At 38.9% G+C, this 56,258-nt stretch overlaps 3 protein-coding genes and 2 pseudogenes across 3 annotated transcripts; 4 read left to right on the forward strand and 1 right to left on the reverse strand.

Annotated features, from left to right (window-relative positions):
• The first annotated feature begins 12,863 nt into the window (after positions 1 to 12,863).
• On the forward strand, positions 12,864 to 15,426 carry LOC145906939 (uncharacterized). Its single transcript, XM_082994393.1, has 9 exons — positions 12,864 to 12,994; positions 13,167 to 13,286; positions 13,771 to 13,926; positions 14,036 to 14,107; positions 14,206 to 14,322; positions 14,418 to 14,497; positions 14,555 to 14,651; positions 15,080 to 15,176; positions 15,243 to 15,426. The coding sequence occupies exons 1-9, from the start codon at positions 12,886 to 12,888 to the stop codon at positions 15,424 to 15,426; spliced, it is 1,032 nt and encodes a 343-aa protein (XP_082850519.1). The 5' UTR covers positions 12,864 to 12,885.
• Positions 15,427 to 20,384: 4,958 nt separating this feature from the next.
• Positions 20,385 to 23,022, forward strand: LOC145906940 (uncharacterized). The gene is made up of 9 exons (XM_082994394.1): positions 20,385 to 20,451; positions 20,573 to 20,728; positions 20,900 to 21,019; positions 21,207 to 21,362; positions 21,469 to 21,540; positions 21,640 to 21,756; positions 21,813 to 22,046; positions 22,690 to 22,786; positions 22,845 to 23,022. Exons 1-9 carry the CDS (start codon positions 20,385 to 20,387, stop codon positions 23,020 to 23,022), a joined length of 1,197 nt encoding a protein of 398 aa, XP_082850520.1.
• A 3,971-nt stretch (positions 23,023 to 26,993) lies between these two features.
• LOC145906942 (uncharacterized) lies at positions 26,994 to 29,221 on the forward strand (annotated as a pseudogene).
• An 8,285-nt stretch (positions 29,222 to 37,506) lies between these two features.
• Positions 37,507 to 47,121, forward strand: LOC145906943 (protein NLRC5-like). Its single transcript, XM_082994395.1, has 7 exons — positions 37,507 to 37,534; positions 37,851 to 37,957; positions 38,034 to 38,219; positions 39,160 to 39,382; positions 41,266 to 42,917; positions 45,607 to 45,768; positions 46,957 to 47,121. The coding sequence occupies exons 1-7, from the start codon at positions 37,507 to 37,509 to the stop codon at positions 47,119 to 47,121; spliced, it is 2,523 nt and encodes an 840-aa protein (XP_082850521.1).
• Positions 47,122 to 50,032: 2,911 nt separating this feature from the next.
• LOC145906944 (uncharacterized) lies at positions 50,033 to 53,845 on the reverse strand (annotated as a pseudogene).
• Positions 53,846 to 56,258: the final 2,413 nt, after the last annotated feature.

The following is a 56,258-nucleotide window of genomic DNA, read 5'->3' on the forward strand; positions in this document are numbered from 1 at the left end:
TGTAAACTTTATAGTTTGCTGACGTCAGTGCAGTAAAAGTTGTTGATTTCCTTCTCGTTGTGCTACACATATGTGGATATGTATAGAAGTAAGCATCTCTGCAAAACTGTTTCCAGTCACGTATACTTAAGAAGTAGATCGACACTGCGTTTATTAAAACAGGAACGGTTTAAACGAATGGAAATTCTCTTGCCAGCAATAAAGTTTTATTACAGATTATGCGAGCATTATTTTCGCCAGACAAAACTTTCTGAGCATATCCTTGTCCAAAGTACGCACAAAGTGGTTCCATCGCTTCTGCTAAACAAAACGCAAAAACACAACAAATTAAAAACCAGCATGTAATCTAAAAATTGACGTCCATCAGTAACCTCGAAATCCCTGGATTTCAAGTAGATTTTAATGTTTTCGAGGTTACGACAGAAAGAATTCAATTATATCCTGTGATTCGTTTGCCTTTGAGTTTGTTGCACGATCTGTACTTGATTATTGGGTGGATCTATTCCTGAACATATTGGCGTTTGCTCTTAGTTTTATCTCTGGATAAATAACATAATGCGTGACGTTTTTATCGATTGTGCACATTTATCAAATCAACATAGTTGTTTTTTACCATGCTATGACATTTCTGTTATATTTGATGTGTAAATATGGGAATGATGTTTCATCTGTGAACAAATACCATTTGATGTTACGTGTCTGTACAACAAGCACACGTGTCAAATGAATTTGTGCTATACCGTTGAACAGAAGTTCTGTTCATTTGATATGAAACGTGTGCTTCGCGGCCACGCAGAAACGTCATCAGAAGAAGCCATGCTGTGTCGTTTCAACTGAACAGAAGTGGGGAAAAGAGTTTGGCGAACAATCAAAGGTATTTGACAGAGCGTTATAAAATTTTACTGCTTACGTTACTCGCTCCACGAGTTTACATTGTTTTCCTAAAGTAATAAAAGATAGTAGTTTCACCGTGTTGAGTTTTTTCTGTAATTAAGAGTAGATGGTTGGCACTTGATACGTTAATGTTCAGAACGCATTTGTTTATTCATATGGGTAAAATATGCAAGTATTTTTTGAAAATTTCCACATTGATAACTTTCATATTGCCACTGTGACTGATCGATAAGCGTCTTCTAATTTGATGCATCATAACCCACTAGTGGTATGGCCATCACTTACCCCCTATGAGAAGTGCTTCGTCTTGTTTGCGAAACATGGTTGCAACCCCCACTTTTTATCGCTAGATCTTTGTTGACACTTTTCTGTCGGGAAGGATAGTAAAACTTTCCTCGGTTGTAAACTTTATTGGTTGCTGACGTCAGTGCAGTAAAAGTTGTTGATTTCCTTTTCTTTGTGCTACACCTATGTGGATATGTATAAATGAGCGTCCTGCAAATCTGTTTCCAGTCACGTATACTTAAGAAGTAGATTGGCTTCAATTTGGTACATAGAAGTGTCATTCACAATGTTTGATGTGTGTCTGCCTGGTCTACTAAGAAAATATTCCGCGTCTTTCTTTCAGGATATTTTCGTCACATTCATTTAAATCAAATTGGCAGACAAACATCAGGTTACATGGCATCCAACAGCAAGAGCATGGATAGTGTTGATCAGATTGAAAGTGAGAAACCATCGAGTTCTGAAGGTAAACCATTGGACAGGAGTTTATGTTTAAAGCAAGAAATTTCACTGGTTCTGGATCTTACTAAGGTTAGGAAAAACATCACAGACAGATGATTTCAACCTAACTTTTTCAGGACCATCTGTAAAGGTCGTTTTAATTGAAGCAAATATTGTAAACAGCAATGTTGGTGTAATGGGCAATATCCAACAATTTTTTGGGGATCAAGGTGAGAATATTGAGTGCGAATGAAAATTTTCACTGGCCAATTATTGTGTGTAAAATATGTTCTAAAACGAGAAATTTATATATCATTAAAAAACCATTGTTTCAAGATTTGTGTGTGCGGCATCTTGAGAACTAATATAAACTGAGAACTAATATACAAATCACATTTTAGTTCAGTTAAACATTAGGTAAAGGAAATATATAATGTGAAAAAAGACATTACATTCAGCCTATAATCAACGTCTCGAACAGTTAATTCAGATTTGCGAAAGATAACGTTCCACAACATTGTGGAGGCTCTTGAGCAATATTGCACAGTTGAATGACAATGTATATTATTTGACGTCAGTCACTACGTAACAGTGACAAAGTTCATAGTGTGTGAAGTGCCAGGGATTTCTACTTTGTATAAAACCTTGACTTGTTTTTTTGCAAAGCACATTATAATAATTACTGTTTGATAACAGTAATGAAATATGTGCGCTGTGCAAGTGTGGATGATCCACAAGTAAGTCACGACATCTCGATATCCATATCCATTACATTTAAAAACGCAAATAAACAATACACACAAAAAATAAAATTAAATGGGCACCGAAAAAACAATAAAGGCGCCCATGTTGCACCTGCTTGCAGATAGAGATGCTTTCATTGGTAGTGGCACAAGTGTATGGCTGACGGTGTGACACTATTTATTTTTTGTTACCGTCGTCCACGATGCTTTGATCATGCAACTCACAGTATACGCTAAAAGCAATATCGCCACACATTTTTTGTAACAACTGAGATTATCCAACACCCAAAAGCACAGTTGGACAATATGCTAAGTTCAACCAACGTCTAGATAGAACAACTTAAATCATTGCCGCACAACAGGATTAGTAAACACTATTGTACCTCCCGTTGTAAGCAGATGTAAGATGCACGACAAATTTTAATTTTTTGATCTCTCTACTTAACAAATTAAAAACCTAACACTTTACATCAATTGGCAAAACATAACACTTACGATTTACATTGTTGCGCGCTCGCCACAATAACACAGATCACTCGGCAGAAAAGAACGTTTCGAATTAAATGACACTCCTACGCAAATATACCCAACCCTGTAAAGAAAACATTCCTTGCTTTATTTCTATGCGATGTATAATGCTATTATGTGTACATTTTGTATTAGCCCTTGCTTTAACTAGAACCACTTTTAGTGTTATGAGTTCTAAGAGTTAAAGTTATATTGAAAGTGGTACATAGAAATGTCGCACTTGTTAAAAAAAATATATATTTCGTGCGTATTTTTCCAGGTGAATCGAGACAAGAATGTCTTGATGCAGGTAATATTCTTTCATATATTTTTGCACAAAGACTTTTGTGATAAAGTTATAATAAGCCATACTTTACATTGTTGCTGAGTGTCCTGTTTTCAGATTGTATCAAGAAAAAGTTACGACAAAGGGCAAACCAATTTGCTGGAACCATGGACCACATAATCGAATTAAACAATAGAGTTGAATTTGGACTTCCACTATTGACAACAAATTCGCACACAAAGGAAAATGTTCAAATCGCAAACCTATTTAAAGAAGCAAACAAACTTTCGACATCCAAAGCCCCCATAGAAACCTCTAATGATGAGGCAAACCAAATGTACAGAGAAAACCATGGAAACGTAGTTGGTGTTATAGGTCAGCCTGGTATCGGAAAAACAACTTTTACAAAAATATTTCTTAAAGAAGTTCTGAACAAAACGATTCTACCAGAAACCACATTCATATTTTACATTCCCATTAGATTTATTGACTTAAAAGAAAAGTGTGATCTAATCACACTTTTATTTCGGTATTACCCAAATATCAACATCACAAAACCACAAAAAGCAAACATTGTACAAAAAATTAATGAAGATTGCAATACATTGATAATTTTGGATGGTGTTAATAACATTAATTCAATTTTATACAAACAATATCCATTAATAGATTTGTGTCAAGAAGCGCAACCAATTTCTATAATTATAAATTTATTAAGTGGCAACCTACTTTCTAATGCAAAAAAAATAGTTACTTCTACACAAGAGGATTTATTTCAAATACAACACTTCAAACGCAATCATTTAATTGTCGAAATTTGTGGATTTAGTAAAGAAACTCAAGAGGAAATTGGCAAACAGGTTTGCGGAGACAAATATGCAGAAGTTCAAAACAAAATTCAGCAAAGTGCAGAAATTGGTCGTTTTTGTTACATGCCCCTTTTTTGCATTTTAAGTCACAATTATTTTCTGCAAAATTTAAATGCTGGGTCTGTTTCTGTGACTGATATCTTGTCACATTACTTATATCGCCCAGAAAACAGTGAAACAAAAGCAATAGCTACATTGGCATGGAATGGAATTACCACACGAAAACATCTATTTACTCAAGAGGATCTAGAAAAAGCAGGGGTTGCCATGTTATCACAAGATATTAGTGTACAAGTCTTACATTGTCAAACGCTTTGCTACTTTTGTCACTTTATGTGGCAAGATTATTTTGCAGCTCTTCATTTGGTCTTTTTTCAGTCAACTAAGGAATTTAGAGAATCTGTTTCCAAATTGATGAAACACTTTTCACAAAACCAAATGATGTTTACGTTTTTTTTGGGCCTGTGCAAAAGAAGCGATGAAAATAATATAAGGAATCGTGGAATAGTGGAAAAGAAAGAAATTTTGTTTTCTCACATTCCAAGTATATTTGTTGCGTGCAGATGGGCAAGTCAAGCCCAAACGGAAGAAGAAATTAAGATCATATTTATGAAGTTTCCCAAATACATAAATGTACAAAGTGCCACTGTATATCCTCATGATGTTACCAACTTCTTCTATCACATTAAAAAAAACGAAATGGTTATTGACAGAGTGTCAGGATATTTTGTTGGAAACGCTTTGAAATTGTTCATAGATAAAGTAAAAGAAAATAAATTGGAGGTAGATATTGGTCAGAACCTTTTGAAAATGATCACAAATGTTTACTTGGTCATTCATGATTGTAATATAATGCATTGTGTCAGGACATAAGTAGCCTAAATGAGGAAAACAATCATCAATTATATCGAATCTTTGTCGCTATTAGATTTGTAAACACCTTATGGTTTTTGTAGATTATAAGTATTGAACTACCACAAGACAGGTCCATTTTTGAGTTTTGGAGTACAAGGAAAATTGAGGAGGCTGGGTTGCCACGCTACAATTTGCCGTCAAAGGAGTTAAATTCTTTTCCTAAAATTTTCATGGAAGCTAAACAAATTACACAAAGGGTAAACATATTTTCTGTTCTTTTTTTTCTTTCTTTAACGTTTAAACACCATACAGTACAACGGCAACGTTTATTCATGTGTTTGCACTAATCACCTAGTTGCAGGTTTAAAAGCATTTAATTCAAATCTGGCGAAAAGAACCCTACTGGGTGATCAAATATAAACCTGTCAATATGAATTGTTTACAGGCCGAAGCACGTCTGCCGATGGAAAGCATGACCAACGCTATTGATGCCATTCGATACACATGGTCTACTATGGAGTCGTATTATCCAATAAAAGTTTACAATTTGACAGATGTTGATGTTGTTTTAAAAGCTGTCAAGAACGCCACAGAACGCCACAAACTTTGGGTGTGTAATAAAGTATATATTATTTAGAATTTTTGTGCTTTTCAAAAGCTTAACATAATTATTTTACCTGTAAGAACACAAATGGAAGTACAGATCAATCATTGAAAATGTGCATATCTTAACGCAACAAACAATCAAGAAGTAGTTTTTTTCGAACAAGCTACAGAGTTTTGCAAAATGCTTTCGGTTATTGTACATTTGTCAGACATAAAAAACACATGTTTTGTAATTTTATAGGCGCTTGTTGTTTTATGTTAATATGAACACAAAAGTTAACATAAAGTTTTAATTTTTTGCAAGTAAAGCAGACGATTCGCTAAAATGTGGTCAGATTGTGGACTCATTACTATAGTTTGTAATATAGTTTGGTTTGCTCAAAACTTTGTTAATGGTTTATAAATGTTGCGTTTCGAAAAAATGTGAACGCCATTACAAGTCCCTTGTGGGTATATATCCACATTTTTCAAATCACCAGGGTAAAGTTTTGGTTGCGTAGATTCCTCTCATTGTCTCTAATTGCAAAATTGGTAACCATGGACTCAAGCAAATTGCTAACTCCTCTGTAACAATCAAAGAATTGGAAATGGTTGATTGTGGAATTACAAAAATATGCGATGACGTGGTGGATGCTGTGAAACGGTGGAAACCATGGGTAAGGGCATAACATTTGGATTTTTTTTGACTGAGAGCTGTTTTATTCTAGTAAAACTGATATCAAAAAAATCATTGACATATAAGCCAGCTACACTTCTCCGAAGCAACAAAATCAAGCGATAAAAAACAATTAAATCTCTGTTATTTTAAACCGTTTTTATTTAGTTGCTATTGTTTTTTACAGCTGATTGATTTAAGCTACAATATGATCGGTGACGATGGTGCACGACAAATTAAAAAAATGATGCGAGGTGATCTTGTCATTAAATACGATCACTGTGGAATATCTGATGAATGGATTAAAAAATTAAAAGCTCAACAAAAGAAACAAAAGTAAGTGACTTAGAGTTGTCACTAAATACTAAAAATATTCAGGAACATTACAATTCTGTTGCAGTAATTGCTGTGTGATGTAAGTTTTCAAGAGCAAGTTAGACATCAACATCCAAACATCATCAATCGAACATTATTTTTTAGTGCTACGTTGTACAAAAAAATATTTTATTTTTTCTTGATAGTCACTACGCTAACAGTTATTGTATGCTTTTTGTACCGATTTTCTTGTGTTGTTGTGAATTCTTCTGTTTTTAATTGTACGCATTTCTAGGCGTTTAGTGGGTAAATCAAACCACAAGCTTATGTACAAACATAAAGAAATACATACTCTGTAATCAGCCAACACTCATCAAAATCAATCGTTTTCCGCTGTGGTTCCGCACAGTTTTGTTGACATTACGCTCCTTGGTCTCACATCTCAAAGATCGCGCTGGAGGTGCGCTAGATGCCAGAGGTGTGATATACCGCATCTCCTGTGGAGAATGCGAGAAGGTGTATATTGGCGAGACGGGTCGCGCCCTACAAACACGGTTATAGGAATATCAACGATATGTCGTCAAGCTCAAGAAGATTACAGGGACGACACTGTCGCAACACGTGGCAGAAACAGGAAGTAGAGTTAATTTCGAAGATACAATAATTTTTGAACGGGGAAGATGACAGGTATAAGAGAATGTTTATGACACCGTTCTTTGTTCCCTGGTAACTCGTTCCTTGTTGGCGCAATAATTTTTTGTGTTCACCTCCCCGATTTTTTAGCTTTTTCGCCCTTTATTCGCTCTTTTTTCGCCCTTTTCCCACAGCTTTTTCGGGCTTCTTTCGCCTTTTGCCTTTTTTCACTAGTGACTATTTATCGCCGTGTTAGTGTTTCAATTCATTTGTCCTGATGAAGGTCTGTTGAATAACGACCGAAACGTCGTCCATACAAGTTTATTTGCTAGAAGAGCTTTAAATTATTGAATAACAAAGTCTTTCAGTGAAGACATGTTCCGTTCCTTCCAAGAGCATAAACAACCGTCCTAGACCTCTTGAGAAATGCCTTTAGCTTGCTGAAAAACGCCTCTTTCGGTGGTAAACAACGCAAGTTTAACTTGGCGACTTTGTCGAGAAAATCTCACGGGAAACACTTTTGAATTCGAATGATTTCAAAAACTTGGCGTAGTTCACATTCGGCGCAGTTTAATTTCTCGCATCGAGAAGAATAAATCGCTTGGTTTAAACACGCAGGAAGTTGTTGGCTTTCTTTGCAACGAAAGTGATATTATATCTTCTTGTAACGATCGTATGAACCTTTTTCGCGACCTTGGAATATCGTAGCGAGCCGAATTGTATCCAATCACGAGAATGTTTTGCAGATAATATAGAAAATCGTTTCGCAACCATTAATATGGATGTTCGCCCAACCAATACAAACGCATATCAGTATTCGACCCAGGTAATCATTAAACCTGTCTACCAACTTTGTTCGTTTCAAAGCCTTCAAATAACTCGAGTAAATCAAACAAATCGAGCTCCTCGAGCAGCTGCGATGTTTTATTTGAGCGCGCCTCAGAATATGCGGTTGGCCGGCGTTGCACGGAATGCAGTACTGTGTGCAGCTCGCAAGCATATTTAGTAATGTAATCGGTGATTTTGGAGTGTTGCGACAAATGCAATGAAATCATTCAAATGTAGTAATTATGGGAAACGCGTACTACCTGAAGTCGCTCAGTGTAACGTTTCCGCGGACACGGGTTTGCTTTTTTGATGATAAGGCTTTGGACAGCCAAGAATGTTTAAAGCGTCATTGTATTGCCCATATATGCGGAAAACATATTGTCATATTACAATGTCGACATAATCTGAAATAAAGCGACAAAATATTGCAGCTGCAGAGAAAACGCGCGCCGATGGGTTTACAGAACACATTGCCTCAATAAGCTTGTGCATCAAACGTCGGAAATACAACAGTATTCTGGTAAAAAAAATGTCAAAATCTTTGACTTGAGGGACGACGCGGAGCGGGGCATAATTAACGCCCATCTGCGATTGCGTATTACGAGTGAAAGGATAATCAAGCGTGGTACTTAGTGAAACATACATTTAGCACGAGGAAAAAAAAGACTCGCAGAAACCATCTGCACAGCTCTCGACAAAACATCATGACGCATTTATTTTGAGCCATCGTGATGTCATTAAAATCATGACGCGATTTAGACTTCGTCTGAATCATGCAGGAAGCAATTTCACTGCCATTAAAAAAGATTTGGGTTTGCAATAGCCGAGATCAAACAAGCGCAGGTACGCCGAGAGAAAAAAAAACAATAGGACAAGGGCCAGGCCAGGGAAATGGCTAAAAATAGTGTCTCACTCTTTCTCCGCTCTCTTTCCGGTTGAGTGAGAACTGTATCGTACAAGCAATCAAGACCGGAAAACAGAGAGTATCTGTGGGTTTCTCCCTAAGACATTTCGCCAAATTAACTCAACGGTAGGTCCACTTTCGGGTCTGCCACGACAAAAAAAGCGAAGCGATTAAAACGAAAAAAACTATAAAATCTGTGCTCTGCGACACGCCGCTGTGGCAGCAAGAGAAGCGACGAGTGACTGCACTAATGGTGTTAGTGGCCAAAACGCAAAAGGTGGAGGGAGCAAGGGCAGTGACGTAGAACTGCGTTAAGGCGACAACGCACACAGAATACAGAAACAGTGACGGAAAAAAGAGAACAAGAAGGGTTAAAAACCCCAAAAATGGTCATTTTAAGCGGGGCAAAATCATAGGCTGAATGTTTATTGACGCCTTGAGGTCGTTAAGCCATTTATTTTCACAAATATTAAAAAAGGACCATGGAAGGTTCTTGGAGGAAAATTACCGCAAAACAATGTGCAATGTCTGGTTTCTTTTTAAATATGATGGGGTGTTTATTCTGATAGTGTTTTGCTGATAGTGTTTTGCAAAGGCTGATTCCTGCAGTTAAATTTCTGCCTTTTTTCTATTTAAGATGCATACATAGGGAAGGAAAGAGTACACCGTCCTGTCTCATAATCCGAATGAGAATCTCAGACATACAGAAAGAAAGTCTCTGAGATTCTCTCATCTGTCACCGTTATACTACTGAGGTTGTAATACAATAGTGCTTGGCTATTTATGGTAAGTCAAGATCGTTGCAAGTCAAACCAAACCTGCATTAGAGAGACCTATGTCGAAAACCTGTCTGCATTTTACTCTGAAATGACTTCCATTTTTGTTTATTAAGCATTTTGTAATTAGTACAGCAACCACTGCTAACTTGTACCAATATATTTCCTCTAAACTTGTCGGTAAATTCCTGCTTAATCTTTACTACAATCACGTGGTTTATGAACTGCTAGTGACGTACACGCACGCGATAAGAGGTTAAGAATATATTTTGCTGTTGTACTTCTGTGGTATTAAAGTTTTGCTGTTGTTGTTTCAGGTTTCTAGACTGCAGGTAATCATGCATCTTATAATTGCAAACAATGTGCAAATACTATTTGAAAAGTCCTCGTTATTAAAAGTGATGAAATTTGTTACAATTCACCCAATTTAATAATATATAATGGTATATTCGACCTTACGGGAGTTTTGTAAATTAAGCTCCTGTTTGAATTGTCTATTTCGTCTTACCTTAACTTGCATATACATATTCTGCATTACTGGCTTTATAATTACGACAGAAAGAATTATGAAAGATAATAAGGAAACAAAGGAGGAAGGAGTAATTACTATGACGAAATTGCAACGGTTAGGTTGCGAAATTTCTGTTGGCGTTTAAACCTGACAAACAAAGAAGTTGAGTTAATCTTAACCACGTGAATGATTGTTTTGAAATTTGTAAGTGATTATACTTAAACTATGTAGAACTGCAGATGTTTTTTTTGTTCTAACACCTACGCAACGTTAAGCTCTCAGTACCAGGTGAAGTTGATTTGCAATGCATTCAGATTTAGGACAATCAGATACGACACCCAACAAAGTTTTTGAGATCAGGGTTTGTTGAAAAATGTGAATTTACATGCAAAAGATGTTACCTTATCAAAACTTCGAGATTTGTTTGTAAAAATTACTTTCATTGATGTGGACATCAGTCACAATAATCTGTCTCGTCCTACAAGTACTCATCAGTGTGGTAGTGAACAGTCGCCCTGATGAGACTTTATAGGTCAAACAGTGAGTGCACCTGCACGTAGCTCCAAATGATGTTTATAGTTTGTACATGTTTAAAAACCGCCGTAACAACACGTTTAGTCTGTGTATTTCGCGTGTCATAAACCGTGGTATCAGATTGCTTATTTCCGCGTACCTTGCGTTGCGTGTTTGAATTTCTGCGGAAAGTATAAAGAAGGCTTGCCGCATGGTAGGCTTAACGTCGAATATTAATGACTTTTTAATGGCTTTAGAATTAGACACGCAACGCATGGTACGCGGAAATGAGCAAGCTGATACCACGGGTTATGACACGCGAAATACACATATCATTGAGAGCTAAGGGCAGTTGCACTCACTGTTTGACCTATAAAGTCTCATCAGGGCGACTGTTCACTACCGCACTGATGAGTACCTGTAGGACGAAACAGATTATTGTGACTGATGTGCACCTGAATGAAAGTAATTTTTACAAACAAATCACAAAGGCTTTTAGAATAAGGTAGAGGAAGTTATGAAAGATAACAAACAAGCAATGGAGAGAGCAGCAATTGATCTGGTGAAATTACAACCGCTGAGTTGCATCAGGATTTGTTGTCGAAAGTTCTTAACCTTTTAACAGTTTGTTGCTGATGCTGCCAGGCATATTACTTGGTAATGTAAGGCTCTTCTGGCAAAAAAGAAAAACTAGTTCGGACGACGTTTCGGTCGTTATTCAACTGACCTTCATCAGGACAAATGAAGTACAGCGCATAACACGGCGATAAATAGTACAAAAAATAAGGGCGAAAGAAGCACGAAAAAGCGAAAAGAGCGCGAAAAATCGATACCGGGGTCTAACATATCCCTGAGGTCCTGACATGAGGTTTAATCAGGGGGCGTGTCGCGCAGACCGTTTATCAAATTACGATAAACAGGAGGAAAAAAATTTTTCCTCTTATCATTCAGGGCAGATTCATGTGAATTTATATACAAAGACTCGATAAACATATCTTATATCTGTCATTCTCCCTGTCCAGAAATTTGGTATCTTTGAAATTAACTGCGTGTCCTGTTTCTGCCACATGTTGGGACAGTGCCGTCCCTGCAACCTTCTTGGGTTTTCTGACATCCCGTTGATGCTCCTTTAACCGTGTTCGTAAGGCGCGACCCGTCTCACCAATGTACACCATCTCATACTCTCCATATGGAATGCGGTATATTACCCCTCTAGCATCTAGCGTACCACCAGCGCGATCTTTGGGATGCGATACCAAAGAGCGTATAGTGTAACAGCTGGACGCTCGTCCAGCAGTCTCTTCAATGTCTCTGGAAGTCCTGGAAAATATGGCAAAACAACCACACCCACGGTGGGAATTTTGTTGCACTTAGGCAGGGATGCAGGATTTCGGCGCAGAAAGGAGCTTGGGTTTGATAAACGGTCTGCGCGACACGCCCCCTGATTAAACCTCATGTTAGTACCTCAGGTCGCTGTGCGTTAGACCTCGGTATCGTTCCCTGTTGATGCGCGTTGTCAAATTCTTTATGCCCGCATCCACGTTTTTTCGCGCTCTTTTAGCTTTTCGTGCTTCTTTCACCCTTTTTTGCTTTTTTACTCCTGACTATTTATCGTCGTGTTATGCGCTGTACATCATTTGTCCTGATGAAGGTCAGTTGAATAACGACCGAAACGTCTTTTGAACTCGTTTTTCTTTTTTGCCAGAAGAGCCTTACATTACCAAGTTCTTTACTTATTTCAACATTAAGATTTGTTCGTAAAACATTACGTTCATTCGTGTGCTAAGAGCTATAATAATCATTGATAGCTCCAGACAGGTGTACACACGGTTTCTATTAATAGATCTTACCAGTAAGGATGTTAACTGTGGGTCAATACGTTAGATTTCGCACTACCAGGGTCACAGATTTCCACTTGGTGGAACCCTTCGGTCAACTTCGATCCGTTGTGTGGCAAACAGGGCATCTAACAACAGAAACGAACGAAGTTAACACACAATTTTTTTCCAGGAAAACTTGTTGGAGAAATGCAGTTTTCACTTGTTTCAATTGCTGTCTTGTTTCTTTTCTTCATTCAAACCATATCTGTTAAAGGTGAGTGTAACATGGCAACGAAGACCCCAGAGGTCGTTTACAGTAAACGAAAATTGAAATTTGCGACAATCTGTGCAGTCATTCGCGCAGCATATTTATAACAAAAGAGTGACGTATTTTCAGTTACATGCGATACCAAGTTCTCAGATCTGAAACATTCAATAACTAGGATGATTTGTCCATCAAATTGTTTGGGGAAGGATCAGGAGTTGTGTGGAAGCAGGGTTTACTCCAAGGGGCCAATTTGTCTGGCTGCTATACAAGATCAACATATTGACAGTAAGTCAAATATTTAACTAAAAATATTAACACATTTTGGATTGGTTCTGGCCACTTTTCAATAAAACCTTAAATTAAATCAGTTGTTTTCTAATTAATTGTACGATGATTCTATTGCTTTCCGCAAAGAAACACGATCAAATGAAGTACGTCAAATAATGAATCTTTGCAGACTCCGGTGGTGTTGTTACCGTTTACAAAGCAAACGGAAAGAAGAAATACAACAGTGGTGAGAGAAATGGTGTGTCCAGTAACTCGTGTGGACCAAGCAATGTTTCTTATTCCTTTAAAAGTAAGTTATTACAGTAGTGATGACGAAACGAAAACCTATAGCGTTAAAAAAAGGATTTTGTGAATGTGCATCGCAATATGGGCCAGTTCATTTACGGAAAAACAGATAATTTAATAGCAAACAGTTTATTATTAATGAACAGTTCACTTAAATGATAAACAGTACATATATTGATTAACAGTTCATTTAATGATAAACAGTTCATTTAACAATAAACAGTTCATTTAACAATAAACAGTTCATTTGACATGATAAGCAAAGTGGAGCCAATAATATAAATTGCGTAAGCTGCAGGCAGATGGCCACTGTTTCGACCTAAAAAGTCTCATCATTGCAGTTGGTGTGACTAACAGACGACTTTTCTGACCAAACGGCCACTGATGAGAGATTTTAGGTCGAAATAGTGGCCATCTGTCTGCAGCTTGCACAGTACATTTTATAATAATAAAGATAAACTTGAACTTCTCCAACCGCGACATTTTAGTGACTTGCACAACTACTGGAAAGGCGGAAACGGAAGTGACGCAAGTTGCTTGCCCTCCTAAATGCAAAACGTCACCAGTTTATCCATACGGGAAGGATTTCTATCACAACAACTCATCTGTCTGTGGAGCTGCATTAAGAGTCGGAATTATCACAGGTAAGAAATTAAGCTATGTAGGCTATTATATTGTGATGTAATTAAATATTTGTTTTGAAAGAAAACTAAATAAAACCAGGTGAATAAACCTGGATTAATTTTGCTTCAGATGGAAATGTTGATGTAACATTTTACCAGAAATCTAATGATGAAAATCTGATACAAGCTTTTACTTCTCTCGGTGAGTTTTTCTTTAATGCTTAAGTTGGAAACGCATCAAAATGCAATCAACATTTGGAAGTAACTGGTGTGTATTTTCCCCAATTTTCAAATTTTTAGATGACATAAACGAATGTGAATTGGGACATCGATGTGAGAATAATGCAACGTGTGTTGATGGAATCATGGAATATTTCTGTGTTTGTTCCGACGGATACATGGGAAAATTCTGCCAAGGTAAAAAACACACTAATTTGTACAATCTGTACACTTAAGTGGACTATAAGAAATAAATTTAATGAGATGTATATAAAAATTATGCTGTGATTCAGAAAAAGTATATTGCTGGTCACAAAAACTTTCAGAAGGCCGTATCGTAGGAACAGATACAATTTGCGAGGACGGATGGCTGGTAAGTCTCATAATAGATGGAAAATGTCAGTTTGTTCATATGTCAGTGAAATACCAGGTTTTCCAGAGAAGAATTGATTCCACAGAAAGTTTTAATCGTACTTGGATCGAATACAAAAGCGGGTTCGGAAGTTTGTCGTCTAGTTTCTGGTGGGGTGAGTGCATATTAATTATGGGTGTTTATGAAATAATGTTAAAATAAACAGGTAAAAAGGTATTGGTTTTATTTTGTTTACCACATTTTTCCCCATCGAGGTCATGTTGGTAACTCTTATTTATTTATATGGCATTCAACATTGTTTCAAAATGTCCTTCCTTAGTGTTCAGCGCAAATCACGAGTATTTCGAATATTTTTATTTTTTGCGAGCGAAGGCTGTTGTGAGGCCTGTCGCGATGTGTAACGTATCAAATTCTGACAGGCTGACGAATCGTTTCAAACTAATCCACACCTCAAGCCAATCAATAAGATTGGTTGCACGCGTGTGATAATATTTCAATAGTTTTGTGCTTCGTGTTTAGGAAAGGGCATTGCGTGGGAAATATTGCAATTATTAATATATTAAACAACTCTGCATCTGATAGGTTTGGAAAATATTCACCAGGTGACTTACAACAACAATTGTTCACTTCGAGTAGATTTGTGGGATTTTAATGAAATTCATAAATTTGCTGAATACAAGTAAGTAACTAATGAGAGAACAATTATATCAACAAAATATTAACAAACTTTTTTTTATGTTTAAAGATCATTTTCGGTTGGTCCAGAAGCTGATAATTATCGTTTACACGTTGCCGAATATGAAAAAGTTTCCACTGCTGTTGATTCCCTCACAAACATCACAGTCTGGGCAAATGGTCGTCGTCCACCAGGAAACCATAACTCCGTCGAATTTTCGACATTTGATTCCGACCACGATTTATTGGAGTAAGAAAAATTTTTTGGCGTTAAAATTCGTCGACAAATTGAAATAAAGTGGGAAGATTGGTTTGGATCGGATTGGTTTAAGTAACAAAAACTGTCGTCGATCAATATTATTTTACCAAAAAGCAAAAGGAGCTTTAAACGTGTCCTTTAATTTAAATTAAAACTGATCATGTCTCGTTTACTGCAACATTTGATTCAAATCATGGTTGGAGCATTGTTTGATCATGTCTCGTTTACTGCAACATTTGATTCAAATCATGGTTGGAGCATTGTTTGATCATGTCTCGTTTACTCCAACATTTGATTCAAATCATGGTTGGAGCATTGTTTGATCATGTCTCGTTTAAAGCAAAGCATTGTTTTCTCCAGGCAAAATTGTGCAGCAGACAGAGGTGGTGGTTGGTGGTTTCAGGTTTGTGGTCTCTCAAATTTAAACGGACCCATTGTACGAAATACTCCTGGACTCGTTTATCTTCGGTGGGGAATGAAGCTTTTCAGTACTCCATGGAAAAGATCCACCATGAAACTTAAATGCTGATAAAGTTAATGAAATATTTCTCCTGATTAAACATGTAACACGATGAGTGCGATGAATTGACTTCCTTGAGAAACGTTGTTTATTTTAAGTTTTACCTGTACATAATTTTATTACGGTAATCGAATAGGGTTGCTGTTAAATTTGACGCTTTTCTGTATTTCTTTCTGCATATTGATCATGCAAATATATCAAGTACAACAATTTTCTATCGGTTTGTCCAAGTATTTACTAAACAAAAATATCAGCAAAACATTTTCAAGTTAGCCCCTATCTGAAACATTTTAATTTATTTGCATTCACCAAGAACGACTGCTATGTGGTACCGAACGCATTGGTACGCCAGATAATAAGAACATGGGGATGTGATCGAAACCAATCTGCAAATCTCTACTGATTGGTGCCTAGATTGACCGAAAGGTACCACAAAGTGGAAATCTGTGCGCCTGCTAATCTACCAGCTATCCCTGTGCCACCGCCACCAACTACACTGATGAGACCATGCAGGTCGAATCCGTGTGTACACCTATCTGCCATTGTTACTTACTTTCGCATTATATTAAATCGACGTATATTTTCGTAAAGTGCATGCCCTTGTTTCGGAATAGCTTATTAAAGTGCATGTGACACGGAAAAATAAAACATAATCATTAATAAATTAAAAGATGGTCATAACTTTAAAACATTCTTGTCGAAAAAAGTAGCTTGATACGGCGAATTGTTTCTGAGATACAGCTGATCAAAGTCGCATTTTCACCGTTGTGAACGAAATAGTGCAAAAGCGAGATTATTGTTACGTGACTTCATAGAAGGTGCTTTGGTTGTGCGAGTGCTGGCAGCAAGCCATATGCCTAGGAATGGAAAACATTGTGAAACTGGCTTAGTATAGAAACAGGAATCACGGATTTCCTCATCATTTTGAGTATAAAAAACTGGCCCATATTGTGCCAGAAGAGCAATTCCGATTAATATAATATATTGACTCGCAAAGACAAATCTGCCGGTCAACGATCTGCCCAGGCTGATTTTTGAAGACGTTTTTAACATTTTGTCTATTAACCACGCTTTCGTAGTAGTACGCACTGACCCAACAAATGTCAGGTAAGTTTAATGTTAATCTACTGTCATTTCCCATCAGATCAAAACTTGATAAAACTCCAAGTGTTGCAAATAGCGGAAGAAGTAAAATTGTGTAAGTTTAACAAATTAATACAAATACCATCGCCACTACAAGAAAGTAAAAGATTACCCTAACAAATTTGCGCTTTCCTTTACCTTGGAATAGTTTGTTCACAGTTTTTTATTGATGTTGGATAACCCAATGCTTTCAGGTACCTGTTGTGGAAATCATGATTTGACCTAAACACAAATCCAATACTTTGTAACCAAATGGAATGAAAAGAAATTTGTGTAACAGAACATAATATTTAAAATCTAGTCGTAGGCTCGGCTTCAAGATGATTATGATAATGTCAACTCTAATAGCAACAAATTGTTTCACAAAACCAAAATCGTTTATTTAAAAATAAACTTTTCGTGCGTGTATCTATGCATAAAAACAAAGGCATTGGTCTGCGTCTGCAAAGAGCCTGTGCGGCTGTTTAAATTTAATTGCAACAATTTACAACAACGCCTCATTTAGTGATCCAATAGCGCTTTCACGACGTCGCGTAAAACGCAAGGGAATCGGTCGTGTGTTTCTGAGCACCTATGACGACCAGTTGTTATTAGTTACGGAGACCAGGAGGTTATAGCATTCCTGATCCATTGCGTCATGGATGACGTCTTCAGACCTACTATCATTTCGTGTAGGAAAAAAGGCGATGATGGTGTGGAGGTATGACGGACGTTGCAAAAGAACAACCAGATACAAGCACAGATAAGCGGACTACCGACTGCACTAGTAAATTGTAAATGTATGTGCTACTGTAGTATACAAACCAGTATTTGTCAAAATAATATTTCTTACTGTTGGAGAAAACTTCAAACAAAGTAAATTCAAGCATGTGTAAAGTACAATGTTACAAGCAACAAAAGTTTTGTTGTCTATTCTCTCATTTTGTAGAACTCCTTTCGTCCACAACCATTTCAGCAGTAATTTTCTATATTCTTGATGAATACACCGTTGTATGCAAGAAATGTCCAATTATTTGTCACATATGAGTGACCTTGTCATGTTTGATGGTGGTAATATAATCAATATTATCCATGGACATTTTACAATGCAGCGAACCGTATGTCACTTCTTCACAGCAATGCGAACCGTATGTCACCTCTTCACAGCAATACGAACCGTATGTCACTTCTTCACAGCAATGCGAACCGTATGTCACCTCTTCACAGCAATGCGAACCGTATGTCACCTCTTCACAGCAATGCGAACCGTATGTCACCTCTTCACAGCAATGCGAACCGTATGTCACCTCTTCACAGCAATGCGAACCGTATGTCACCTCTTCACAGCAATGCGAACCGTATACGTCACCTCTTCACAGCAATGCGAACCGTATGTCACCTCTTCACAGCAATGCGAACCGTATGTCACCTCTTCACAGCAATGCGAACCGTATGTCACTTCTTCACAGCAATGAGAACCGTATGTCACCTCTTCACAGCAATGCGAACCGTATGTCACCTCTTCACAGCGATGCGAACCGTATACGTCACCTCTTCACAGCAATGCGAACCGTATGTCACCTCTTCACAGCAATGCGAACCGTATGTCACCTCTTCACAGCGATGCGAACCGTATACGTCACCTCTTCACAGCAATGCGAACCGTATACGTCACCTCTTCACAGCAATGCGAACCGTATGTCACCTCTTCACAGCAATGCGAACCGTATGTCACCTCTTCACAGCAATGCGAACCGTATGTCACCTCTTCACAGCAATGCGAACCGTATGTCACCTCTTCACAGCAATGCGAACCGTATGTCACCTCTTCACAGCAATGTGAACCGTATACGTCACGTCTTCACAGTAATGTGAACCGTAAAAACCTTTTCAGTGCAATGAATGCCAGAAGAGGTTCGTGGGAAGTGGTTTAGAAATGTCTTCAGAACCTAGCTGCACCTGCGATCTTTAAACAGTCCTTAAACTACACGATAGTATTCACACTGGGGAAATAACCATCAAATGCTATGTTTCACATGAAAGCCCACACGGGAGAGAAACCGTTTCAATGCAAACGTTAAGATTTTGTTCGAAACATGATTCAAAACAGACACTGGGGAAAACCCAATCAATGTGTCACGTGCGAGACGCGGTTTTTACAAAATAAAATATATTTAAACAAATGCATAAATGTCCGCATAATCAGAAACGCTCTGAAAGGAACCTGACTTGGTTTCATTTAACTTCAGGCTACATGTTTATAAGTATCAAGCAAATAAGTGTTAGCTACAATAACATTCATTATCGATTCAACACTGGTTGTATATTTTGTTAACACTTAAATTAGTAAAAAGTATTTTTGTTTTCTGGTTCCACAGCCTTATGAACATTTGTGGATGTTACGATAATTCCACTGAATTTTGTGATAACCGCGCATGACGTATAATGTGTTTGTAAATCCGTTTAATGCAGAGGAAAAGACAGATCACTGGTATAACAACATACAATTTTCTGACGTCATTAGCATGATAAATAAACATGACTGAAGCAAATGCGCAAGGTAGAGACAAAATCAACAGAGTGGTAAATGAGTATAGTCATATTTTTAGTGCAGAGTTCAACCTAAAGATTTAGCGCCAACAGTTAAACTTACAGCCAACCGTTAAACTTACAGCCAAACCAACATTATACGAATGCTATTTCTCATTTGTATGTAAATATGTTCAAAAGAGTCTATGAATTAAACTTCGACTGTTTTATTCTCATAGGCCAATGCGTTTAAGGACGCACCCCGAAATACTAATTCTCACCAACTATCGCCACTTTGAACGCCTCTTTTACGTTTATTAAAACACATAAATGACAGTGGACTTGTTTGTTTCATTAGCAAACTTCACAGTTGTAACAACATTTCTGTGAAAGTAATTTATTGCACTGGATTATATCACACAAGTTTTAGTATGACCAAAGTGCCTGCTTTTTGGATTTCACTGCGCGCATGGAAATGTTATGTTAAAACGCTACCATGCATGTTAAATAATAACGCAGACGAATTTAAACAGTTGGTAGAACACTCATTTTTAATCTAAAAACATGAACGAGTATTGGTAGGAAAAAATATAATTACTTTTTAGTATACCAGCTTTTTGCAAACGTTGCAAAGGGGAAATGTTAAAAAAACACAAACTATTCGTGGGCGCATATATTCTAACAGAAGGTTTCCGTTTCAAATATACAAAAAATAATATATGTTTATCAAGCTTTAAATTCAAAGTTAACAAAACTTTTTTTCCAGGAATATTTTTGGAGAAATGCAGTTTTCACTTGTTTCAATTGCTGTCTTGTTTGCTTTCTTCATTCAAACCATATCTGTTAACGGTGAGTGTAACTTGCAAATATCGCCCCAGAGGTGGTGTAAATGAACAATTTTTAATAATTGCGACAATCTGTGCTGTCAATCGCACAACATATCTGTAGTAAAAGAGTGACGTATTTTTAGTTACATGCGATACGAAGTTCTCAGATCTGAAACATTCAATAACTAGGATGATTTGTCCATCAAATTGTCTGGGGAAGGATCAGGAGTTGTGTGGAAGCAGAGTTTACTCCAAGGGTCCAATTTGTCTGGCTGCTATACAAGATCAACAGATTGACAGTAAGTCAACTATTTAACTAAAAATATTACCATATTTTAGATTGGTCTTGGCCATTTGTCAATAAAAATCTTGAATTAAATTAGTTGTTCTAAATAATTTTGCGATGATTCTATTTATTTCCGCAAGGAAGCACGATCAAATGAAGTACATCAAATTATGTATCTTTGCAGACTCCGGTGGTGTTGTTACTGTTTACAAAGCAAACGGCAAGAAAAAATACAACAGTGGTGAGAGGAATGGCGTGTCCAGTAACTCGTGTGGACCAAGCAATGTTTCTTATTCCTTTAAAAGTAAATTATTACAATACGGATGACGAAAACGAAAGCCTTCGGCTGTAAAAACAGATTTTGTGAATGTACATCGCAATATTGGCCTTTTCGTTTATCGATAAACAGGTTATTTTTTAATGATAAATAGTTCATTTAACAATAGAAAGTCCATTAACAAACTTGAACTTCACGATCCGCCATATTTTAGTGACTTGCACAACTACTGGAAATGCGGAAACGGAAGTGACGCAAGTTGCTTGCCCTCCTAAATGCAAAACGTCACCAGTTTATCCATACGGGAAGGATTTGTACCACAACAACTCATCAGTCTGTGGAGCTGCATTAAGAGTCGGAATTATCAGAGGTATGATTCAAAAAATCCAGCAATACATTGAAATTCAATTGAACATTTATTTTGGAATAAAACTAAATAAAACCAGGTGAATAAACCAGGATTCATTTTGCTTCAGATGGAAATGTTGATGTAACATTTTACCAGAAATCTGATGATGAAAAACTGGTCCAAGCTTTTACTTTTTTCGGTGAGTATTTTTTTAGTGCTTAAAGTTGGAAACGCTTTAAAATGCAATCAACATTTGGAAGTAACTGGTTTGTATTTTTCCCATTTTCCAAATTTTTAGATGACATAAACGAATGTGAATTGGGACATCGATGTGAGAATAATGCAACGTGTGTTGATGGAATCATGGAATATTTCTGTGTTTGTTCCGACGGATACATGGGAAAATTCTGTCAAGGTAAAAAACTCATTCATTTGTACAATATAAAAAATTATGTTTATGTTGTGATTCAGAAAAAGTATATTGCTGGTCACAAAGACTTTCAGAAAGCCGTATCGTAGGAACAGATACAATTTGTGAGGACGGATGGCTGGTAAGTCTTATAATAGATGAAAAATGTCAGTTTGAACATATGTTAGTGAAATATCAGGTTTTCCAGAGAAGAGTTGATTCCACTGAAAGTTTTAATCGTACTTGGATCGAATTCAAAAGCGGTTTCGGAAGTTTGTTGTCTAGTTTCTGGTGGGGTAAGTGCATATTTATTATGGGTGTTTGTGAAATAATGTTTATATAAACAGGTAATATGGTATTGGTTTTATTTTGTTTACCACATTTTTTCCCATCGAGGTCATGTTGGTAACTTTTATTTATTTATATCGCATTCTCATTGCTTCAAAAATGTCCTTCCTTCCTTGGTGTTTAGCGCAAATCACGAGTATTTCGTATATTTTTATTGCGAGTCACTGTTGTTGCGACGCCTGTCGCGATGTGTAACGTAACAAATTTTGAAAGCTTGACGAATCGTTTTAAAATGGTCCACACCTGAAGCCAATCAATAAGATTCTTCGCATGTGTGTGATAATGATATAAACATCGTGTTTACGAGAAGGCCTTGCGTGGGCAATTGATGCAATTTAACTCGAAAGCAAATTAATACTGGAATTTGGATTAAGAAAATTTAGCATTCGAATCCCACGGATTCGTTATTCTTAATTACCTACACCCAATCGTCATTATCGCTGTAATAGAATAAAAACGCAATAATTTTTCATGTTGCTAACTACAAATCGAACCTTCTTCACGAAAATATCAAATAAATCCTTTTAAGTTTCCTTGTGTTTTGAAGACAGATTTTGAACATAAAACAATTTTTAAACAATTCTGCATCAGGTTTGGAAAATATTCACCAGGTGACTTACAACAACAATTGTTCACTTCGAGTGGATTTGTGGGATTTTAATGAAACTCACAAATTTGCTGAATACAAGTAAGAAACTAATGAGAGAACAATTATATCAACAAAATATTTTGTTTTATTTTTCAAGATCATTTTCGGTTGGTCCAGAAGCTGATAATTATCGTTTACATGTTGCCGAATATGAGAATGTTTCCACTGCTGTTGATTCTCTCACAAACAGACTCTTGATAAAGGGTCTTCAAGGAGGAAATCATTACTCAGCCCAATTTTCAACATTTGATTCCGACCACGAGTTGAAGGAGTAAGAAAAAAATTGGCGTTAAACTATGTCGAAAAATTTAAATAATTCTGAGAATAAAAAGACTGATCCATGCTGTTATCAACATTGTCATGTTTGAAAAACGTAGCTAAATCATTATATGGAGTTGACCTGACCGACGTCACAGATAAGGCTCGCGCGCGGGTGGTCTGTGACGTCGGTCAGGTCAGCTCCTTATAATGATGGAGCTACACCAACAGCGTCATTCAAACCGATGATGGCATGAGTTCTTGCCGAAACGTTTTTCAAACATGAATATGTTAATAACAGTATGGGCCAGTCATTTCATTCTCAGAATTATGAATAAATCCGTGAGTTGTGTTCCTAAATTGAAACAAAATGTGTGGATTGGTATATGATCGGATTGGTAACAAGTAAATAACTTTGTTCGTCAATATAATTTTACCAAAATGCAAAAGGAGCTATAAATGTGTCGTTTCATTTAAATTGAGCATGTCTCGTTTGCATCAACATTTGATTTAAATCATGGTTTTTGCAAAACAAACAAAGCATTGTTTTCTCCAGGCAAAATTGTGCTGCAGAAAGAGGCGGTGGTTGGTGGTTTCACTTTTGTGGTCGCTCAAATTTAAACGGACCCATTGCACAAAATCCTCCTGAACTCGCTTATCTTCGGTGGGGAATGGAGGTTTTCAGTACCCCCATGAAAAGATCAACCATGAAACTTAAATGCTGATAAAGTAAATGAGACATTTCTCCTTAAACATGTAACACGAAGAATTCGATAAATTGACTTTCTTAAGAAAGGTTGTAGAGTTTTTTTTGAATAGTTTTCCAATTTGCAAATTGTGACCGACTCAACAACTGTGATTGTGTGAGAAAACATTTGTAACGGAAGAAATCTGGAACTGATATACGTGTACAGAAACGATAATTGAATAGGGTTGCAGTTAAATTTGACGCTTTTCTGTATTTCTTTCTGCATCTTGATCATGTGAAAATGATAAAGTTAATGAAATATTACTCCTGAACAAACATGTAACGCGATGAGTGCGATGAATTGACTTACTTGAGAAACGTTGTATATGTTTTTTTAAGTTTTTTCTGTATTTCTTTCTGCATCATGATCATGTAAAAATGTCAAATATACAAAGTAAATATGGAGTGTTTGTATTCTATAATTTATCCACAACCCATTCACGTTCAAGTTTTCGTTTTTATTCCTTATCTACTTTATTTTGGCCACCTCCGTGCTTCGAGACTGACAACTACTCAGCACACTTACATAATTATAATTACAGAGAAGATCATTCTGTACAAATGACTTAATTACAAATTGTGGTGGAAGGAAGCCGGTCTCTTCCTGCCCGATTCATCATTTATAGCTTGGTGTTGCTTAAATTGTAAAACACGGATTAGCGGGGTGTCGCAGTTGGAAAGTGACAAATTACTAATACAATCCAATCCAATTAGGCATCGCAAATACCACAAATCATTCCAAAAGTTTAAGAACGACTGCTATGTGGAATCGGGCGTATTGGTACGTAAGATAACAAGAACATGGGGATGTGATCGTAAAGTGCATTTCTTACCCGTTTCAAAACCAATCTGCCATTATTTTCTGCCTTACTTTCGCGTATCGACGTACATTTTCCTGTATTGCATGCCGTTTGTTTCTGAGGAGATTACTAACTGGGCATATGAAGAAAGCACTTATATATGATTTATTAGAAACCTTGGACAGAAAACATATTAGTTGTTGCTAATTTTAAAATTTGCGTCAATAAAAGAAATACTGTTAAAAATTACACGGTAAACTAAATTGATATTGTTCATGTGGCGGGTTTAGTTTATTCATCTTCCGAATAATAGTAGCTGTACGCAAAACTTACAAAATTCCACAATCCAACTACAACTGCACCATAATTACTGTATGCTTCCACGGCGCACATACCACAATTCAGAGCACAAGACACAACTGATCTGAAAAGGTTATAAACAAGGTTGAGGGTCTGGCAAAACTGTAGTGGGTTCAAAAATTATGCAAAAGCATTTCGAAACCTTGCAAGTACGAACAACAGGATACTTTTTGTTGCAAGCTTACTTTTTAAGACAAGTCGAACATTTTCCCAAACAGTCTTGTCCCTTTCTTCCATGTTGTTTCGAAAAACCTGCAAGATACACTGATTATTATAGGTTTACTGATACAGTGAATACTACTAACAATACTAAGACTCTCTGGACTAAACAACACAAAATTTTGGGCTTCTGGTGCTTAACTTTATATAAATTTACCTGTGGAAAAAAGGCCAAGGAATAAAAACAGGATCATAAGCACACTTGGTTGCATGTTCTAATGTTCCGAAACACTCGGTAAAAAACTTTCACAAATAACCTAATGGCCTGTCGGAATGTACAACGAACGTCCTAAGTTCCTCTTTTACCTCCAGCCAAAAAAACACTTCCCCATTATTTCTCACGGATGGGTGCGCATAAGGGAATACTCCCAATCGAAACAACTATCTCCTCATTGTGAGGTGATGACGCGTTTGTTTGCGAAAAAATGCTGACTCATCAGGGTCACTTTTAAACTTGTTACGATCCGAGTCTGAAACAATAGGGGGATTAATAAAAAAAGTCGCAAAACGAATTTGAAGACTTTCCTGCTGCGAATTTATGGTCCAGCTTTGTCCATTTCCTGATTACGTTTTGATATCTGGCAAGTTTAGTCCAACTCACATATATTAACCTGTTGAGATTGACAAGTTCCGTTGTAAGGAAGCATTTCAAAATTATCTTTTTGTCCAACAACAAAAACACATAACGTGGAGATAAAAAAAACTTGAACAGACGGAACACAAACAACGAATGCATTTATCACCTTACTTTGCTTCCTTTAACTCATTTTGAAACAAACATTGTGTGTACCAATGTTGTTTTAACAGTTACAGCCAACAGTTAAACTTACAGCCAACAGTTAAACTTACATCCAACAGTTAATCTTACAGCCAACAGTTAAACTTACAGCCAACAGTTAAACTTACAGCCAACAGTTAAACCTACATCCAACAGTTAAGCTTAGAGCCAACAGTTAAACTTACAGCCAACAGTTAAACTTACAGCCAACAGTTAAACTTACAGCCAACAGTTAAACTTACAGCCAACAGTTAAACCTACATCCAACAGTTAAACCTTCAGCCAACAGTTAAACTTACAGCCAACAGTTAAACTTACAGCCAACAGTTAAACTTACATCTAACAGTTAAACTTACATCCAACAGTTAAACTTACAGCCAACAGTTAAACTTACATCCAACAGTTAAACTTACATCCAACAGTTAAACTTACATCCAACAGTTAAACTTACAGCCAACAGTTAAACCTACATCCAACAGTTAAACTTATAGCCAAAAGTTAAACTTACAGCCAACGGTTAAACTTACAGCCAACAGTTAAACTTACGCCCAACAGTTAAACTTACAGCCAACAGTTAAACTTACATCCAACAGTTAAACTTACAGCCAACAGTTAAACTTATTAAAACATATATATGACAGTGGATTTGCTTGTTTCATTAAGCTGCAAACTTTACAGTTGTAACAACATTCCTGTGAAAGTAATTTATTGTACTACATTATATCATATACGTTTTAGTATTACTTATGTGCCTGCTCTTTGGATTCCACTGCGGGCATGGGAATGTTATGTTATGTTGTAGCGCTACCATGCCTATACGATAATAACGCAGAAGAATTTAAACAGTTGGTAAAACTGTCATTTTGAATCTATAAACATAAACGAGCACTGGTAAAAAAAATATAATTTCCGTTATTAGTTTGCCAGCTTTTTGCAAACGTTGCAAAGGAGTAAGGTTAAAAAAAGACAAACTATTCGTGAACGCATATATTCCAACGGAAGGTTTCGGTTTCAAATACACAAAAAATAATATTTGTTATAAGTTAACACATAGAATTTTTCCCCAGGAATATTTTTGGAGAAATGCAGTTTTCACTTGTTTCAATTGCTGTCTTGTTTGCTTTATTCATTCAAACCACATCTGTTAAAGGTGAGTGAAACTTGCAAATATGGCTCCAGAGGTAGTGTAACGCGAACAAATAATAATAATTGCGACAACCTTTGCAGTCAATCGCACAACATATTTGTAGTAAAAGAGTGACGTATTTTCAGTTACATGCGATACGAAGTTCTCAGATCTGAAACATTCAATAACTAGGATGATTTGTCCATCAAATTGTTTGGGGAACTCTGTGGAAGCAGGGTTTACTCCAAGGGTCCAATTTGTCTGGCTGCTACACAAGATCAACATATTGACAGTAAGTCAACTATTTAACTAAAAATATTACTCTATTTTAGATTGGTCTTTAAATTAGTTGTTCCAATTACTTTTTTTTGTTCCAATTATTTGTACGATGATTCTTTTGCTTTCCGCAAAGAATCAAGATCAAATGAAGTACGTCAAAGAATGTATCTTCGCAGATTCCGGTGGTGTTGTTACTGTTTACAAAGCAAACGGCAAAAAGAAATACAACGGTGGTGAGAGGAATGGCGTGTCCAGTAACTCGTGTGGACCAAGCAATATTTCTTATTCCTTTAAAAGTAAGTTGTTACAGTACTGAAGACAGAAAACGAAAAACCATGACGATCAAAAATGTGAACGTGCATCGCAATATTGGCCGGTTCATTCAATAATAAACAGTTTGTTCAATAATAATACCAATATACTTGAACTTCACGAACCACGACATTTTAGTGACTTGCACAACTACTGGAAATGCGGAAACGGAAGTGACGCAAGTTGCTTGCCCTCCTAAATGCAAAAAGTCGCCAGTTTATCCATACGGGAAGGATTTCTATCACAACAATTCATCTGTCTGTGGAGCTGCATTAAGAGTCGGAATTATTAGTGGTAAGAAATCAAGCTATGTGGTCTATTCTATTGAGATTCAATTAAACATTTGTTTTGGAATAAAACTAAATAAAACCAGGTGAATAAACCAAGATTAATTTTGCTTCAGATGGAAATGTTGATGTAACATTTTACCCGAAATCTGATGATGAAAAACTGATCCAAGCTTTAACTTTTCTTGGTGAGTTTTTCTTTGCTGCTGAAGTGGGAAACGCATTGAAAATGCAATCAACATTTGGAAGTAATTGGTTTGTATTTTTCCCATTTTCCAAATTTTTAGATGACATAAACGAATGTGATTTGGGACATCGATGTGAGAATAATGCAACGTGTGTTGATGGAATCATGGAATATTTCTGTGTTTGTTCCGACGGATACATGGGAAAATTCCGCCAAGGTAAAAAACACATTAATTTGTACAACTTGCACATTTAAATTCACTATAAAGGAATAAATTCAATGAAATTAATATAAAATATTATGTTCATGCATTCAGAAAAAGTATATTGCTGGTCACAAAAACTTTCAGAAAGCCGTATCGCAGGAACAGATGCAGTTTGTGAGGACGGGTGGCCGGTAAGTTTCATAATAGATGGAAAATGTCAGTTTGATCATATGTTAGTGAAATACCAGGTTTTCCAGAGAAGAATTGATTCCACAGAAAGTTTTAATCGTCCTTGGATCGAATACAAAAGCGGTTTCGGAAGTTGGTCCTCTAGTTTCTGGTGGGGTGAGTGCATATTTATTATGGGTGTTTATGGAATAATGTTTATGTAAACAGACAATATGGTATTGGTATTATTTTGTTTATCACATTTTTTCCCATCGAGGTTATGTTGGTAACTTTTATTTATTTTTATGGCATTCCACATTGTTTCAAAAATGTCCTTCCTTGGTGTTCAGCGCAAATCACGAGTATTTCGTATATTTTTATTGTTTGCGAGCCACGGCTATTCGTGTGATAATATTTTAATGGTTGTGCGATATAATATCAAATAAATCCTAAAAATATCTTTGTTTTTGAAGAATTTTAATGAAAATCACAAATTTGCTGAATACAAGTAAGAAACTAATGAGAGAACAATTAAATCAACAAAAAATTGACAAACATTTTTTTTCAAGATCATTTTCAGTTGGTCCAGAAGCTGATAATTATCGTTTACATGTTGCCGAATATGAGAAAGTTTCCACTGCTGTTGATTCCCTCACTAACACAGTCTGGATCGAAGGTCGCCAAAGAGGAAACCATAACTCCGTCCAATTTTCGACATTTGATTCCGACCACGATTTATTGGAGTAAGAAAAACTTGTTGTCGTTAAAATTTGTCGACAAATTGAAATAAAGTGCGTAGATTCGTTTAGGATCGGATTGGTTTAAATAACAAAAAATATGATTTGTTGTGATTTTAACAAAACATATGACAGATATGAAGCAGTTGATTGAGGAACAATTGTTATCGTAGAAGTCGTGCGTCACAAAAATATGATTTTTCCAAAATACAAAAGGAGCTATAAATGTGTCCTTTCATTTAAATTGAAATTGAACATGTCTCGTTTGCACCAACATTTGATTTAAATCATGGTCTATGCAAAACAAACAAAGCATTGTTTTCTCCAGGCAGAATTGTGCAGCAGACAGAGATGGTGGTTGGTGGTTTCACTTTTGTGGTCGCTCAAATTTACACGGAACCATTGTACGAAATCCTCCTGGACTCGTTTATCTTCGGTGGGGAATGAAGCTTTTCAGTACTCCATGGAAAAGATCCACCATGAAACTTAAATGCTGATAAAGTTAATGAGATATTTCTCCTGATTAAACATGTAACACGATGAGTGCGATGAATTGACTTACTTGAGAAACGTTGTATATGTTTTTTTGAGTTTTTCGTGTACAGAATTTTTATTACGATAATTGAATAGGGTTGCGGTTAAATTGGACGCTTTTCTGTATTTGTTTCTGCATCTTGATCATGTAAAAATACCAAATATACAAAGTAAGTATGGAGTGTTTGTATTCTATAATTTATCCACAACCAATTGACATTAACGTTATCGTTTTTATGCTTTATTCACTTTGCTTTGGCCACCTCAGTGCTTGCAGACAGACAACTACTCAGCACACTTACATAATGATAATTACAGAGAACACACAACATTCTGTCCAAATGACGTAATTACAAAATGTGGTTGAAGGCTACTCGACGTAAGACCTTGGTATGGGGTACAACAATTCTAATATCATTCATACAAAAATATAAATGGATTTTTTACTTTAACATTGCCTATCGGTTTGTCCAAGTTTTTACTAATCCAAAATTTCAACAAAACATTTTCGAGTTCGCCCCTTTTTGAAAACATTTGAATTTATTTGCATTCACCATGAAACCATTGAGATCATCTCAATTAATTTAGTATGACTTACCCAGCTCCTGTCAAGCAGAACAATGGGCGCGCTTTTTAATGAAGCCTCTCTCTTCTTGACTGATTTATCATTTATAGCTTATGTTGCTTTAATTTGTAAAACACGGATTCGCGGGGTGTCACAGTTGGAAAGTTACAAATTACTGATACAATCCAATCCAATTAAGCAAATACCGTAAATCATTCCAAAAATTTAAGAACGACTGATATGTGGAATCGGGCGTGTTGGTACGTAAGATAACAAGAACATGGGGATGTGATCGTAAAGTGCATTTCTTACCCGTTTCAAAACCAATCTGCCATTGTTACTCACTTTCGCGTATCGACGTACATTCTCCTGCATTGCATGCCTTCCGTTTCTGAAGAGCTTACTAACTGTTTTGCTCTTATGTGTGTTTGTGACAAGACAAGTTAAAAGAAATCGATTTGTGGCAATTAATTATTTCAAAATCGATTTGTGGCAATTAATACAATTAATAATTATGTATTTTTTTTTATTTTAACAAAAGGTTGTTGCACACTAAGAGCATCTTGTTTGTTTGTTGGATTTGTTTAAAGCCGTGAATTTCGACACTGTAGAACGTGTGTAGCATTGCCAAATCGAAACAAACCGCATGAATCTGATCAAATCAAATTTTGCTCTGGAATCAAATGACAAAACTCTTCTAATGCTTGGTCTAAATTTTGTACCTACGCCGAAGTGGAACGAAACCACAAAACGTCCTGGATGGGTAAATGTCATCAGACATATCCGGCGACTGGAGTGGCAATGTTTGTACGATGATGATCGGGTAATGGAAGAAACAATTCCTGAAAAGCTTAAGATACCCAAGTTGAACCGACCTGACAAAAGTGAACTAAGTGAAGAGGTTGAAACGTATGCAAGTTCGGTATTCGCAAAGGTTCGCAACATGGACAGAGCTGCCAGGAGTCTATTTGTTAAACATAACAACCTACCTGAACACCTCAGGGAGAGCTTGCACAAATTAGTCAAACTGACCAGGGAAAATCAAATAACTATATGCAGAGCAGATAAAGATGGCAAAAATATCGTACTTAATTTCCAAGACTACATCACTGTAATGTCGAATCATTTTTCTTCTTTCCACAACCTGACGCTGACACCTGCTACTGTATTCGAGCGAATGAAGGCTATAAAACACACCTGCGATGACCTACTCATCAAGCTACATAAGCTTGGGGCACTGAGCGATAAAATGCTTTTCAATACGGCTTGAATTAAACACCACGGGGCGGTCTATCGACATATTTCTGGCCCCACAGCAAAGTTCTTTTCGTGTAGCGACCCTGGATACGCCTATCCCCTTTTCAAGACACAAAAACTTGTGGAGCGCGTTTCATCAGAACTGGATCGAGAAATACATGATATATCATTAATGACGCAAGGCCGGCCAAGGAAAAGGTGCAGTTGTACAGGCAAGCCTTCTCGCACTATCGATTCCTTAGCGAGGAGCAGGCGAATAAACCTGACGATCGTCCAGCGCAACCACCACGATACGACCGACCAAAAAGAGTCGCACAGCGTGTTGTCCGAGCTATGCTGTAAACACTAAAAGTTAAAGCTGAATCACTGACTTCGTTTATTGGCGAAGCACCCGGAATCGATTATTTTACCGTCGGGCGAACATGTTTTGAAGGGTGAAAGCGTCGCTAATAGTAATATCGAATATTTGATACATGGCGTGTTGCGCAAAAAATCCCCTTGAGACTTGAAACCAATTGGCGAAGCTAAATTCATCGCGCACTGAATGACGCGAACTCGCCAAAACTATTTTGGCTAAAAAGCGCCGTCCATTTCACATAATCCGTCGGAGCGCTGTTCGTGAGTCGTTGTCGCGATGGCAAGAGATTTAAGCGGAGCTTTACTACGATCCCGCGCACCCCGGCAGTCTTGGTGGTGTGAACCGGTTACGGACTGCTGTGGGCGCAAGCCATAAAACGGCGAAGCGGTAGCTGGGCAGTCAAGGTACATACACGTTTCTTAGCCCGCGTCGTAAACATTTTACGCGTTCACGTGTCGTTGTGTCTGGAATCGATTCTTTGTGAGCAAATACATCTTGTCTAAGTACAGAAATTTGCTCGTAAATATCGTGATGTGCAATACATAGTAGCAATTCGAAATATAACAAATCGATATATTCTCTAAATACGCTTGGGTGGTTTTCATTAGACGAAAAACCGGTTCCAGTATAGTGTGTGCCGTCGATCGTGTGATTCGTGCAAGCAGGCGACGGCCGGATCAACTGCAAACAAACGCGGTCGCAAGTCGTGAAGCGCTTTAACCACACATCGAAAGAACGCTTGTGGCGCCATTTCATGCACACGGGCAGTGATAATTTCATTGGAGCACCGTCGCGCATATTGAAGAGTTACAATCGCAGTTATCATAGTAGCATCGACATGAGTCCCGGTGCACCCGCCCGCCAACTTACAAAGTGCGCGATTACATCAGTGAAGTTATCCGGGGGACTTTATACAAATAGGATTCACAACGAGTGAACAAACATAACTTTGAGGTGGAGAAAGTCTAGAGAACCAGGAAAAAGCGCGATATCAAAGGAGTATCGACTATCCTTCCAGCACGGCGAATAGAAGCGAGTGGAGCTTTTTCGGCGAAGTCGTCCCACAGTCTGAAGGGGTCTTCGTATTCCAGATCATCAAGATTTATTCAGTGATTGTGACGAACTTGCTTAACTTAACGGTTGGAAGTCCCAGTGAAAGCCTGTGGACTACGCTGTTAGCAAGTTCCGTCGGTTACGTATTGCCTGCACGTAAACTGTAAAAACGTCGCGATGTACGTGACCCTGCCATCGAAAAACTCCGTGGACCTCTTCCCGAACAACCGTCCATCTGATTTTACAACATAGCTACCCACCGCTATTTCCCTGAAGACGGGCGAGTGGGAGCATTCGTGAAATAATATTGGAGAATTGGAAGGTTGGTTTGACATCACGCAAGGTGGCAGCACGCAGCTACACGCTTAATGCGTGCTATTACGAAAAGGGGTGAATTTTAGTGAAACGAATGCGAAAATTAGAGGATTTTAAAATAAAACTCTTGACCGGTCTATTTACCTTCAACAAAACAACGCAACGCATCCGTTTCGCGATGACCCTCTTACCGAAACAGTCCCACTTGCTGGGTTTCAAACGCGAACATCTTTCAACCTCGCGTGGTCAGACATACGATGGCACCATTACTAGAAATAGTTCCGACGGTCGATGGAATTGTCAAAATACACGCGCTAGATGGAATTGGCGTGTCACGCGTTTTGCGTGTCACACAGTTCGCATTCGACATTTCGGCACCATCAAAACGGCATTATATGACGGGTTTGGCAAACTAATATAATTTTATAGAGGTAACGTGATTGTGACGTTACATTTCAGCAAGAAGCCGCTACGCCTTTGAGCCTGACTCATCAAATATCGTCAGCGTCGAGCCGACTTCATGGATTTCGAGCTCTATCACTGCCAGGACGACGGCGGCTTATCTCATTTCGCTGGCTCGCTCCTGATGCGCGGACATGGGGTCGATAACTTATCACCCATTTTTGGGCGCGCTGTGTTACCGGTCGAAATCCGTTTGAGTTCGAAATCCATTTGAGAAAAAATGGGCATCACATACCTAGCTTTGTATGTAGATGGACAGATCTATCCGCGCCCGGGGCGATAATCGTGCATGGACGAATTGCAAATCGAAGTCATACTCTCACGTGACCCGACAACAGTGCGTGTGTTTTGTGGTGTGTACGCACGAGACGAACTTGCATCGTTACATCATCGACCCCATGCGTTGTATATTGTAAACAGCGATCTATCAAATCAACCTAGAATACATTGGCTTGTTTTTTTATTTCGATGCTCGCGGGTACGGTGAAATGTTTAACACTTTTGCCAGACCGCCGTTCTTTCAGGAAATCAGCGCTTTTTTAGAAGCCGACACGACTGTAAGACCGTTTCGTTGGTAAATCGGGCGGGTAGTAAAAGACACCAACCTACAAAGAAAATACAAAATTAGTACATTTGGGAGTCAAGCATCTGGAAGGGCCTGCATATTTAAGGAGTCAGGCGAATCCGGTATCTGTCGGATTCGTCATTCTCACGAATCGCACCAAACTGAGAAGTGTCGTTGTGGTTAATCACAGGTGAAATACAGCCTGAATGCGAGTGTTTCAGCTTGTCATCTGAGTGTCAGTCACTCGTTAGTTGTATCTGCTGGTAAAAAGATTAGCATGCCGAGTTTTAAGATTTATGGAAACAATTCGAGAAAAGCACATGCATACAAAGACTTTGGTACTTACTTACGTCTCCCGCCAGAATCGGCGTTTCGGTTAGTAGTGCGTTCTTGTTGCCCATCGCTTGACCCTTGCTTGTACGATGGATTTGTAATGTTGGGTGTATTCAGGGTCAAGGTCTTCGGTGACCCAGGTTGCGTGTGGATTGTTTTCGAGCATGGAGAACTGTCGGTATCTGCGTCACACGGCCGATAGGGTATATCGCGGCGGGATACTGTATGAATGGATTTATAATTGTTATGACATCACGCTGGTCATGTCTTGTTTAAGTTGTCTGGGCCGATTTCCCGTCAATCGCCGTGTTTTGTTGGCCACTTGTTTACTTTTTGCGACTTTCGGGCCATATACTCTTGTAACGATATGTACCAGGGTTGGTCATCATGTCAGCGAATACGATCGATAAGAAAACATTCGGTTTGGGTCGAGTTTAGCAAAGTAGTTTGCGTATAGTTGTCTTACGATACTAAAAAAATATTAAAAAAAACAAAAACACTACAAAATCAGACGAGATCGTCCAGTTAAACGATCAGGTGAACAATCCTGATCGACATATTGGCCGCCCGTAATGTGTAACGTGCATTCGTTTCAGATTTGATGTGTGCAAACGTAACTGGAAATAGCAGTGTGTTGTCCTATACATCCACATCCCAAGATGACGTGCTGATGTTAGATATTTCATTCAAGTTACCATGGTTGGGAAACTGCCTTCAAACTACTTTCATTGTTTCGCTGAATGTACCTGATCGAACGCTCATGTAGCGACAAACAAAACGCTTGCTATCATTCATTCCATTACATGTTGTTGAGTTACATTATAACCCGCCTAAGTTGCACAAGCAGCGGTGTTCTGTTGACAAAAGATAAGAATTGACTTTTGTCCCGTTACAAAGCCGACTTGTTGTTTGTTCTGTTACCAGGTTAGTTTAACGAGTAAGAAATGTTCTCCATCTGGTAGAACATCAAACCTTCGGCATCCTGATGTTAAACACGTGCCACATATTTTAACTTTTGTCTTTTTCGACTGAATTCAAATACCAGCTAATGCTTTCCCAAACAAAACCCTATGTTGGCAGTGTACGATATAATCAGGTTTATACCGAACAAAGTGTGTTTTACAATGATTATAAAATCCTGCACCTGCATAAAATTATTTCCACACAACTGTGTGATGCTCCATTGCGTGAATGTAACATAATTGACAGGTTTGACCTCAGGTTTGTTGCATTGATGATTCTGATCACTGCTTGCTTTGTCACAATTTGTACTCCTAAAGTCTACAAGATGTGTTGTAGTTTAAATAGGTAAAGAGAGAAGTCGTGTGTGAAGTTTCATTGACGTTTAACGAAGCAAGCGGTTGGTCAACGTTGATGTTAGTCGTCAATCTGACAAGATTAAAACAAACTTAAATCAAGGACAAATGTTCAGAAACAAATATTTCCATTCCAATTTTAAACATTTTTATGGGCTGGACAAATAGTGGAAGATTATTTTTGTTGAAGGTTTGAGTGTCTTGAGCGAGGCAAACACGAATTGTTCAAATTATCTAAGCATTTAAATTTGTCACAGTCGATGTCAGTGTTTACTGAGAACCAACTTTCTCATTCCTCCGAGCAAGGTATTCACTAAAGCGTGACGTTGTTACGTGTTTGGGTGATTGTTGTTGAAGGGCGGTTTGATGTTGTGAATGCAAGGAATTGGTATTTATTATCATAAATGTGTGCGTCCCAAATTACTTGGGGTTTGATTTAAGATGTCAGTAAATGTTGTAATTATTAAAGAAAACCTTTGTTATGTGCAAAAAAAGCCATAATAATATTGGTAAGCTGCAGACAGGGTGTGTACACGCACTGTTTCGACCAGTGAGGTCTCATCAGTGCAGCTGTTGCAGTGGCACTGTGCTAGCTTTTACACTAGCAGGCACACTAGATTCCACTTTGTGGTACCTGTCCGGTCAACGTCGATCTGTTGAGTACCCTATACTGAGTAACAAACAACAGAGACGAACCACTGTGGAGCGCACTATGGCCAAACAGATCTGCTTGGTAACCGATAGCGCTAAAGGCAAAACACCAATGCAATATATGTGCAAAAAAGCCATAATAATATTGGTAAGCTGCAGACAGGGTGTGTACACGCACTGCTTCGACCTGTGAGGTCTCATCAGTGAAGCTGTTGCAGTGGCACTGTGCTAGCTTTTCCACTAGCAGGCACAATAGATTCCACTTTGTGGTACCTGTCCGGTCAACGTCGATCTGTTGGGTACCCTATACTGAGTCAGCTGCACTGATGAGACCTCACAGGTCGAAACAGTGCGTGTACACACCCTGTCTGCAGCTTATCAAACCTTTGTTGTTTTTAAAAATTGGGTTTTGTTATTGAAATAATCAAGTCAGCAGTTAAATGCTGTGTGTTTGACTTTTTGACTTGTGCAATTAAATATAACCTGCAGGTTTGGCAAGTAGGTTTTACTGTAGGGAAATAAATTATTTGTAGTTTGCTCGAAAGTGAATTAAACCAGGATCAAGCGTTATTAAAAAATTTGACCAAGCACAAATATAAGGTAAGTCATGCATTGAGTTTACGAATATTGGTCATTGCGACCATTTATAGGGTTAACAAATATTTTAATTTCGGAAAGGGTAATTGTAATAATTCTATTTCACTTTTTACTGTCGTCAAAATGAAAACATTAATTTTCCTCATGACAAATTGTTGATGTTCCATTGGGAAGTAAAAATTTCAAACGTTTCTTATTACAGTTGTCCGAAAGTCTTGCATGGTTGCAAACATTTATTCCATTTTGTTTCAGAAACAATCAAAATCGAATCAAATCTTTGCACATAAATATGTCTTTTTCTTCACCTCAACGACAAGGTAGCGTTAAAATCAAATCTTTAGATTTAAAAGCTTACTAAAGATGTGTATCAGTAAATGCTAACGTCTAATGTGGTCTGTCGCAACCCATTACTCCCATAAAGTGTAACCGGGTGCGATCCTACGACCGGAGAATTACCATCATACGGACCCTTGAGGTTTTATCGGTGGCCATTGAATTTTGCCTTTTGCAAAATAAACGTGGTTTAAATGTATTTCCTTCGCAAACTTCACATCTGTAGCATGACCTTTAGACACGTTCACAAACCAGTTAAATTTGATTAAAAATCTCTGAAACACTCATATACCAATGAAGTGAGTTCAAGAGATGTGGATGATATCTCACAAATGTTGGATGTCCTACCAACGACCAGCCAACATGACATAGTTGATGTTCCAGGGACATCTGCACATCGTGTAGTGGTAAGACAGAACAATGCAGAGATTGCAATTACAAAAGTAACTTTACTACAATGTTGTATTGTATTGTTTTGCTTAGTCATCACAAACGACGGATCACTCATCACCACATAGCTCTAGTCAGGAATCGAGTGATACAGATGAAGATGTGAATCAAACTGCTCCTGAACATGTAGAAAACCCAGAACAAATGTTTAATGTTCTACCAACGACCAGCCAACTTAACCTGGTTAATGTTCCAGTATCACATGGAGAACATGAAATTGTAAGACGGTTTTATAATCAGCAATGTGGAGCCAATAATATGAATTGTGTATAAGCGACTGCTCGAAAAGGTTGATCTAACTTTCAGACCTAAAAGGTCTCATCAGTGCAGCTGCTGTGACTATAAGACGACTTTGCTGACCAAACGGCCAAGCAAAGACTTCCACTTTGTGGTGACTATACAATCACCGTCATCCGTTGGGCACCTAACTAGGTTTTATAATCGTGTTGTACCCGTAAGCTCCACAACCACAATGTTGATGCAATCAAAATTAATTCACCTTTTCAAAACACATGATCTACAACATGAAACAGTTGTAAATAGTTTGCTGCTATTATTTACAAAAAAAGTTAATATGTTGGTTTTTGAATGTTGGTCCTTATAAAATTAAGAGATATGACATAAGCTCTCTCATACAGAACATACATTATGTGAAAAACAACCCAATTTCAATATATTTCGCTACGATGGATTTAAAACAATCCTAAAACACTTGTGAACAGCACAGCGAATCATATTTTCAACTCTACAACAAGCTATTTCGCTACGATGTGCTTACGACGTACGAAGGAGTAGAACTCAATTCTACTCTATCGTAGCGTCGTTAGAGTGACTTCTTTAGTCGTAAGGGACGCCGCCGAATGCTTATCCGACGGCGCTCCGACGCAGTGGGCGTACAACTGCTCCGGCGGTCGTAACCGTCGTATCGTAAAAGGCCCTTACGACGCGCATACGACGGCAGTGGGCCTTATCTTGTCGATAAAAATGCTTTGTAATATCAGCAACGCAACTTACATTAACACGTGCAGAAAAACGAAACAACGTCCATTTTGGAAAGAAACAAGTTGTACTTTTGTTAACTTTAATGCAGAAATTCTTTGCAGAATTGTCCATCAAACACACATAACGATTTTCTTACATTAAACTCAAATACGTGCAGAATATCCAAGGAGAAGGATCTGTTCTTGGCGACCAAAACATTCACACAACTGGACCAGTCTTCAACGCACCAGTTATGATGATGAAACAACAGGTCAACATTGTTCAACATACAACACCACAACAGGTCAACGTTGTTCAACCTACAACACCACAACAGGTCAACGTTGTTCAACCTACACCACCACAACAACCCAGCTTTCAATCACAAATACAGGAAAAATGTAAGATTGGAAGATTAAAGTGTTGTCAGCGACCAAATTTTAGGGATTGCATCTACCAGCATAAAACATCTAAAAAATATCTCAAAATTACTAAGGATTTGATTTGGTTCTGGGAAACTTAATTAATCGACTGCTCGAAAAGGTTGATCTAACTTTCAGCAAACCTCAAATTGCAAATAAAATTTGTTTATGTGAGGTCAGTTAGATAAACCTTGTCCATTTTAAGCTTCCGATAAAGGCTTTGAGTCGGAATCGACTCTTCATTGATTCGTAGGGTACAAATTTATTTTGATGTTATAAGTTAACTTGGAAACAACACAAGAATAAAATTATTTCTGCCAGAAGAAAATGTGCCTGGAAGCATCAATAATGAACCACAGTAAAAGTTAGTAAAAGTCTGAAAAGTTTAGTATCCTGCTTTTCTAAATAACAACGCAATATCAAAAAAATGCTGAGTACAAATCGCTTTGTTTGCAATTCTAGAGTTTAACGTTGCTCGTCGGACAGCGAATAAATGTACTTTGGTGTGGAAGAAATGCTTTTTGTACATCATATATTACAAGTTGTACACAGCCAACACCATTTCAAAGTGTGCAAACAAAGTTACTCATGTACACATTACACCAGTCAACAAGTACTCAGCTTCAGTTTGAAATCACGTTGCCAACACTTCATTCAGAGATTACTGAAAACTCACACATACACCGGTGGTGGAATGATTACTTGTGTGGCCGAAATGTTTTTGGCTACCCTAAAATTCGTCTCATCGCTTGAGGAGGGAGATATTAAAGGTTTACCCTAACCATACAGCTTACAAAACCCCAAATGCGATTTTTGAATGGGTCGCAAACGTTTTAAAACGTAAAAACATAAAAATACACGATAAAAACAACGTTTTTCGTTGTGAAGATATAATGAATAAAAAGTAAATTGATGGTAACAAATAATGCGGAAGGCCTGATGAATTTGGTAAGTTTGATCATTTACAAAGCATTTTACTGGTTTGGGTATTACTGAAATGAATAGATTCAGTAGTTAATGGGAATTGCTCTTCTGGCACTTCTCATTAATTACTATGCCTGGCAGCAAAAATAGCAGTATATTTAGTAGTGTTTTCAAAAATATTTAGTAGTGTTTTCTTTTGCAAGATGGAACAAAGACACAAAGTAGAAAACAGGACGTGTCATGCCCAAAATCGTCCTAAACTACAGCTATTCCTGGGAGGTGTCAATTGGTTGGACTTTTAAAGGCAGAATAAGATAGTCTCTGCACAACACAAGTATATAAAAAAGCCCCTAAAACGTGACGTCCTACAAAGCGACATGGGAAAAAACGATGAAAGCAGTTATATTTTGGGTTTAGGCCAAGGCCTGATCAAAAACGTGCATAGCTGGTGGAAGACCCAGTGGAGGCAGTGAAATTACAGCCATAAAGACAACCAAACCAATCAAACTTTCGCAAATAAGGACAATTCAACATAATCAAACTTACGTCTAAAAAAGCAACATAATAACTTTACCATTTCCTCCACACCATTTAAACTACGTAAAAATCTTACAAAGATTTGATTGGTTTTCGTACATTTCGTACATTGCGTTTCGACTTCAAGTCGTTTCGGGACTTGGGTTTAGTCTGATCCCAACACGATGAACCATATCGCCATAGTTCTATCGGCACATGTGAATTTGTTACGTTTAGTATTTCTGTTTGGTTACGTGGGAACAATGTGCCTTATGTTAAAGTAAACGGATTTAAGGTTAAATCTGCCTACTATGTAAAATCACAAACCAACCTGAGGCCATCCATTATTCTGTTTAATCAAAACACCTGACATATTGTACGAACAAGGTTTGAAAATAAAAAAATAAAAAAACTTGTTGTAGGCGAAGAACTGAAATCAACTTTAGAAAATAAAGTGGAGAACATCGCCAGTGAAGAATCATCACTTGCAGAAATTACCCAACGAAACATAACACCAGTCAACCTATCCATAGTCAGTAAACCACAACAAATTGATGACGAGTTTCAAGCAGAAGGACATTACCACCGTAGAGAGGACTTGGCAAAAGTTTACGATCGACCATCCGGTGACATCAGCCCTGAAGAAATGTTTACTCGTGCTATGCAAACAGCACAAGAAGAAGCAGAACAGAAATTCAAACCCGAACAAGAGGAAGCTAAACTGGAATACGTGGAAAAGCATGGAAATATTGTTGGTGTTGTCGGTCAAGCGGGTATCGGCAAGACAACTTCATGCAAAAAGTGGGCTTTGCAAGCTTTACATAGAGAGTTGTTTGGGAACATATCCTTTATTTTCTACATTGTAATCCGAAACGTTAATTTCAAAACAAGCATGATTTTCCTACGGTTTCTCCTTCACACCATGCTACTTAGCTGGGAATACTCCCCAGAGGTAGCTCAAGGCATAATGCAAGCAATCAATGGTGATCCAGATGTTCTTTTGGTTTTTGACGGAGTCGATGAAGCAGCTTTTAAATCATTCTCAAGTACAGTTCCACCTCCTCTGTTGGATAAAGAAAACAAAGCAGAAGTTTATCTCAAGCATTTGTTGAGTGGAAATTTGCTTCCACGTTCTCGGAAGATATTCACGTCACGAGCAGCTCCATTCTACAAACTCCATCCTTCACATCGACCAAGGTTTATTGTTCAAATACTCGGTTTAACTCCGAATTCACAGAGAGAACTTGGACAACAAATATGCGGTGCAAGATATGACTCTGTACAGGAAAAACTTAAACAAAACACCAATATGTTCTCTTACTGTTACGTTCCAGTTAATTTCATACTAACCGTCAACTATCTGCTGAGTCATGATGATGACAGTCAGCTTGTTTCGCTTACTCGTGTTCTGGCATCCACTTGTGTCCAATACTCACAGACTGAACATCTGAAGCATGGCAATCCACAGTTGAACAAACTGTCAAAACTGGCCTGGAGCGGATTTCGGAACAAGAAAGTTGTATTCAAGTTACAGGATTTTAGAACCGCAAAACTGAATGACACAACAGTTCATGCTTATCTGAATACCTCAATTACAAAGCAGGGAAACTTAAAGTTGACAATACTGGACGGACATAAACGAAGATATTTTTCACATCTGATTTGGCAAGAATTTTTCGCTGCGGTTTACCTGATGACGATCATGCCTTTAAAAGAATTCAAGAAACAATACACCCGCTTTATCAAGGACAGATGGGAGGTTGTTGCCAAGTTCGCGTTCGGAATTTGTAATTTTTCAGTTTTCAACGATATTGAAGCCGTAGTTCCCGGATGTTCAAGCAAAGACTGGAACGCCAAGAAAAAGCTGCTGGAAAATCTCGCATCGTGGGTTATGGATGAACTAACCAGGAAAGGTACGCTGCAATGTTGCAGCTGGGCGCATGAAGCGAACGATGATGTGATAACTTCAATCGTGTCCTCCTTACTCCCTGATGAGATCGACCTCAATTACTCATCGATCTTTCCTGCTGACGTCGAAAATCTCACCTTCGTGATTCAAAGGAGAAGCAAACCGGTAAGTTGTTGTTAATGCCTTTCTGTACCCATGGCGAAAATCCGGGGAAGGGGGCGCAGGGGACTCCCCCCATCCGCAATTTTTCAGTTTAATTTCCTCCAATACAAAGTCTTCTTCAACGAATAAATGAATTATTTGAAAAAAAACTGCATCCGTAGCGGGAAATCTGTGTTATTTCGATGTTTGGTCATTTTGTGGTAGCGGAAAGTACGGCAGCTAAACCCAGGTTGCAAAGTCGCTTGAGGTTATACGTATTTGAGACACAACAAACTTTCCGATATATCTTTATGTCGTATAAAAATAGATTGATGTCCTTTTGTGGCGGCGGGATTATTTTCCGAAGTCAGTTTTCTTATTATTATAGATGCTTTAGAGAGCTGCAGACAGGGTGTGTTCACGCACTGTTTCGACCTGTAAAGTCTCACCTGTGCAGCTGTTGACAGTGGCACTGTGCTAGCTTTTACACAATATAGGGTACCCAACAGATTGACGTTCACCGAAAGGTTCCACAAAGAGGAAATTAGTGTGCCCGTTAGTGTAAAAGCTAGCACAGTACCACTGTCACAATATTTTGTGTTTATTGCTAACAACGTGAAATGGTCTGCCAAAAGTGGAGCTGATGCCCATTTTGTGAACAAATACGTGTTCACGAGTGATTTTGCACTGATGGTGCGACATGGGAAAATGTATGGTAAACGCAATAACGGTCTGGATTTGTGTCTAGGATATCTTGGGGTTAAATTTTGATGTGGCCCCAAAAAATAAATTGTCTGCTACATCACGTAAATGGAGTTTTAAAAACGTATTTTTGAGTTTAAATGCAAGGGTGTCTACAAGTGCACTAGGTGAAAGTTCTTGCTTCACCAAAGAAAAATTGGGTTTGTTTAAATTTGTAATTTTATTAAAATACGCAATTATATCTGCATGAACCAAACTTTGAACAAAAAATCTCCGACCTCCATATATGTTATTACACAGCATTGCTCGATTATGTTTGTTATTTATATTCACACTTTGTTTGACATGGATATTATTTCATTCAAATGAAGATGCTTGATCTCTGCCTCTGGGGCAACAACATAGAAGACCGTGGTGCGGTTTACTTAGCAGACTGCATCCAAAACATTAAACACGTGGAACTGAGTGGATGCGGCCTGACAAGTGTTGGTGTCAAACATCTTTCCGAGAAGATTAAACTGTTGAAGAAATCGGTAAGTTATTTCATTTTCGTTTTGGTCGGAATTCGTCCAACGCACACGAACGTCTGTGAGTGTCGAAGCAAACATCCAACGCACGAAAACAAAAGTTACAGGCATAGATATTTAAACCCTGACTGTCGCCATGTCGCTATGTACTGCTTTTCCGTTATATTTCCACTATACCCCCAACTACAATAAAGCATCTCTGCTGAAGATGTCTGCAAATCATATATTTGGGTAGTACCTCATTCAATAATACCTAAGGTAAATTTCTGCTTGTTTTAGTGAAAGGGGGTCGCTGATGAAATTAAATGGAAAAAAATTTCGAGAACGAAAGTTGTTTCTTAACCGTTTACCTGTTTGTTTCTTACCGTATCGGTACTGTAGCACCACGTATGGTTCCCTGGACTAATGCTTTCCATACGCATGTTTTTCAACTTAATTCTTTGCATTTGGAGCACAGACAGATCGAAGACTGCAGACGGAGTTAGGTTTTCCTGCTTAACTCGCAGCACAGTCTTTTGGCATTCGGCTCGACGACAGACCTTTTTTCCATTGTACTTTGTTAAATACCCGTTCGCACTTGACTCTGTCAAATCGTTGTCATTCTGTGTCATTTTACTCTGACACCCAACTAGTCTTCGACACTTGATTGAGCAACTGGCCCGCGGTGGAAGTTACTCGCGCAGTCACTAACGCGCTTGGAACAGATTAAACCTAACGCCGCCTGTTCTGGCAAACGTGTGTTTTCCTAAATACATAAGTCTGCTCTCGGAGTCGAATTTAAAGTGTTATTGGCTGGATGATCGTTCGTTTGTAGAAGAAGAAATGTCTGAAACAGTACTCAGCAGTGGAGTCAAATCAAATCATTTCTTTAGTGGGCAGCTTCACGGCATTTAGGCTAAAAGGCGCTGTATGTGTATATCTATTAACAAGTAGTGAGAAGGTAAAAAAATATGCACCAATAAACGGGAAAAGTCTACTAAAATAAATTTCTAGGTGATAGTCCCTTGTGCAATGCGAAGCGTTACGGTCTCATGGCACAGATTTCTCTTTAAACACTATTTGTTGGAATGTAGGGTCGCCAGTTAAAATGGTTGAAACTTTCATTTATAGCGCTTTGAAATTAATCAGTCAAAATGCATGCGAACAGCAGTTTAAATGTGCGAAAATACACAATGTAAAATTTCGCATGCCGAGTCTCATCAGCAAACTAGTTCTACACGGGTGGTCGTAAGATGTTTTCATATCGGAAATCGTTTTTCCTCCGTCATTCATTCTGGTACAAAACTTTTATTTCGTCTGTCCCAATTTCTGTCCCATTTAAATAAACTAAAAAAAGGAATTGGTTTAAATCTGGTTGACAAATGTTCACGCTTGACTAAAAATAACTACTACTTGTTTGATTCGACATCACAATTATGTTTTTTGACATCACTTATCTGTCTTGTTGTTTTCACTTTGTTTATCTTGGATATTACTTCGTCCAGCTCAAGATGCTCAACCTCACTCGCAACAATATAGAAGACCTCGGGGCGACTTACGTAGCATACTGCATCCAAAACATTCAACAAGTGGATCTGCGTGAATGCGGCCTGACAAGCGTTGGTGCCAAATATCTATCCGAGAGGATTCAACTGTTGAGGAAACCGGTGAGTGATTTCATGTCTGTCCGAAGCAACGATGTTTATTCATGTCATTGTCGAAATTCGCCCGACACACACGAAGCAACATCAAACGCAATTAAAAAAGGAAAGTTACAGTTGGCAAAGTGTATTTAGTACACCACACCTTACAAATTATGCAATGCAAGTTAAATTACAGTGCATTGTGAAAGCGTTTGTGATGTCATTGTCGAATTTTGAAATTGTACTGTGTGAATTACCGCACAGTGAAACTGAGTCAATGTTAAAAAGTGATCCCCACGTGGCGTTGACGACAGCAGTGACCTATTTTCTATGTTATGTTAAAACGTTTAGCAAATCACATGTAATAAAAATTGTGAAGACATGGACAAGTTTGCACCAGAATTCACAATTATTTTCCCCTCATTAAATGTGAGATCATTTACCACATAAAATTATGCACTTAATATCATAGGTAAAAGTAGCGCCCATCTTGCCAAACGATTTCCTGTAAGCATTGCAACAACTTTTATGTAAGTAAATCCTAAGGTATTTGTTGTGCCTTATTTATTTTACTAACTGGCAACTTATATCGTTTTCATTAAGAATTTAAGCAAGCGTCGCAAATTTCGCAACTGTCCTTCCTTGGAAGAATCCTCTGACAAAAATATTATCCATAAATATCGTTACACCCGGTGAAATCGAACGTTATATTAACTTTTTCCTGTAATCCGGTAAAATTAAAAAGACAGACTTCGATGAGTGCTAGCGCTAACCTCGGCTTTCGGGACAAAGTATGATCATGTTGTACTCGAGTACCAGGTCTATCTTGGCAAAACCGTAACCTACTTTCAGTTGCAGCATCCAATCGCTTGGTAACGGTAGTGCTGACAATGTGTGTTTAGTTGAGGATTAACCGTCACCGACTATTCCATCTTGGTTGTGAAAATGTTACAATTTGCCGCTGAAACCAGCTCGACTTTGAACCGTTTTGACCATAACCACTCCTTATCCAAGTATATGCAGAACGACGTCACACCGATAACGCAAAACAATTACAGCAAAATAAGAATACAAATATTGACGTAATAATCGGACGAGAAGAAAGTTGATGTGTTTATCTAATACATTTTAGTTTATATTCTTACAAAACGAATCTGGCCATATTTAGATAATTTCGACCATAACATGACCTAAAGTTCTTTTGTTGTTTAGATGGAGTTACTTGATCTGTCCTGGAACCATTTGACTGATGAAAGTGCTGAGTCATTGGCTGCATGTGTTCACAACATTAAGAGGTTTCGTGCTTTGCGTTGTGGCTTCACGCAAACAGGGAAGGATCTCATCAGATCAAAGTCGCGAGGAATAGTGGACTTGTAACTTTCCATTCTAGCTTGCAGTTCCTCAAGCTATTTCCGATGAAATGTGCATTCAACTACATATAACCACGCTACGCTGATTCAATGACGTAATTCGTGATGCAAAATAATTTGGATTAACTGTGTATTACTCGTATCATTTGCAAATTTGTCTTTTCCGTTTTGTTTTAAATTTGTCTGTGACTTTGTCAGTTCAACTTTGTCAAGTTTTGGATAAATTTCTTATTTCAAAAAACTTATTTACATGACTCTGGTACGCCACCACGTTTGAAATTCTTGCATCATTTTCATTTCCCAAGTTTCCTTCCATGCCCTATCCTCATTACATAATCTGGTCTTAATCTTAAAAACATGCAATTATTCTTTCGGTAAGTTGTGCGCTTGAACATCAATGTGTCTTAACCGCAAAATAACCGCTGCGTTTAAGTAGATAGCAGGGCCTGGTTAACCCTGGGATAGCAAGTTCGAACCTCACCGAGAGCTTGATTGTAAAGATCTCGCTCCGGCTATCGAGAAAAAGTAATAGGCTACAATCCCAGTGAACCGATTACCCACATTACAACAAAATTTATTTAAACCATCAGAACTTGCATAATAAATGTAGATATTTCGGTTACCCTGTCCAGTTTTAACTTGCGCGCGATTGAAGTTAAGATTTGTTTTTAATGGTTTGTAAATTATTCCTGGATTGCTGACACGATGTTCTTACTTTACTGTTTTTAGCAGGGTTATAAGCCTGCAACCTTGAAGGCCGTATCTCGCAATTAAATCTTGAAAATTAAGCTTAGGAGGTCGTTCTCCTTGCAACTGGTGACAGTTTCTCTTGTTTGCCAAAAACAATTTCCGGGTCTAATGACTCACGAAAAGGGACTACTGTGGCAACACGTATGTTTTTCCTGGCCTAGTTCTGACCACTCCGCATGTTTCCTGAAACTCAACACTGGAACACCAGACGGAAAGGATGCAGGGGGAGTTTAGCTTTCCTGCAGAGCTCAAACAAGTAGCTGATACCCTGACATTTCGTTATAAAACTCCCTCGTAGTAATCGTTCGCTCTCTCTCTCTCGGTCTGCTATTATTCTCGCCATCGCGCTCTTGCGTTCGCACGTTCTTTTGATAGTTAATTCGCTGCATTTCAGTCACGTGTTAAACTGCAGTGTGTAAAGGAGGGTTGGTGATTTCACTTTGTTGCAAATGGAGGGTTTTTCTGTGATTCATTTTTTCACAAAACAAATCTACACTTTTTGTTGCTTTTTTAGCAAAAAAAAAGTCTAACAGGGGGGCAAAATGCCTTTGGGGGAGCAGTTAAAGTAGTTGTCTCAAAAATAATTTTGACCAGAATTCCTAGACAAGGGTCGGAACTAACAGAAAATCACAAATTGAGCATACTCTCTGCGCAGGGTGTCGATTTATGCCATTTTCGCCATTCTAAGTGTTCGACAAGCGACGCCACTTTTCGACACGGGGGGCGTGAATAAATTTCTTTTCCCCGATATACAATACCACGAACAAACCAACGCTGTTGTTATCTACCCAAGTCCATGAATTGAATTACTATAATTACTCAATTTAGCCTAACGTATCGGTCTTGAAACATTCACATCGATCATACTAGTTTTCTTTTTTCGAAGATTGGACGGCAATAATTTTCCTATTAAGATGTAGTTGCCAATTTTTTGCCATACACACTGGTGGCAAAAGTGGTTCGGAAAGTTGGTGCCAGTATAAGTCGTTTAACTTTATAACTTTAAAATAAATTTGTATGTCGAGTCTCTATTAAACAACAGCTTTTAACTTAACTGTTGCGCTGCCCCTGGCAGTCGGACGGGCGTGACTGGTTGCGCCCGGACAGTGCAACAGACGGGATTTCTGCAACAGACGGGGACAATTTTCCTTGCCGAACTATTGTGGAACCAGTCACAAAAATATCGGCTTCTTCCCAATCAATCACACAGCAATATTAGCAGATTACAACTTGCACTTAAATTGCCTCAAATTATCCTTATTCAAATAGAAATAATATTAGTTTCCTACAGCAGTGCACGACAACTAACCAAAACTAAAACACAGCCAACAACAGTTCAGGCATGCACTGGGGTTCTACGGGAACAACGGTATTTGTGACGTAACAACGGTACATTGTGCTGACGTCAAATTATCAATACATCACATAACATAGTGGCGATGTAACACTCCCCCCCAAAATGTAGGAATAACATAAAACATTTTTACAAACACATCGCCAATATCGTGCGTATCGCGGCGAGAAATCAGTGTCCGAAAGTATCTTCAGGAGATCGAACAGTTAACCCGGAGTTCATCTAGCAACCCGAGCTGACATCGCTCGGAAAGGTTGAGGAGGCTCATCAGAATCAACGATGCGACACAGTTTTGTTATAGGGCGCCGAAAGACACCGCTGCTCGGCCAAGCGAGTAGAGTACGAACTTTTCCATTTTCATCAGGGTATGTCTCAATGATTCGACCGATCGATGATTTAGAACGGCACTCAGATTCGCACACAAGTAGGACTACATCATTTTTCTTGAAGTTGCAGACATTTTCCAAGCACGCGCCGTACCGCAACACCGCCCTTGATGATCTTGTCGAACTGAAGTCCAGGTGTGTCCCATCCCGGAGTGTACAACTCTTTTATGATGGGCCAGGATTAATAGGTCAGTCAAATGCGAAGAATGAGGCATGATAGCAGGATGTCTCGCGTTGAAACTAATCGGCGCTTTGACTAAACGTTCACCAACACAGAGTACTTGATCAACCTGGACAGGATTTCACTTGTACACGGAACGACTGCAGTCAGTCTTTTTCAATCGGGAATTTCCACTTAATGCAGAGAGAAGGGAAGCAAAGCTTTTCCGCTGCTCGTACTTGACAAGTTCCAACTCGGCGAACTTCAACTAAGACAAGCCAGTATTATTTGACGGGACAACTGATAATTTCCTTCGATGCACCAAAAACGTCTTAAATCTCATACACCAGACCACGGGTTTCTTTAATCGATGTAGGCACGAGTGACGATCAATGATTCCATCCATGGGGTGCTTCGGCTGATGTACGTTAACAGTACAGGAGGCTGCAGCCTTCCCCATCGGATGAAATTCCACAGGAACATCGGCAGCATTTGGCGGTTGCGACGGCCAGTTGGTTTCTGGCTCCAGGGAAAACATTGGGCCTTTTAACCAGCGACTCGAATTGATAAGGAAATCAGCGGGTAGACCTCTTGAGGCATCATCTGCGGGATTTAATTTTGTAGGAACGTGTTTCCAATTCGTAATGTCGGTCAGTCGCTCAATCTCTGCCAGGCGACTGGAGACAAAAACTGGAAACCGTTTGTCTGCAGCAGTGGAATCACTCCAGAAAACTGAACTTTCAATGGGCAAGTCTAGTTCCTTTCTCATGAGGCGATCCAACCTCGCAGCGAGCACAGAAGCGGTGAGCTCCAGTCGAGAGATCGTCTTCGTGTTCAACGAGGCAAGTCGGGATTTTCCAATCAGAAAAGAACACATCACTGTCCTGCGATCGTCTTCGATGCGAAGATATGTCACGGCGCCATACGCATTCTTAGATGCGTCAGCGAAATGATGCAGTTGATACTTCAATGGAGGTTTCAGTTCCGAAGACCTGAAGCAACGTGGAACGACAACATTGCTTAAGTGAGGCAACTCAGCAGCCACCTCTCCAGTTATCGGATATCAAAGAAACGGATTTGCGCCGTAGAACGAGTTCAACCTGTGGATCAAAGTGAGGCGTCGGTGTACAGGTCAGATCTCCACCGGACCACAAGAGAAATCGAAGTGCATCGCGATCACGAGGTTCCACTCGAACCTGGTGGAACATTGCCTCGATGTCGGCAATCAAGGCAACCGGCTGACAGCGAAAACGGGTTAGCACGCCAACCAAACTCTTTACAAAATCAGGACCTTGCATCAGTGCGTCGTTCAGTGAGACGCTTCTGCTTCGGGCAGCACAATAAAAGACCACACGAAGCTTGTCAGGCTTCTGTGGGTTAAATACTGGGTGGTGCGGCAGGTACCAGATGCGATGGTCTATCACGACCTTTTTGTCAGGAATTTCTTCAGCGTATCCTTTGGATATGTACGTTTGCACCGTGTCTACGTATCCCTTTCGCAAAACATCGTTTTTGGACAATCGTTTTTTAAAACCGACCAGTCGCTTTTCCTCCATCTGGCGGCTGGTTGGCAACTTTTCGATTCCAGGTCTCCAGGGTAATGGGAGAAATGTCCATCTTGATGCTTTACCGATGCCTTCATCATGTCATAAACAATGCGATCTTCCCTGGATGTGGGTATATCGAATACTGATGTCCCGTCGCCGAAGTCGCTCTTCCACAAACACTCTATCTCCCGACCAGACAAGAGTTGTCTTTACAGCACAAGGGGTCCCCTGCGGTCCAGAATGTGCACACTGTACGTGGAAGGCTGCGGGATTATCGGCTCCGATCAGTATCGTTACAGTTCCCCCTTCCAAACGACGCAGGGGTAACTCCTTGAGGTGATTAAACTCGGCAAGCTTCTTCGCATCAGGGATCCTATTCGGCGACACGGGAATTTTGTCGATGGATAGCACCTTCGGCAACAACAACGGCTCTCCATCATCGAGCGACATGATGGTGAAGGACACAGTGGAGACTTGGTACACTCGCGATTGATCTGTCAGAGTGCTTAGACAAATCTTTCGATCCTTGGATTGCAGACCAAGTTTATCAATCGGACCTTGTTCGCAAAATGTAGACGTAGAATATTGATCAAGAAACGCGTACGTATTTACCTCGATGTCGTTGTGTCTGACCTTTACGGGAACGACGTTGAGGTAGACTCCGCAGTTGTTCGTTGTAGCTTTCATTATCGTTGCAGATTGTTCTACTGGCGGTGGCTTCGGGGCAGGGGTCTCAGTAATCTTGCCGGGTCGCCTCTTCTGAAAAGCCCCATGCAACTTTGTGTGGTGAAAAGTGCCAGTGCAACCATCTATCGGGCATGGCTTGCGAATCGTGCATTTCCCGCAACGATGACCTAAACAAAGACATTTAAAACACAAGCCATTTGTGACAACAAACTCGCGTCTTTCCTGGGGAGACATTCCGTCGAATTTCGGGCACTTGGACAAGTCGTGTGACTTGTTACAGCACGCGCATGAAACGGGAGTAGGTGGGGTTTGACTTCGCAGCTGACCGAGACGTTGTACGCAGCAGCACGAGGACCCTTCTTTACCAAAACAGGGCCGGGCTTTTCCGGCGCGCTTTCGTAGACTGCTTCGACACCGAACAACGAATTGGCGATGCGCGATTGCAAATTTGTAATGGCGAGATATCCGGCTTGGGATTCAGTTTCGTCGAGCACTTGAACGGAACGTTTGATCCACTTCTCTTGAAGCCAGAAAGGAAGTTTTCGAATTAGCTGTCTAAACGTATCCAAGGAGTTCAAGCTCGCGTACTCCTCGATATCTTCGAGTGAGCTGCGACACTTTTCTAACAGGTCACAAAATTCCATCAGGTCCTTTGGTCGACCTTGCTTGACTGGCGGAAATTTCTTGAGTCGGCGCTCACATGCGTTGGCAATAATATGGGGTTGTCCGTAATCGTATTCAATCCTGAGATCTTATCCTTGCTATAGATCTCAAGCTTAGCAGCAATGAAGACTTCGCAGAATTGCAGCAAACAAACCAGCCGTGAATCTTGGGACTTCGTTCGGCTATGAACATGGGACTCAATAGCACGAACAAATGACCAGTAGTTCAATTGATCACTATCAAACTTTCTGACCGCGGGCTGGGGCAAAACAATTTGCTGTTGTACGAAGTCCTCTTCCGGGACGTATCTACGCGACGGAGAAACACCATTCTGCATGTTCGAAGGAAAGGGATCAGGACCTTGATATGACTTAGCAACGGGTGCGCTGACAGATTGCGGGAAAAACGGCTTCGTTTCCATGCAAGTTGGAGGTGACCGTGCCACGACAGGGACAGCAGGTTGGTAAGCATTTAACGGCGCACTTTTAAACTCAGGTCGAAGCCCCCCGACAGAGGAACTTGTCACGGGAGGATGTATTGGGTCACACAAATAGGGATCTCCAGCAATTGATTCTTCCTCCCACGCACCCACCTCAGCCTCGGCTATTTCAACCTCATCGTTGACCTGTTTCCTTCTTCATTCAGCCTCAAGTTCTGCTTGACGCCTTGTCATATCAGCTTGCTGCCTTGCCATATCAGCTTGCTGGTTCGTTATTAAGGCATCTTCATTGACCTGGCGCTGTGACACCCGAGCCAATTGAAGTTTAACACGAGCGGCTATGCTCTGACAGGTAATCGAGGAGGTGGTGGAAACAGAGCTATGTACGTCAACGTCTGAGCTCGACGATCGGCTTGATATAGTCTTCCGACGCCCGGTTGACTTCTTGGCATTGGCAAACCACTCCTCCAAACGAGAGTCGAGTTCACATTTTGCGCGCAATCCTGTGTTGCTAGAACTAATTCTTCGCTGTTTTCAGCAAGCGGCGCATAGGCATCAATCAGGTCGGAAAATCGTTTCTCCAGCTGTGGCAGGTATTCCTAACAAGCACAGCGTTGTCAATTTTCAGCATTAACTCTTCAACACGCAGACAAGATTGTTGCCATGCGTGCGCGCAGCTGGATACTAGCAAAACCGCCGGGTCCTCGACTGTGGAAGACGAAGACGGTGAAGCAGGATCACACATTTCGAATGGTAATAAATCCAAATGATTCGAAAGGGCTAATAATAAATCCAAGTAGTTCGAAACTGGTTAATAATGAATCAAATAGTCCGAAACGATGTTGCACTACCCTTGGCACTCGGGCGGGCGTGACTGGTTGCGCTCGGACAGTGCAACAGACGGGATTTCTGCAATGGTTCTTAACACACAACACTTCTTCTTCAAAAGGAACGGGTCAACTTTATTAAGAGTCACAAAAATATCGGCTTCTTCCCAATCAATCACACAGCAATATTGGAAGATTACAAATTACACTTAAATTGCCTCAAATTATCTTTATTCAAATAGAAATAAAATTAGTTTCCTACAGCAGTGCACAACAACTAACCAAAACTAAAAATCAGCCAACAACAGTTCAGGCATGCACTCGTGTTCTGCGGGAACAGCGGTATTTGTGACGTAACAACGGTACATTGTGCTGACGTCAAATTATCAATACATTACATAACATAGTGGCGATGTAACACTCCCCAAAAATGTAGAAATAACATGAAACATTTTTACAAACACATCGCCAATATCGTGCGTAAAATTTTTCTTAAGATGTTCGACAGGCAGAAAAAAATTTATGCCCTGTCTCTGTGATTCATTTTTCCACAAAATCCACCTCACTATTTTGGTAGTTTTTCAGCTACATGTTTAACAGCACCCTCTGCCAATTTACTGCCTGACTAATAACCCTAGAAACCATAGTAAAACTACCCCAAACTCGCTAAAAATGACCCTGGCAGCAACCTGTTTATTTGCGCTCATTCAACCAAAACACTGGCACCCATGCCTGACCCATTGTAATGTTACACAATTAGCTTTGTTTCGCAGTAGTTCGAAACGGGTATTTCCCGACCAACAAACTCTTTTCCATAGAAATACAAAGATGGGGCCTTCAAGCATAAGAAGTTCGAGAGCTATGCCAAGATAAGCTATTAAATCTTACATCATTCTCATATCCAACAGCCCTATTTTGTATCTATTTTTTTGGGGGTCTTATTCGTTGCGTAAAATTGTTTGAAACCGTTAATTTCCCTTCCAGTTTATTTTATTGTGGTTGCTTCGTTATTTCCAGCAAAGCAATTCTCTATGCAAAGATATGTTGCCAATGTAGCGAATTTCTTTCCGATTAACAGAAAACTTATTTTATGTAAGAATTCCGCCTCGAAGCCAACGTGTGTCTTGTGGGGTTGTTTCTTCGTTTATAATGAATTTCAGCAGTATATAGTTGACAGAGTAGAGAACAGGGAGCCTTCCTTCCGGTTCTCTGAGATTAACTTTCCTGATTGGGAGACAGGAAAGTGTACTCTTTCCGTTCTCTCTCGTATGCATTTCAAACGGAGACTTGTCTCAGGGAGATACTTTTACTCATGAGCCTTCCGATGTTGATTGGGAGTAAAATAAGATTCCCCTATTGTTTGTCTCTTTCCGGTGTCGCAATCGTGTTTTCATTTTTATCCTGAGCGTGTGAACTTTTTTTGAGGTTTCCAATGTTCCGCTTGTTTTACGCATCAAGGAATTCTGGGTCACAGGCAGTTCATCGGAAATTTATTGTTAGGGTCCTGTGGCGTTTCGTTGTGGGTCTAGCTGGAGATGCTATCGTTTCCTGGTGCATTCACGAAGATATCACGCGAGAGGCGACGAGATCAACAAACAATTATCAGCGTGTCGACCACTCGTTAATTGTATTCGTTGGCGAAAATTCAGCATGCCTCGTTTTGAAAGCTCTTGAAAAACACAAAGACTTGGTACATCGTTCATTCTTATTGCCTCTCGCTTGACACTTGCCCATAAGTTGGATTGGCCTCTTCGGTGACCCTGAATACCCCAACATTGACCAGATTGAGTGTGGATTGTTTTCGGGCATGGAGCACTGATATGTTCGTAGTTGCTATCTCCATCACAAGGCCGATAGGTATATCCCGGCGGGCTGCCCTCTACATAGATTCATAATTTTAATGACATCACGCTAGACATGTCTTGTTTAAATTGACTAGTCGGATTTTCCTGCGAGGTTTGATTATCCTGTCACGTTGGGTGCAAAGATCGCAAACTTCGTGGCGTTTTTCTGATGTCATTATTTTATTAACTGGTAGTGGCACAACCTGTTTCAGGATGACTGGTCAAACATTGTTTCGGTCGCGTGAAGCGCATCGTTAAACGTTGCTCGTTATATGAATTCGGAACATCATGCCTATCCAATGTTCTGGTGTCGTGTAGGCAATTTTTGCATTGCATTTGCAATTTGCAACTTTTCCAAAATCATTCACTTGATTTACCGCGACCTCTCCTTGAAGCGACCCTGCAAACCACACGTTAACTTTGCAGTCACATTACAGTTTGCAGTAATTACAACAGCTAACACATCTCTCTTTGCTACGAAAACGCT

Source organism: Ascidia mentula, chromosome 6 (assembly GCF_947561715.1).
Source record: "Ascidia mentula chromosome 6, kaAscMent1.1, whole genome shotgun sequence".
Taxonomy (NCBI): Eukaryota; Metazoa; Chordata; class Ascidiacea; order Phlebobranchia; family Ascidiidae; genus Ascidia; species Ascidia mentula.

What these genes read in the sequence shown, in the direction of transcription:
- LOC145906943 (XM_082994395.1), top strand. Translation starts at nt 37,507, where the DNA reads ATGTCTTTTTCTTCACCTCAACGACAAG. An exon ending in CACATGGAGAACATGAAATT is followed by an intron (nt 38,220 to 39,159) that starts GTAAGACGGTTT and finishes AAATACGTGCAG; the next exon opens with AATATCCAAGGAGAAGGATC. An exon ending in TTCAACTGTTGAGGAAACCG is followed by an intron (nt 45,769 to 46,956) that starts GTGAGTGATTTC and finishes TTTGTTGTTTAG; the next exon opens with ATGGAGTTACTTGATCTGTC.
- LOC145906940 (XM_082994394.1), top strand. Translation starts at nt 20,385, where the DNA reads ATGCAGTTTTCACTTGTTTCAATTGCTGTCTTGTTTGCTTTCTTCATT. An exon ending in AAGAGTCGGAATTATCAGAG is followed by an intron (nt 21,363 to 21,468) that starts GTATGATTCAAA and finishes ATTTTGCTTCAG; the next exon opens with ATGGAAATGTTGATGTAACA. An exon ending in GTTGTCTAGTTTCTGGTGGG is followed by an intron (nt 22,047 to 22,689) that starts GTAAGTGCATAT and finishes ATTCTGCATCAG; the next exon opens with GTTTGGAAAATATTCACCAG.
- LOC145906939 (XM_082994393.1), top strand. Translation starts at nt 12,886, where the DNA reads ATGATTTGTCCATCAAATTGTTTGGGGAAGGATCAGGAGTTGTGTGGA. An exon ending in ACAAGATCAACATATTGACA is followed by an intron (nt 12,995 to 13,166) that starts GTAAGTCAAATA and finishes GAATCTTTGCAG; the next exon opens with ACTCCGGTGGTGTTGTTACC. An exon ending in GTCGTCTAGTTTCTGGTGGG is followed by an intron (nt 14,652 to 15,079) that starts GTGAGTGCATAT and finishes TGCATCTGATAG; the next exon opens with GTTTGGAAAATATTCACCAG.